This window comes from Miniopterus schreibersii, assembly GCF_964146895.1.
Source record: "Miniopterus schreibersii genome assembly, chromosome: 13".
NCBI classification, from domain to species: Eukaryota; Metazoa; Chordata; class Mammalia; order Chiroptera; family Miniopteridae; genus Miniopterus; species Miniopterus schreibersii.
Window position 1 is genome coordinate 6,089,354 of NC_138113.1, and position 71,557 is coordinate 6,160,910.

Below are 71,557 nucleotides of genomic sequence, written 5' to 3' on the forward strand. Positions count from 1 at the left end.
TGCCACCCAGACCCCAGGAGCAGGACCTCGGGCTCCGATGCTCTGCACTGCGGATGCCTTCTGCAGTGCTTAGAGATTCTGAACGTATTTCATCCTCAAGTAAACAACGCTGGACTTCTGGATAGGCTAACGTTAGCGATTGTAAATGATTAAATAGCTCGGTGCTGGGAGATCGGAGAGCATTCTTCTCAGGTGCTGATAAAACGGAAATATATTTTTAGAATAACCTTATGGTAAAGATGATGAATTGGGTATGAAAATTACCTTCTTCAGCCACTTGCAAACAGCAGTGTAGACAAATGCTTTGGATCCTCTTGCGCAAGAGAGGGGTCCGGCTTGGGGCATCCACAGAACCATGGGGTTAGGGACAGAGGGCCCCCAAACACCTGTTCCGCAGCCACCTGCATCCCCACCTTGCCTTCCATGAGACAAATGAAAACGCTGGAGTCTGAGGGCCCGCGCCTGGTGCTTTCCGTCTCCTGGCCCATTCCTGCTTGCTACCACCCCTCTCCTCCGGCCAAACCTCCCCGGAAGGGGCAGGTTTTACCTCCTTTTAGAAACCTACCAGGTACTCTTTTCTCTCCCACTGATGGATCAAACAAAAACAATGAGAAATCCCAGACCCCACCAGGTACTTGGAGGAGGTCAGAGAAAATGACTTTCCAGACAGCCTGTTGCCCCACCCCCTCCGGTGCGCCTCGCTGGGTCCTGGACCGTAGGTGCCAGGGGTCCTGCCAGGCGCTGGCCCGAGGCTAGTGGTCAGCGGGCGCTGGGTCTGGGCAGCTGGCGGACTTCGTGGCGTGGGGGGGAACCCAGGGAAGGCTGAGCGCCTCCAGCTCGGAGCAGCTGGCTCCGAGGAATTACTGCCAGTCTGCACAACTTAGAAATCTGCAACTCGGCAGTGTGGGGGCGGGGGGGGGAGCGCGGGGGTGGGTCCCGAGCGTCCCATTTCTCGGCTCCGCGGCTGGCTGAGCCTCACGCTCCGCGCAGGGGCGGCAATGCCTCCCGAGCACAGCCGCGCGCTGAGGTCCTGGCTCCTTCCCCAGCGCCCTCCGACGGTCCCCTCCCCCACTTTTAGGAAGGGGGCCCAGCGCGGTGCCCCTCCACTCGGTGCACGTGTCCACCGCCTCTGCTGACTCGGTAAGTCGAGGACCAGAGCCCGGGAAACAGTCTCGTTCTGCCCCGTGCGCGAGTCTCCAGGCAGCGGGCGGTGGGAGCGCGCGGGACGTGGGCCTGTCGCTCCTTCGCACTTTTGTTTTGAAACAAGTTGGGGCCTCGAGACTCCCAAGAAGATCCCGGCAAATGTGCAGCGTCGCTTGGGCCGTGACTTCGGCGAGGCGGCTGCCAGAGCCGCGGGGCCCCCGAGGAGGTGGCCCGGGTCCCGAGGGGTCGCCGCGCTCCAGCCCCGCGGGGCGCGCAGGTGGGGGGCGCGGGGCGCGCTCCGGGTCCCTCCCGGCCCGCGCGGGGCGCAGGGTGACTGTGCGTCGGGTCGGGGCGGGGACGCGCGCTCCGCGGGGCCGCCTCTCTCTCCGTCCAGCCGTCCGTCCGCCTGTCGCGGGGCCAGACCCCGCACCAGCGCCGCCCGCGGCCGAGCGCGGCGCCCTCCTCCGGGACCCCGGCTGCGGGCCGGAGCTGGGGGGTGGGCGGAGCTGAGCCCCAGGGGCGGTGGCCGAGCGGCCAGCCCCGCCCCGCCCCACCCGCGGCTCCCGGGCGCGGTGCTCCCGCGGGGCGGGCCGGACAGACGGACGGCGGCGGGCCACCCGGCTCTCCTCCCGCCGCCGCAGCGGCCGCGGGGCCGCGCGGCGAGGCCTGGTCCCTGCAGCGCGGGCGGGCGGCACTGCGGAGCCGAGCGCGCCGGAGGCAGCGGGCTCCTGGAGGTACCTGCTTGTGTCCCCACCTCCCCGTGCGCCCCGGAGCCTGGTCTCTGCGACCCTGCAACTTTCCCCACCTTGGGCTGCCCCAGCGCCCAAAACTCCCTGGGGCCCAGGTCGCGGGGAAGGACCCGGGAGGTCATCGTCCTCAGGGGACTGCATCCTGCCGGGCGCGCCCCATCCTCTGGCGCCCGGAGCCCGCGGCTGGGGCCGCGAGGATCCGCCTGTTGCGCGAGCGGCGGGCAGTCTAGACGGTGCCCGGGTCCATCCGAGAGGGCAGGGGTACCTAGGATCGGCCCCGCGTGGGGTGGCGCGGAGAATGGGCCGGAGGCGGGGCGTCCTTGAGCTGGGGACGGGGCGCCGCGCGCAGGGGCTTCCCCGGCGTTCCTCCGGCGGCGGGGCCTGGCCGCTGTGCCCGAGGGGAGGGGCGTCCGGGCGCCTGCTCCGCCCTCTCCCTGTCATCCCCCCTCCTCCGGGCTCGGCGCCCCGCGGCAGTTGCGGGGAGAGGGCAGCCCTGCCTCGGCGCAGCGCTGCGCCCCGGGGCCGCCGGCGCCTCTGGGTGGGGCGGCGCGGGGCTCCCGGCGCCGGCGCAGGGTCGCCCGGGACTGCGCGTCGGGTGGGAGTGGGCGCCGGGTGCAGAGCGCCCTTTCCCGCGCCGCCCTGGGTGGCTGCCAGACCTGGCCGGGGCCCGGGAGCCCGCTGGCGCCTTTCGCATTGCGGGGCTCCTCCAGTGTACCCCACCCCCTACCCCCACGGTGACCCCTGGTCTCCTTTGGGAAAGAAGCACCTTCTGCGCTTTTGGCTTCTCCCCCACCTCGGCAGGGGGACAGCCGGTGTTCTCACTCCCGCGTCCCTGTGGGGCTGGGGACCTCGAAGAGGAGGGTGGTGGGGGGTGGAGGGGGGTGGGGGTGGAGGGGGTGGGGGGGGACTGGCTTGGGGCTGAGCAGGGAACGCAGGGTGCGGGGTAGGGGCGTGGGGAGCTGCGGAGACGGTCCTGGTCCGCACGGAGACTTTGTTTCCCTGACTCGTGGTTTTTGCAGTTCATCCTGCCTCCTGAGAGTGGGGCAGGTGAGGGAAACCTGGGCAGAACCTTCTCAGTCCCCGTCGCCTATTTGCTTAAGCGGTTTGCATGGCCATGCTTAGAACTGTGTAAGTGACCCCCCAGCTGCCCCCTGTTTATACTACTTGCAAATACCTGCCCAGGTAAACAGGAAGCAAGCATTTTCCTGAGCACCTGCCCCCTTGCTAAAGGCAGATGCCCTGGCGCCTCTCCTCCCCAGGGAGTTCAGGCTGAAAGGGTGGCACTGATTCTGTGGCTGAGCTTGGAGTATTGGGCAGGTCTCATTCCTTACCTGGGTTGTAAACTCCTTGAGCACGTAAGATGAGGCCTCCTAATTTTTTTCACCAGACCCCTTCCTTCTCCTGTTCTAATACTAACTTTGTCTTTTCAGAACTAGGAATTACCAATATTGAGGTAGTGGGGAGAAAGTAATACCAAAGTACTTAACTCTGAATCCCAAGCATGCCGGGAATATTCTACTTGGGGGATCTGGAAAATCAGTCCTTATGAACCCATTCATGAGTGCAGCAGAGCTAAACTTTTGCTGGTCAAGTGTATGTATGAGAGCAAATTGGGAGGTTGGAAGCAATCTCTGTCCTGTTTAGAAATATTAAAATATTAAACATCCAATGCTCTGAAGCTTGGGGTTGCCAGCAAAGCACCAGCTAAGTCTTTTTCTTCGTTGTTATTATTATTAATTACTATTATTACTGAGAAAGGAGAGAAAACGTGGGGCCTCCAGACACCTCTCTGTCTGCAGTGAAATTCGCCCTTCCCTCGTCCTTTGCAGACTCTGCCTCCCTCTGTTCCACCGAGACCTCTGTCTGCACTGGGGCTGCCACTTGGGGCTGGCCTGTGTGTCAGCTTTGAGAGAGCAGGGACCACAGGAGTTTCCTCCTCCCGCTTCTGTGGTCAGCACTGACTGACTGCATAATATGTGGCAGCCACTTTGCTCAGCACTTTCCCAGGCATTATCTCATTTAATCCTCAGAAGAGCCCCATGAGGGAGTGAGGCTGTCGTTCCTTATCGCAGTGTTTCTGGGGGAGCCAGCAGTAGGTGGGGCCCCTCTAGGTGCGTTCTGAGTCGGAGAGGAGACCAACAGGACAGGGCCGGGCTGAGGCCAGCTCTCCTAGATGGAAGTGAGTGTGTTCATTGTCCCTGCTTATCAGATGTCAGGAAGCTGGATCCTCCAGAGTGTGAAAGCTCACAAGGAGACGTGGTAGAGAACAGACTGAGACTGAAGACCTGGGTTCCAGCCCTGATTTCGATCTCTTTGCGGCTCCTTGACTTGACATAAGTCACTTTGCTTCTCTGAGTCTCAGTCTGTTTGGCCGCAAGAATCTAGATGTCTGATATTTATTCTTGTCCTGTTCTAGGCACTATCCTGAAAGCTCTCTGTGCATTAATTCATTTCATCCCAATGACAACCTTAGGAGGTGGGCTCTATTATGACCCTATTTTAGATGAGAAAAAGGAGACAAACTGAGTAGCTTGTGCAGAATCACACAACCAGGACAATGTGAAGCCAGGATTCTACCTCCTGGCCATCTGGCTGCGGAGCCACTGTGAGAGTCCGTCTCCCTTGTTTATCCCTGCAGCCCTAACACTGTGCCCCGTGCTGAGTAGGATTCACACTGGATTGTTGACTGGTGACAGGTGGAGGTGGCTTATGGTTAGCAATCGACTTGTTGGCCTCTGAATGTATAATAAAACATAGAAGCTGATTTAGAAGAATTTTCATCTTTCGTCCTTTCTCTCGATCACATTTTGCAGCTTTGCAATACATGCATGCCTACCCCTTAAAAGCGGACACTCTTATTAAGTTGTAGTTACTAGACTAGGCTGTAATATTTTTCTTTGTGGACAAGGAGCCTCACTCTCTTTGGAATCCTGCAGAACCTTGAACCATGGTTTGCTTGGAGTAGATACTCTATAAAATTGTCTTTAATTGCACAAGTGTTGAATGACAGAGGCCCAACATCTGCTTTTAGACAATTATGTTACCGAGAAGCAGTTAGTGTTGACAGCAGTGGCTTTAGTGTGCTTGCTGCACGCTAAGCCTCCTGCAGCTCATCCTTAACTGAGCACCCAGCAGATGCTAATCAACGTTGGCTTTGTGATTGACTTGTGTAGTCATATATATGTATATATATGACCTCTTTACATATGCAGATACGTACAGGCATTCATTCAACAAGTACTTGAGCACTCCCCGAGTGTTCTGTACTATGCTAGGGGCTGGTGTGGGCAATGGGCGGGAAATGGGCCAGGAGTGAGACAGTAAACAAATCAGCGCGAACACTTTAGTAGTGGCACTGCTCTAAAGAACTTCTTGGGGTAGGGTGACGGGCAGGGAGGGCGCTAGTTTAGGTGGGAAGCTGGGAGGGCTTCCTGAGGAAGAGAATTCCAGGCCAAGGCAGGAGCCTGAGGACTCCCAGGCAGGGATGGGCACTAAACGTCCAAGAGAACCGGGTGGCGGGTGGCTGGGAGGAGGTCAGAGGAGAGGACGGGGCCCGGTCACACTGGGCTCTTTAGGCCAAGTTCAGGATTTTAAGAGTTTATCCTGTGGGCTGTGAGAAGGAATTAATGGAGTTTCAGGAGCCAATATGGGTTTCTAGAAGAGCCTCAGAGAGGGCTGTGAGGAATAGATTAGAGAGACTCAAGAGTGGCAATTGGGAGCCTCGTTAAGAGGTGTGATGGAGAGACGGGACCTAAAGCCAGGCGGACTGAGTGGCAAACGAATGGGAGGCTGGTTATGAAAGGGAACAGAGCGGGTGCAAGGAGAGTTCGGGTAGATGCACCTCCTATGTGGAAGGCGACCTTGGCGGAGGTGAGGGAGTTGAGTCCAGCTCCTCAGTACATCAGCACATACACATCTCTCTGTGTGGGTTAAATGGTACTAGCTCTCCTACAAGATTAGACGTTGGAATCCTAGCTCTGGCTTTGTCTCCAATTGTTGGGTAAAGTTGAGCTTATCATTTGTCCTTCCCTGTTTTGCCCCCTGCTCCCCAGCCTGGTGATTTTATGATTAACAAAATACATATCTTTCTACAAATATTCTACTTCAATAGTGTCATTTATTTGTGTTAATTAGGATCCTTTTCCTAAATTGAATTAGGAGAACTTTGAGAGGATGTGTGGTAACATTCGTGGTGAGATTCTAAGCATTTGCTCTTTGATGATCACCAATAAGCTGCTTTCCGACTGACTTAAATAGAAAGAAACCAGTAAAAAACCTGGTGGTGAGGAGATACTAAGCCTTTCCGAGATATATGGGGGTGAGGTCAGGCAGAGAGCCTTGGGCATGGCTAGAAGCCAGTTTTCGTGTCTCAGTGGAAAACTTCCTTACCTGGTCTTCCTTGTCACATGAGATGCTCCCTCTGTACCCACGGATATCTTAGAAGAAGATGCAAAAGAGGTACATTTGTTCTGTCCTCTGGGAACTCATGTTTAGCAGAATTTGCTGGCCTAAAGATCAATAATGGACATCGCAGATAGTCTGATGGGGCTTTGAAGAAGTGGAGGGCACCCAATGATCAATTTATGGTTGTAGGGAATGAGTGTTTAAATAGGACCATAGAATTGAAAGTTACTCCAAAGATCAGTTAAGACATTTGCTGCCTCTTGAAGGCTTCTTCCAGGAATGCTGACTGAGATCCTGGCAAATAATTAGTGTGTTGAGATCAAGAAATGGAGAAGACTGAAGTTTTGGACTTGAACATGCTTACATTCTTTTACTTTCACTCTTCCATGGACTGGTTTGGCTTTCTTAAGCCTTGATTGACATGCCCAGGTGAACCTGAAAGCATTTCCTATGATTTACTTAAGGTAAAGAATTGAATTGATCAAAGAGATGGGAGAACTCCGCGGTTAAAGACTGTGGTTTGTAGATGTGGATTGAGAGGAGACACTTGGGTTCTGTCAGGGTTATTTTCAGCATTTTTGTCTTTGAGGTCAATAAATCATACCTTCTGGGTAGGATTTTTCTTGCAGGTTTTTTAAGATCCCAGTTTTCTAACTGTGGTACCCTCATGAAGCCACTGTCATAAAACTGCCACCTGCCCTCCTCCCCTTGGTGATAAGACATTGCCTGGCCAAGATTTAGCCCCAAGGTGTTCAAGGTTGAGCCTTCCTAGGGAAGCTTGCTTCCTCTGGGCTAATAGTATAAATTAAAATGTCATTATGTGGCAGTGTCCTGTCTCTCTGTATCTATCTATCTATCTATCTATCTATCTATCTATCTATCTATCTATCATCTATCTATCTATCTATCATCTATCTATCTATCTATATCTATCATCTATCTATATCTATCTTTATCATCTCTCTCTCTCTCTCTCTCTCTCTCTGTCTATCTATCATCTATCTATCTATCTATCTATCTATCTATCTATCTATCTATCTATCATCTATCATCTATCTATCATCTAGCTATCATCATCTATCTATCTTTGCCAAACTGTAAAAAGGGGTCACTATCCCCATACCTTCTCCTCATCTCCTTAAGTCGCAAATCCTACAGTGTAGGCTCTGTAAATATGCCAAAGAAGAGATCTCATGAATATTCATATGATGCCTTAAAAACTTGGTTTTGGTGATGAGCACTGAGCTCTTGTCTCTCAGCTGCTCCAAGCTTCACACATGGTGGCAGCACATCTAGTCTCTTTTATATGGGGCTTTGAAGTACAGAGTACAGGGGCCACAGCTACGTCATGTGGCCCTAAAGTCTAATGGATTTGCTTTTAGTTTCCTTTTCCCAGTCACTTCCATCACCCACATCAACACTTAAGAGCACACTAGCAAGCCCTGTTTTACAACCCTTCATTTGTAAGCTAGTGTCAGCCACTTGGAAACAATCCCATTTAAGCATGATTGGACATCGGGGTTCGGTGTCGGACTGCCCCCAAACGCAGTTAGGCCATAGGAGTGGAGGTGAGGCGGTTTGCTGTCAGTGGGACTCCAGTGTGGAGGAGATGGCGTCCTGCCTCCCAGGCCCGGGCCCCTCCACATGCCCGTCCGCACGGACACACTCTCTGGGGCAGGCAGAGCGCTCGTTGGTGTGGGCCACTCGGGTGATGCGACAGGAGTGGACAAACCACTGGAAGTACCATGTGGGGTGCAGAGGCTCAGTTTTACAAAATGAAACGCCTTCTGGAGATGGATGGTGGGGATGGTTGCACAGTAGTATAAATGCATAAATACCACTGACTGTACACTTAAAAATGGTTAAGGTGGTCAATTTTATGCCATGTGTATTTCACCACAATAAAAAAAATGGAAAAAGAAAAGAAATTGAGATCCCAATACTATGAAATAGCATTTTCAAATGTTTGGTCTCAGTTCCTTAATGCTTAAAAATGATTGAGAATGCCCCCAAAACTTTTGTTAACATGGATTATGTCTGTCAATATTTATACTAGAAATGAAAATAGATACCTTTTAAAGTATTTAACTATTAATTCATTTAAAGTAATAATAATCTCAGTACATGTTAATGTAAATAGCACATTTTTATGAAAATAATTATCTTTTTCAAAGCAAAACTATTGTAAGAGTGGCACTGTTTTACATTTTTATAAATGTACTTGTTGCCTGGCTTACTATAAGACAGTGAGATTCCTAAATTTGCTGCTCCATTTAGTTTATGACCTCACACATCACATACCCTCTGGAAAACTCCACTGGACAATAGCATCTTGGTTGATTATAAAAATAGCTGTGATCTCATGGACCATCTAAAGGGTCTCAGGAACCCCAGGAGCCTCCTGGCCACAGTTTGAGAACCACTGGTCTAGAGTAAGTCCACAGCCAAGTTAACTTTTTATGTTGTATGTTTTAGCCTCTTTTCATCTAATATCATCTGACTTTGAACTTTAGCAATGCAATGTTTTACTTGTAAGATTTCAAATAAAAGAAGTAGATGACCCCTTCCACAATAAAGTGCCATATATTTTTTTCTGAGTTTGTATAACAGAAACACAGCGGCAGCCTCCGCCAAGCTCTGTGCCACCCTCCTGGGAACATCTTCAGAGGCTGCCGGGGTGGTTGGCTGCAGGACTATTCTGAATTTCCCTGCTCAGCTCACTTGAGTGGGACACTCACAGATGTGGAAACTTTGTGAAAATCAGGTAAAGAAAGCCACGTTTCATTCCAGGCTATGCAAAGTTCATTTTTTTCCAGGATGCAGTCCCATTTCCTGAGGAGCGAGGGCTTTCGGTGTCCAGCAAGGAAACCCTGTGCCTGCCCAGAGGTGGTGCCTGAAGCCGGCTCCAGGCTGGGCCCTGAGCTCTCCGCCATCACCGCTGTGCTTGTGGGGGTGCGAGTGCTCTTCCCAGGGTCGCCTTGCTCCTGTCCAGCCCTGTCCTGCCTCTTCCGTCCTTGTATGGAGAACTTGGAAAGTTGGGGGAAGGTGAGTGCACTTAGGAAACGGACTGGAGAAAGGGAGGTGTAAGAATTAATTTTCATAAGTCAAATTGAAACCTTTTTCACTTGCTTTGCCTGGGGATCTCATCATTTAATGATATCTTCATGTTGATGAAGTATGGAATTAGTCATATTAGATAGTTCTGGGCAGAGCGTTAAAAAAAATCCTTCTAGTGTGGCTTTCCCAAGCAGGATGGGATGTTTGTGAAGCATAAAGACAGTATTTTCTACTTTCCAAATAATGGATTAGATGCTATATAAACCATCATATTTATTTTATTATAGCTTTTAAAAAGTTTAGTGAAACTTTTTTTCACCCCAGGAAATAAATAGTCACTATGGCAACTTGCTATAGCAAAAGGCACTTGGCTCTCCGAGAGTTTTGTTGAAAATATGCTGAGGATTTATGATTTGGCAATAGCACTCTGTCTTCTAGCAGCAATAAACGCTTTTCGCCAATCCTTTGGAAATGCCATAACATGTCAGGTGCTCAGACTGGGTGCAGAGAATCGATAGCTCCATCAGGCAATCCCACCCCAGTGTCCTGGAGCCCCCCGGAAAGGCTGAATGACAAGAAGACACCCCCAGGCAGCCTTTGCCACTCTATTTTGAGCAGGAAAATCCTAGTCTTTTACCCTTAAGCAGAACTTTGATTTAATTATACTTCCAGCAGACAGCTCCCTCCTGTCTGCAGTGTACCAGACCCTGACATCACTGTGTATCAGTGATATTGCTGAGAATTGGGGTTCTGCAGACACAAAGAGGAGGTGCCTGTTAGCATTAGAATTGTGTGCACAAGCATGTGTGTGCCGTACACCAAAGGAGAGTGTCCTGGAGGAGGTGACATTGGAGCTGATTTCTTGAAGACAAAACTGGAATTAACGGAAAAGAAGGGAACAGAGGGAACAACTTTAATGAGGTTTGGAAGTGAGAGCTCACCGATAGGCAGCCTGACCGGGCTGAGGCAGAGGCGTCTGAGTGGGTTGGTGGACTCTGAGGCCTGAGAGGAGTCTGGACTCTCTATTGAAGACACTAGGGAGCCACTGAAGGTTTATGTGGGCTGTTGACACACTCCGGCGTGTGGTGTAGGAAAGTCCCTCTGGCTGCTTGTGGTGATAGGAAGGGTGTTAGTGAGAAGTGGGGCACAGGGATGCCACTGGCTTGTCTACTGGTGTGATTTGGAGGTACTGGAGAGGGGCCTCTTTCTCCCAGGTGGTTATTTTGGTCTGTCCCTTGATTCCTGAAATTCCTTAATCTTCTACACTGTCTATATTATATTTTAAGGTCAACAATGGAAAACTCTCTGGGAAAGTTGAGTGAGCTTTTTGGCCACACATCTGTTTCCCGGGGAGAGAACACTCATTTGAGGCCTGCAGGTTGTATGCAGGCCGCAGTTCTGTTTGATTTGGCTTACAGTACTAAAACGTTAAAAACAATCATTGACAACATGTAAAAAAATAAGGAAAGTTCCCATAAAAATGAGAAGTGTGAGTGTTTTACAAATCCAGAGATCCGACCACCTGAAACCCACAGGTGGTCCCCTTTTGGCCGGGCTGGTGCTCCCCAGCTTGTCACAAGGGCCAGGTGTCCTCCTCTTTCATTTTGGGCTCCTGCCTAGGCCCCTGCAGGTACTTTATTCTGTGACCCCAGAGTTCAGGTTTGGGGGGGCGCGCAGAGTTCACGGGGAACCGAGAATGAGTAATGAGACGAGGCATCAGGGACCTGCTGGGCCAGGGGGCAGGCGGGGACAGCTCCTGGGACAGGTGAGCCACGTGCACAGAAGTGCCCTTTGGGTTTGGTCACCTGGACGTGCCCTTAGCCAAAACACTGAGTGGAGTGTTAGGGCGAGAATTGTAGGAGAGGGAAGGGTGAGTGTAAAAAATGATCTCAGGAAGCTGTGTTGCAAGGAGGAATTCGGGGAATCTTTGATTTTGTTATTTTTTAATCTGTGATCTACTTGAGCATGTCTACATAAGGATGCATGTGATATAAAATAGTACTTTCTTCATTTGTCCTTGACTTACATTTTATAACTACAAGGAGTCCTGTCTTAGCCCTGGTTTTTCTTATTAAAACAGCACTCCCAGGGTATAGAGTGGAGAGAGGGGCTTTCTGTGTCTGGGAAGACAGCGTTGCCAACTTCAGATCTTACCTGTGTTAAATGTATCTTTGCTATTTTAATATGTAAGCTGCAGTGCGTTAAAGTGGATAATTCTATAGTTTTTACAGAAGCAGAAGTTGAGCGGTGCCCATGTGGTGATTTATTATCTGCCTCTCTTCATGTGTTTGTACCCTATCCATTGCCTTTTATCACTGGCCAGTGCAATGAATCTGTGGGCTGATCTTATCAACCGGCATCGCTTCTCTTGCAGTCTGGGTTAGTGCTTTTATTAGTTTTATGCCACATGCCATTTTTTGCCATTTTTTTTGGTATTTGTTTTATGATGGAGCTTGATCCAATAACTTAATGTGTGTGTGTGTGTGTATGTTAGAACATATCTGTCTTGTCTTTGGTGAAATCTCTTTTTATTAAGCAAAATCTGAATCTCCCTTCTGCAGTGGCTGATAAACGAGCTACTGTTCTTCTGTGGTGACCACAATTTCAAAAGCACATTTACTTCAGAGCATTATTCTCTGAATTCAAACCATGAAGCTGTCACTTAATAGCTGTTGACCCTGGAGAGATAGTTAACATCTCTATTTACCAGTCTCTCCATCTGTAGAAGGAATGCAATAAAAATACTACTTTGTGAGGATTAAGTGGGCTCAGACATGCACACACTTGGGCAGGGCCTGACTCCGTACACAGGAGCTCTCACTATTATCATTTGGGCATTTTGAATGGCCCCTGTCTCCTGTTGTGTGGCCACCTCCGAATCCATGCAGTCATTCCCGTGCTGATGGGCATTTCGGTTGCCTTTGGCTTGTGCTCTTATGAATAATTAATGATGCAGTAAACATCCTTGTCACACATCCTTGCACACGCGACTGATTTATTTCCTCAGCATGCATTCCAAATGCATAGCCTGGGATTTGTGATACACACGCTGCAGTGTTCTCCAGGTTTTCTTTAACCTGTTCACACCCCGGCTGTCATTGCATGGTGCGCGAGCTGCTTGCTTTCAGGTCCTCTTTGAATCACCGCGGGTGCCAACGTTTGATGCACCAGCCATTGGAAACAGGGAAACAGGTGAGACTGAGCACAGGCCCGAAGCCCGCAGGTGGGCTGATTTGCTGAGTCTCCTGGCTGAGGCCAGAGGCCCTGCCTTGGCCAGCCCTGCTGCTGGGGGCCTCCTGCGGAGCCGAGGGAGCCAGGGCAGGCCATTCCTTCCTGGGGCCGGTGGAATGGCAGTGGTCACATGGGCCGCTACGAGTGGCCCAGAGCCCTGTGGACACGTGGGGATGACCATGCTGGGGTCAGTGGCTGCGTGGTTTTGCTTCCTTTTAGGAGACGCACCCTTCCACAGGGCTCGCCTTGCTGTAGATCGGCTTTGGAGGTGACTCGGTGACTCAGCAGCAGCCTGCTGGCTGCCTTCCCCTGCCCTCTGGGAGGTTGTCTAGGAACACAGACGGGAGGGGAGGAACGTGCTGTTTAGATCCCCGTGCCTCCAGCCTTAGGGATTTCTGGTATTCGCTTATTCTGGCTGGCCAAGAGAAATATAATTTATATTAACCTTTAAAATATGATTTAGGGGCTTTACTTTGGAAAGCACTCTCTGGGTTTTCTCTCTGAAGATCAGAACTTTTAGAAATTTATTTTTAATCTCTGAATATATGAGACCTGGGAAGTTTTTATTTTCTTCTTATGATAGATAAAAAAACATTTAAAAAATCATTGTGAATTCAAGGATTTCTCATATTTTAATGTACTTCTTAAAATGTGATAACTTGGAAACAGTAAGTAGTGCGGGGATATACTTAGTAATCTGTCTGAATCACCCGGAAGGTGTATTATTCGAACTGCTTTGAGTTATAGGATTTAAATATAAGTACAATTTTTCTGACACACTAAATCCAATTATGGTGATCTGGATGTGATATTTTAATTTTATTTAAGCAAAACCCTGGACCACGATTCTTATTAGTTAAGTAAGATAGAGGTAGTGTTGAATTTCACCTTTCTTTATTATGACTATTACTTCATTTCAGATTTTATTGGAAATTGGTCTGTGATGCATGACTAGTGGCAAGACTACAAAGCGGACACATATTTACATTTTTTCCTGGGACCTCAGCGACTCTCCACAAGATTGGAGCTTGGGTGGGGAGCAGGGGCAGTCCGCCAGCGCCCCACCATCTGCAGAAAGCTGGAGCAGGCCACGTCTCTGACACTATATTAGTGCATGTGTGTCCTTCTGGCACAGAAAATGGTAGGAAATGTAAGACAGACTCTCAGCGAAAATCACTAACCTTTGCTCTAGACTCAGATTGCAGGGAACATGCTTTGAGTTTCAACAAAAGGTTAGCCTTGCTTTTATCTTTCCTCATTTGCGAACTTTGGCTTGTCTGACACCAGAAACGCCAAGACTGAATTCTGAAAAAACAAGCATGCGGGGAAGTGTCCCCAGCCCCTGTCAGCAGGTGAAGTGTTAGGACAATCTATTGCTCTGAGCCTTCTGAACTTACAGCTTCCACACATGTGTGTACAGTCCTTTCACTCTGCTTTAGAGCAGTGGTTTGCAACTGGGGATGGTTTTGCTCCCCAGGGAACCTTGGACAGTATCTGGAGACATTTTCGGTCATCACAGCCCTTGGGGCTGGGAGGAGACATGCTACTGGCATTGAGTGGGTAGAGGCTAAGGATGCCACTAACCATCCTATAGGGCGTAGGACAGCCCCTGCAAGGCAGAATCATCGGCTTCAAAATGTCCATGGTGCCGAGGAGGAGAAACGGTGCTGTAGAAGTTTGTAAGGTCAGGATGTCCCCAGGGAAGCTGGCTGGCTGCCAGGAGGGTGCTCAAAGGTGCCATCTACTTGGAAACCTTAGTACAGGTCAGGGTTAGGCTCTCTCTCAGCCTTGCAACTTTGGAAACTCACTTTCCAGTGTCCCAGAGCTGCTTAGGCTCTGGGAGGTTGACTTGCATAGAAACTCACAGGAAACTGAGTAATCAACATTTTCCTGCCTTATGAGCTCCCACTAATCAATGGAAGTGGTGGACCGAGTGGACACTTACTTGTATTGGGTGCATAGCTCATGTGCTCCCTGCTGGCAGGTTCCCGGGAGCTAAAATCATCAGGAGGTGCCTCTGGTCAGAGCAAGGGGGGATATCTAATGATACCTGAAGTTCTGAGGTCTGGACACTTAAAACTCCACTCAAGATGAACCCGTTAGGGTTGGAGAGGCTGCGTCTTGGGGATAATACTCTTCTTTAGAAAGTGCCGTGATGGGTCTTGGCAACCAGCTTTGATCTTTGGCACTCTCCTCCTTTGCTTCCGTTGCTGACCATCGCTGCCTTGCATGATCCATAGCGATGCTTTCATTTAATTGACTCTCGCCTGGCCAGCTTGGGGGAGAGAAATCGGTTCAGTCAAAATGTGTCAAGCACCATCGTGTAACAGGGACAATTAATGTGAAGATTGATATTAGGACACGGTCCCTGACTGGAGGCTTTCTCAGTCTAGTGGGTGGCATTAAGGTGACAACATTTTTGAAGAATGTGAGCAGGGCAGAGGCAGGCCCACTCAGGAGTCTGTGCAAGTACAGGGGACACAGCCCTGTGCGCCAATGTCACTTGCGGTGCCTGCTTTGATGTCTCGGGCACTGATGTTAGTTGAAGTTTTGACGGGCAACCTTCCTGCTGTGGCTCTGAGCCCTGGGAGAAGGGCACAGGGGGTCATTACCCTCCTGGGTCTGCTCGTCCGTTTGATATCCCTCTTTCTGTTCCCAGATTGGATGTCAGGTCTCCGGATGATGAAAGAGTCCAACATGCCGCCTTCTCGTCACTTTTCCCTCTCAATAATGGGGTGGTTATTTTGTCCGTTTTGAACCCTGTAGTCAGCTCACCAGGAAAATAGCCACGCTGCAGCCAAGTGCAACCCTGAGGCGGACAGTTGCCCCTTTTATGGTGAAGAGGGGAATTCTGTGCAGACTAGCAACACTTTCTGTGTGAAGTTGATGTGTTTTGCCAGGATCCTGATGAATCACCCGGCAAATCAGAAACCTGCGTATGTGCTCGGTGGCGAGCGCTGTGCTCTCCTTTGGATCAGTTGCGCAGTGACAGGGCCCGTGGGAACCCCGAGAAACTGGACGGGCCGAGTGTTCGGCAGGAAGGGAGAAGGTGCGGGAGGTGCACACCTTTCCTCCCCAGAGCCTGCCGTTTGGGGCATGTTCTGCCCCCTCCTCTCAGTCCCTCCTTAGCCTCCCCAACAGCGCCACGTGGATCTTGGTTTCTCACACTGATTGCAGTCTGGCAGACCTCCCTGCCCTGGAATCCTGCTCTGGCACGCATTAGCTGTGGGACTTTGGGCAAACAGCTTCTCTGAGCCTTCATGTCCCACCTGTAAAATTGGGAATAACAGCATTGACCAGGTACAGGGGTTGAGGGCAGAGGTGACGTGTGTGAAACCCCTGGGAAGGCTCCTGGCATGTTGTGGAGACTCAGGAAATGCTAGTTATCATTTTCTGTGGAGAGGTCACACTTAGAACGTGAATGCCCTAAGAAGGGTGTGAACTGACATAAATTCACACCTACAAGTATTGACCAGTAAAACATTTCCCCCCCAAATCCAGGTTTTTTTTTGGACAGGAATCATGGTGATGGAAAATGACAAACGGCACAAGAATTCTGAGTTTTGTGGGGAGGGAGAGAGAAAGGGACAGCTTGGGATGTCATGCATCAGACATTGATGGGGGGCCACTGGGTTTCTATTATAAAAATATACTTGGTTAACCTCATAGTCCGTCTGTCCATCCACAACCCCCCCTCCCCAGTCCTGTCCTGCTGTGATGAGTTGGTGCCCAGCAGTGCTGGGGGGGCAGGCGGGTTAGAAGTGCTCAACAGCCTAAATATTTTGCTAATTTTTTGTTTCGGTTAATTTTACCTTCCCTTAAAATGTGCTACATTTTGAAAGAAGTCTGCTAGGGAAAGGAAGACTATCTGCCTTAAAAGGCACAGCAGCATTTCTTATCTCATTTGAATGCAAATATCTGAGGCTGACTGAGGAGGGGTTGCTGGGGGGCGCTGGGGAAGGAGGGGGAGGAGGAGGGGGATTATTTTAGCTTCTGAATCGATTTTGTTTGTCCCTGTTGAGTTTCTCTTATGTCTTCTGCCAAGAATCGGGTATCAGAAGCTCGTTTGGGTGGAGCTGCACCCCGCCTCCTGCCCCAATCATGCTCCCTCACTACCTCTTGGAAGAGCTTGGACGCTCCTCTGCTTTGTTGCTTCCTAGATGTTATCAGGACGCCTTCACTTGTTTAATGTTTGGTTTGGGGCCGTGGGCTCCTGGGGGTGGAGGGGGCTGGCTCCGCATCCTGCTTGTGATCCCAGTGCCTGGCATAATGCCCTGCAGATCTGACACGGTAATGAATGTTTGCTTAATGAAGGACATAGCCAGAGGCGCTTCTTTCCCTCTTTCTGAAGCTCAGAATCAATCTCTTCTTCCTCCTGCCCAAGCCCACCCCTTTGGACCTGCCATCGATTGGAAACCGTGAAAATCAATGGGCAGACGCTCGGAACTAATACGGAGCTGCGGGCAGGTGTCAGCGCGGGGCAAGGCTTGCCTTCTTTTTCCGCTCGCCGTGTCTCATTCAGAGAGAATTGAAAGTCCTGCTTTTATTTGTTTTGATACAAACTTAATTGTCCCTCCGTGTACACCCCCCACACACACAGACGGGCCCACGCGCGCAGACACGCACGTGCACTCCACGCGGTAACCGGAGGACTCCGACCCGGCACCTGGAGTCGTTTCTAACCTGCGAAGTACAGCAGTGAACACGTAAAGCGAAATCGAACCTGGCCAGCCTTTCAAACCGGTCGATTTCAAATTAGAGCCTCGGTGTTAATCCCATTAGAGCGCTCGCCCTCAGCGCTTGGTCTTGGAAATGGATTAAAATGTATTCATTAGAGATCTATAAGTATATCCTTAATGGATTAGCTGGGAAAACACTCCTAGAAGAGACTGTGTGGGAGGTGAGGGACCACAGTCCTAATCCGTGTGCCTCGTTTTATATTCGGATGTTTGGTTGGCTTTGGGGTCCGTGGAGATGCCCCAGGTGTCCACTGTAGTCAAGATCTGAGAGTCCTTAGGCTTGAGAGTGGTTGTAAATCCTGAGGCCTCATGACAATGCCTCTCGATCCATGTGTCCAGCTGGAGCGATGGCTCCATGGCGAGAAATTACTGTCCGTTCCCCGGGAGCTCGGAGGGGCCTGAGATACGGGCTAATCTGTAAAGTGCCCCGGTGCTGAGCGGGAGACGAATGCCGTGTCCTGGGTGTGTTTCCTCCCTGGAGTCACAGCTTCACTGATGCTCTCTCCTGCAGGTGACAGTGACTCCCCCACGGCCGCTTCGCTGGGCCCAGCAGGATTCTTCTCTGCTTTCTGGCCGCTAAATGCGTCTCTGCACCACACATTCCAGCTCGGGAAGGAGGGCAGAGCTTCTCGGATGACAATGGACATTCCGGCGGCCAGGATGAGGGCAGAGTGCGTGACCTCAACACCACGAAGGTAAGAGTTCCTCTCTGGTATGTTCCCTGCACCACCGTCTGTCAAAGGATGGGGAGAGCGAGCCTGGCAGTGTGGTGACAGAAACGAAGGTCGCACACCAGGCCCGCTATTTTGATTGTGAAATCGCAGGGCAGTTGGGGCGGGTGGCAGCGGAGGAAGGGAGAGCGTCAGCCTGGAAGGACGGGGTTGAAGGTGTGTTGGGGGTGCGCAGGCCAACCAGGGAAGAGTCTGTGTCCACGTTGCCCTGCCCCCCGCCTCCCGCCCCCCTTGACATTTCCAGTTCAGACTTAAGGGAATCACGCTCCTGTTTTTGGGAAAAGATTCTGTTTGTATCCATTTGAGCCAGTCTGGCTTTAAATGGGTGCTGTGGAGCTGGGGTGGGTAAGAGTCTGGCCAGGTCACAGGTTAGGGGCTTATCAGAAGCACCCGGGCCAGAGACACATTTTCATTTGAGCCACATGATGTTGAAAACATGGTGGGCCGATTCTAATTAAACTTGAGCTATCCCACGTAGAAAACAGGATTTCCAGGCTCTCCTGGAACCCAGAAGACGCATCTGCACCGGCCCTCTGTTCCCACGAAGAACTCTGCCGCTGGGCAGCCTCTGCCTCCCGCAGGAGCAAGGACAGTTCCCCACAGTCCCCAACCAGGCCAGTTCATTTCTTTAACTGACTTGTTTGGCCACCGAGGTGTTTCACTTCGCCATGCCTGGTTTGGTCACTCTGTTAGCTCTTTGACAAAAACATTACAGCCTTTGTCAGTTATTCCAGATAAAAGGGACTATCTTTCACTAGATTGTAGGCAACGGTTAGCTCCAAGGGCTGGGGCTGTGGAGATGACGATACATAATCCCTTCCGTGGGAGAGCTTAGAGGCTAGTGATAGCAGTGCTCAGACTTGTGGGGGGACTACGGGGGTGGGAGTATGGGGGAGGGGGTAGGAGAACTGTAAAACCCATTAATCTCGTGGTGGGTACTAAAATCACAGTGGACCTGAAGGACTGGGAGAAGGTGAGTGGAGCTGGGAAGCTGGGGGGAGAACTATTACTTTGGCTTAAGTGTATTCAGATTCTCCAAAACTCCCTCGCTGGACACCAGAGGGTCACCACTACAGCCGTTTCTATGTGGGTTCCTCCCTATGGGGTGACGGGGTCCCTACTGCAGAGGGAAGGCTCCCCTCTTGTGGCAAAGTCCACGTTTTTCCTGTTTCTGTTTGAAAACCTTTTTGTCCGTGATTCTTTGCTTTTTAGAAATAGGACTGATTTCTGGCTACTTGGCTCGTGAAGTCACTCAGCCGTCTGAGCAGCCCTCTGCGTGGACATGAGCTGTGTGCGTTACAGGGATCCCTGGAGATTCCAGAGGGGAGCAGCCTCCCTAAACAGGGGTCCAGAGGGGATGAATGCCACTCACTCCTTCCCGCTGGACCAGGTGGAGGGAGTAGGGGCAGGAAGGGGAAGGTAGAGGCATTCTTACGTCCATCTCTTATTTTTGGGATAAGGTTATATATATATGTTGTGCTTTCTTTTCAAAAAACTTTTGCATTTGTCGTTTTACCGTCAAAGTGTGTCTCTCGTCCTTTATAGATGAAGAGTCTCCCCTCCCAAGGTCAAGGTCATGTAGCTGGGAAGTAGTAACTCAAACACAAGTTTTTGGAGTCCTAGCCTGTTACTCTTTTCTCAGTTCAGCGTGGGTAGGGGGGCCCAGGGCATTCACTTCGTTCAGTTCAACATATGAAAGTTGGCTTTAGGTTATGAATGTTCTGAAATAGGGTGACCTGGGGCCCCAGTGACGACTTGGACCTGTGTCTTGTCAGCTGTGCCCATGGTGTCAGAACATGTCAGAGGTGGAACAGGCCTCAAAGGACGCTTCCCTTGCTGTCTGTTTGGCCAGGGGGACCCACGTTATATCCAGGCTTCCTCCCTGGGCTGGGCTGAGCTCTTTGGAAGTTTGCTGGAAAGATGGCTCCATGTCAGAGCCTCAGAATGTCCCAGAACGCTGGTCCCTGGAAACAGAGGCTCAAATCCAGAAGGCTCTGAAATTTCGTGTTCTGAGCTCTGGCTCTGGGCATGTGTTTCTAGGTGTCCCATAAACAGTTTTTCTTTCTCAGGATTGCACTACATTAGTTGTGGTAAAAACACTCTGATTTCCAAAGGCCTGAACCAGACCACCAGCGTCTCTATTTCCAAGTTCACAGTCAGGGTGGACTATGTAATCCTGTTGACATTTCTTCTGCTCTTCTCTGGCCCCATCATTGGCTTCTGATGTTCTCTGTCTTTTACATGTGACCCGCACCAGTGCACCGGGGGTTTGCCCTAAGAGGTCATCACCTGGGAAGGTGCCTGGGGGGGGGGGGGCGGTGCTCAATCCCTGGGTTTGTGACAGCAATGATCAGACCTGAGGGGGTAGGAGAACTGTTTAGATTGAGTTTAGATTTTCAATTCACTTTACATTTGCTTGCTTTTATTTGGAATATTTTCACATGGCATGGACAGAAATAGAATTTAGTATGACCTACACCTTTTAAAAACATAAACAATTAAAAAATTAATAAAATGAAATGCAGTTTTTTGGTTTTTTTGAGGAATATTCTAAAAAGATGGCAGCCATCAGTGCAGAAAAATGTCCCCTTTTTTCCCTTTGATGAAGGGACTAACGTCGATTTTGTGTGAATGGGAGGGAACAAGGAATCTAGATTTTCATTTCCTTTTATGAAATTGCCTTTAAAGAGTGGTTCTGCCCAATTAAAAACTGGCTTGTGCTGTTATGCTTGCTCTACTTTTCTGAGCAAAGCACATGCACGTCGAAGCCACTGACGCACACGTGTCCATACAGATGTGTCAGCCCTGAATAGACACAGTTTTGAGAGCATTTTTCAAGTGAATCTGAGAGCAAGAAGCAGAGAGAGGGGTCAGAGGTTAATGGCTTTGAAGAGGCTTTACGGTGTCACTTGGAGAGAAGTGGACTGATGCAGTTTTTCTTTTAAGCTCCCAGTGAATATGTTGGACCTTTGGCATTTCTGTCCTTCTTTTCAATCTTACAAACACTGAAAGGCACAGGGTGGCCAAACAGCCTGCAGTGTCCTCAGCACAAGTGACTTGGATTGATAGTAGCGAGGGTGCTACAGTGAGCCCAACCTCTTCTTCAGGGAGAGTCAAAATAGAAGTTGATTTTTCTGCCTCGCATCCAAATGCCTTCTGTACCCACAGAGGTGCCCAATTTGAGCCCCTGTGTGCCCTTGGCGTGCTAGTAGCATAAATCCCTTACCAAAGAGTATGCATTCTTTATAATGATGACCAGCCAGTCCCTCCTTCCTCCCGCTTTATGAAAAAAAATTAAATACTCATATTTGAGTCATAGTGGAAAGAGTCTGCCCCATAAAAGCTGGATAATTTTGCCTAACCGCTGAGCCTCAGGCTTCCCTATTTATAACATGGGAGTATAAGATCTTAGGATTGCTGGAGAATTATAGGAAATGATTCATTCATTCAGTGATAGCTACACAGCCAAGGAAACCAGCGCTACCCGGGGCCACTGCCGCTACGAGAAGCTCAGCCCGCCCGCTTAGCTGAAGCGTTGGCTCTCATCCAGGATGCATCCCTTTTTCTGTCTTCAGAAAGCCCCAGAAAAAGAAACCTTTGATTTTAGGATGTGTGTTGCCTTTATGATTAGAGTTTGCGGAATGAAGGGACCTCCTGGTGGGCGTTTTCACCGACATGGAGTGAATAAAAAAGAGGACAGGCAAGAAGGCCGATCTTATGGGCGACGGCAGTGTCCTTTAGAGAAGTGACTGCAGGGCTATCGGGAAATGGGTTACGTACCCCAAGATTATGAGACTGACTTATGCAGAGTATCATAAAGGCAGACACTGGCTTTCTATCACTGTGGCTTTTCAGGATAGCAAAGGAGATGGAAAGTAATCCACCAGGAGGTCGCGTCCATTAAAATCTTAATGCCAGCTTAGCTCAGACGAGCTGCTTGGAACATTTCACGCCCATACTGGCCATGAGCTTAAGCCTGCTTTCGGAGAGCTGGAGTTCCATAAATACTTGGACCAAGCCAGGAGCTCTGATTTAGGTTCTTCAAAGAAGATATCTAACTAAAAATAGAAAGAAGAGGCAGGAAAAAAAATCGCGTCTTTTGAAGAGGTCAGCGAATCTATTAAATGGTGTGTCAGGCCATGCTGCGGCCTCTGGTTTCATGGGAGCACGTTCAGTGTTTGTGTCCCGGGAGAAAATTATGACCATAGGCCTTCTGCGGGGGTGGGTGGCAGAAGGCTGTGTCCTCTGGTGTGTACACTTGTCTCCCCGACGGCCTTGGCTTTCTATAGGCGGAAGGGGCAAGAAGTTCCTTTCTGACGTCGTTTCCTCCTCTGATGGTGTCACCATCTGCCCACTTACGCAGAGTGGAAAACACAGCCCCCTTAGCCTTTCAGCTTCCGTGTCCCTTCTTTCCAGCCAGTCACCAAGTTCTGTCAATTCTATACACTTTATGAACTCCCCTTTAATTTCTCACTTCCCCTCTATACACGCCATGGCTGTCTGAGTTCGGGTCCTCTCATCTCCTCTTTCCTGTCCTGTCTCCTTGGCCCCAGCCTGTCCCCCCACAGCTCCCACCCTGCTGATGATGGGATCTCTCTACGTCACAATCACAAATACAACCGTGCCCACTCACGGGTTAAGGCTGTTTGCTGGTCTTGCCTACAGACTCTTTAGATGATTGTGTAGCATCATTTCGTTCAATGTCATTTTGTTACTGCTTTGATCAGATGCCATCGGAACTTAACTCTTGTTCGTATCAATTTAGTGGATGGTAAATTGGTTTTGTTTTATGCTGTTTCACTTAGCCTTACAGAACCTATTGACGACTTTAAATGAGGACTTGTCTATTCACGATGCGGCTTTTGCACACGCTGTGGTGCCTGCTGTTAGGAATTCCCTCTGCCCTTGTTGGTCAGCTCGTGTGACGATCCCCTGTCTTTGTTTCATCTGCATCTTCTGTTCCGAGGAAGCATCGTTGTATTGAATGATGCTCGAAATCTATTCTTTTCTCTCCGAGAAATGGGTCTGGTGCCTCCTGGTTAGCGTCAGGACTGAGAACAGGCTCTGTGTGCTGGGCCCGTATAGACTGGGGTGTCACGGATTGGGGGCGTGTGGGCGATGGCCTGTGAGGGGACGGAGGAGGCGGGAGAGTTTTGTGTCAGGAAACCGATAGTGCAATTAACTTAAAAAGGTTTCTTCCCCTGCGGATGTACCTGAAACACCATCCCATGCGGTGTAACGATATCTTTAAGATAAAGGGTGCTTAAGGACAGAGATCATTATATCCTCTTGACTACCCACATCCAAACGTAGGGAACAGGGCTTTCTCTGAAAGGAGTGAAGCGTGGGGACCTACGGGGATACCCCTCTCGTGAGAGCGGAGCGAGCGCCCGGTGATGTTTGGGCTGGGGGCGAGGTGCAGGGCAGCCGGGAGAGCTGATTCTGAGGGCGCGAGGCGGCGCCCTGGGGACCAGGAGAGATGAGCGACAAGCCCGGCAGCGCTCGCCTGTCCCGTCGGCGCTGAGCGGTCCCAAGCGCGGGCGCCTCCCGGTTGAGCCTGGAGAGGCTCGTCTCATGTAAGTGATCCGAAGAGCATTGCCCTTCGGGGGGTGGGAGGTACATCTTAGATGCTTAATAAATAGAGAGCCAAGAATTGGTGTTCATAAACGTTATACGGCCGTGTTTTCTTTTTCCTGAAATATGGATTTACGCACCCTGGAGTTTGAAAAACACCCCGCTGCCTTGTGTCGGCTTCCCTTTAGTTGCAATGTGTAGGCGCAGCATTGCTTTCCGTCCCATTTCCTGCCCTTGCTTCTGCCGTAGCCGGTCCCGACAGGGCGGACTGCGACCCCCGGCCGCGCCCTCGGGTCAGCGCTGATGCGTCTTGTGCTCCCTCCAGGTGCAGCGCGACCGGCGCCGTCTCCCTGCGCAGCCAGCTCCCCGCCGCCCGTGTCCACCATGGTGTTTGGTGAGTTCTTCCATCGCCCTGGACAAGACGAGGAACTTGTCAACCTGAACGTGGGGGGCTTTAAGCAGTCCGTTGACCAGAGCACCCTCCTGCGGTTTCCACACACCAGGCTGGGAAAGCTGCTCGCCTGCCGCTCGGAGGAGGCCATCCTGGAGCTGTGCGATGACTACAGCGTGGCCGACAGAGAGTACTACTTCGATCGCAACCCCTCCTTGTTCAGATACGTCCTGAACTTTTACTACACGGGGAAGCTGCACGTCATGGAGGAGCTGTGCGTGTTCTCCTTCTGCCAGGAGATCGAGTACTGGGGCATCAACGAGCTCTTCCTCGACTCCTGCTGCAGCAACCTCTACCAGGAGCGCAAGGAGGAGACGCGCCACGAGCGGGACTGGGACCAGAAGAGCAACGAGGTGAGCACCGACTCCTCCTTCGAAGAGTCGTCTCTGTTCGAGAAGGAGCTGGAGAAGTTCGACAAGCTGCGGTTTGGCCAGCTGCGGAGGAAGATCTGGGTCCGAATGGAAAACCCGGCCTCCTGCCTGTCGGCCAAGCTCATCGCCCTGTCTTCCCTGAGCGTGGTGCTGGCCTCCATCGCGGCCATGTGCGTCCACAGCATGTCCGAGCTCCAGGGCGAGGACCGGGAGGCGGGCGACCCCGTGCTGGAGGCCGTGGAGGTCGCCTGCATCGCCTGGTTCACCGGCGAGCTCGCCATCCGGCTGGTGGCTGCCCCCTGTCAAAAGAAATTCTGGAAGAACCCCCTGAACATAATCGACTTTGTCTCCATCGTCCCGTTCTACGCCACGTTGGCCGTGGACACCAAGGACGACGAGAGTGGGGACATCGAGAACATGGGCAAGGTGGTGCAGGTGCTCCGGCTGATGAGGATCTTCCGGATCCTCAAGCTCGCCCGCCACTCGGTGGGCCTTCGGTCCCTGGGCGCCACGCTGAGGCACAGCTACCACGAGGTGGGGCTGCTGCTTCTCTTCCTGTCCGTGGGCATCTCCATCTTCTCCGTGCTCATCTACTCTGTGGAGAAGGATGACCACACGTCCAGCCTCAGCAGCATCCCCATCTGCTGGTGGTGGGCCACCATCAGCATGACGACTGTGGGCTATGGAGACACCCACCCCGTCACCTTGGCCGGGAAGCTCATCGCCAGCACGTGCATCATCTGCGGCATCTTGGTGGTGGCCCTTCCCATCACCATCATCTTCAACAAGTTTTCCAAGTACTACCAGAAGCAAAAGGACATTGACGCCGACCAGTGCAGCGAGGAGCCCCCCGAGAAGTGTCCCGAGCTCCCCTACTTCAACATTCGGGATGCCTACGCGCAGCGGGTGCATGCCTTCATCACCAGCCTGTCGTCCGTGGGCATCGTGGTGGGCGACCCTGACTCCACAGATGCCTCGAGCATCGAGGACGCCGAGGACGCTTATAACACGGCGCCCTTGGAGAACTGCACCGCAAGATGAGCAGGGGAGCGTGGGCCCGTCCCCTGCGTCCCTTCCCGATGATAGGTTAACGCAGCTTTATAAACCTCAATGGGTTCGTTAAAATCATATACTTCTCAGGGTGTACCTTTCAGCCATAGTTGGACACTCATTGCTCCGAAATGATAGAATCCTCTTTATTTTTCTCAGTGAAGTGAATTAAATGCCTTGTTCTGAAATTTATTTTTACAAGAGGGAGTTGTGATATGACTTTGGGGGGAAAAAAGATAAGTGGTGTTGGGTGGGATTTGTTGCTACGGCTTAGGTATCATTCTGTGTTTGTCATTTACTAACATTGAGCTAACTGTCAATTACTGACAAGTAGAATCAAAGGCCCAGCTGACCGAAGGCTACATGCATGTAAGATCCACAACATGAGACAATGCATGTAAATCCATGTTCATGTTCTAGACATGGAAATTAGGAGCCTAATAAACTGCCTAATTCAGTACGGAGAATGTCTTCGTTGTATGTTTTTATGTCAAGTGAGTACATTTCAATATGTTCAGAACTGGCTTGGAAGGAAAACACTCTTTTTGGAGCCTCCATAGTCCTTTCTGTACGTTTTTGAGTTTTGGATGTACATCAACAGTGGGCTAGTTCTTTGATTCAGGAGGCTCTGCTCAGTGCTGATGGGCAGGTAGAAGTTAATGTCCATATAAAACAGCCTGTGCAGTATAAACTGATTAAACACGTTCGTGTTTAGGACATAGTCAAATTGGCACAGAGGAATGAAACGTGGGCCCGTACAGATATGTTTCCAGCATATATTTTGTATTTTATAATTTCTGTTGCTAAGATAAAATTTTGTCACCTGCAAATTATGCAGAGCAGAGTGAACCTACACACTCACAGGCAGAGATGCATTCAGTTAATGGAAGAAAGGAGAAATGTACCAACACACAAATGTGATTCACTGTGGCCAGAGGAGTGAAACTTAAATCACTGAGAGAAGCTATGCCAGCACCTACAAAATGAGCCACCACTTAAAAATAGCCCTAGAGACAGTAATGTCTGAATCTTGTGTAGAAACCCCTCATAACAAAGGAAGACATACGTACCCATTTCCAGAGCAGTGGCAGAGCAATTCTGTCCCACGCTGAGAGAATTTAGCTAAAGCCTCAATTTCGGAGACACACGGCGACCCTAACTCATGCTGTTAGGCTGGGTTTTTTCCCTGAGCTCTCTAGGGTGGAAGAGCCACGTGGATTTCTTATCCAGCTTTTTATGTTTGCAGATGCATTTCATTGAAAGGACATTGTGTGTAGGTTATCTGATGAAGGTAACTCTGATTCATCACTCCCCCTAATGTTTCCCTGACTCCTGAGATGGATATAACTGAACAGGGTTTATTGTCACTTTTAAATCTAGAGGCTTATTACATGCATGGGTGGCATCCTTTTGCCCATTAAAAAAAAATCTTCCTTTTCCCCCAAACGCCTTTGATGTTGGTAGAAATATAGTTCTGAAGCATAGCAATAGAATTTGGGACCTGCTTTCATTAAAGATTTCCCAGTTGGTAGTGAAGTAACTGAAGACGGCCTGTGTAGTAATAGTAATAGTGATAGTAATAATAAAGAAATAGTAAAGTAATAACAACAGTGACAGCAATAATAATAAACTACTATGTAAGTGCTTTGCCTATATCATCTCATTTATTCCTTACAATATTCCTAGCATCAGGGTTTATTACCATCTCCATTTTAAGGCGAGGAAACTGAGGTTCAAGGGGCTCGCTTAGGGTCACACGGTGAGTCATGGAATTGGGCCGAGACCCTGGAGCCGGATCCAGAGCCCGCGCCTTGGCCACAGCATGCACTGCCTCCCGCGCTGCTGTGTTCGGGAGTGGATTTAAGGACTCGTCAGCACATAGATCAGCTGAAGAGACAAAGAGTAACAAGCCTGTCAGGCCGATTTTTCTAGTACATGAGTTGGAAGGGAGAAATGCTGGCCTGTGTACCTTCCCCTCCTGACCCACAGAGCTGACTCGTTTGTTCATAGAGAGGCGTTTTCTAGAAGGCCCTTGAAGCTGGAGCGGGCTCTGCGGTCCTTCCTTGGGCTGAGGGCAGGTGCAGAGGGAGAGCTGTGGTTCTTCAAGGATTCGGGGCTCTCATCTGTGGGCTCTGACGGCGAGCTTCCCAAGCCCGGGCCCCCTGCGTGAGCCGCTGCGGTCGGAGCCGTGCGGGTCCGTTTCTGCCCATCTTGCCTGTTGATTCCTGGAGCTGGCTCACCAGAGCCCTCAGCATGGGTGGAGCGGTGGCTTCCTTCTGGGTTTGGCCAACTGGAAATCCCTCCCCAGAACCTTCTCAGCTCAGTCCCCACAGTGGTCATCTCTGGTCAGACTCTCTTCCATGTCATTAGGCCTCTAGTGACAAAAAGCTGCAGTGTCTTCTTGTGTTATGTCTCTCTTAGTTTTCCCACCACCCGGGCAGCTCGCCTATTTTCATTCCCACTTGATAGAGCGACAGGTTCCTTCCTATGACTGACTTTTCTAGGGGTGCTGTGACAAGTTATCACAAACGTGGTGGCTTAAAACAACAGAAATTTATCCCCTCGCAGTTCTGGAGGACAGAAGTTTGAACTGAGTCTCAGGGTCTGAAAATAAGATGCTGCAGGGCTAGTTCCTTTTAGAGGCGAGTGGGGTGGTGGGGGGGAAATCCATTGGGTGCCTCTTCAGCTCTGATGGCTGCCTGCATTCCTTAGCTTGTGGACCCCTCATTCCAGTGGACCTTCTCCTCTTCTGTGTCACATTTCTCTCTTCCTCACTCTTATAAGGACACTTGTGGTTATATTTAGGAGCCACTTGGATAATACAGGGTGACCTCCCCATATCAAGATCCCCAATTTAATTATATCTGCAAAGTCCCTTTTGTCATATAAGGTAACAATCACAGGTTCCAGGGGTTAGGATCTGGATATCTTTGGGGCTGATATTCAGCCTACTGCACCCAAGTTACCCAGCTACTAAGAAACCTTCATTTCAATGGTGAGCTAATATAAATGCGTCTTATTGGTTGGGGAAAAAAGAACTGTGCGTAAGAACATGGGTTTTGGTGTCAGATGAATGAGTTCTATATAATCTCATTTTGTCTGTGATCATAGACAACCTCTTTAAACTCTCTAAGCCTCAGTCTCCTTATCTGTATATGGGTTGATACCGACCTTCATATGTGGATAGTGTAAGGATTACACTGGCTAATCTGAATCACGTGTCTGGTGCAGTGCCATAGGTATTCCATATATTATTATAATGCAAGACTCCTTTTGGCTTATCTCAGTGGTAACCATGCAGGATCAGGCATTTTTCTGTCTGATTGTACTACATTAATAAAATCAAACACAATTTGACTGTCAGTACATTTACAGGCGTCAGCAGAAAGGTAACTGATGACATATCATCATGTAAAAGGACACGGATGCTAATTTAAAATCAAGACATACAAATCTAGAATGGAAGAATCACTCTTAATGTTGGGACAACTTTTAAGTGTATTATAAACGTTTTGGGAAAACAGAAAACAGCACTGAGATGCAATGGATCTGAAGATGGGAGAAGGCAGTGGACCTCGTCAGAATACCTTTTGCTTGCATTCCAGATCTGTTGCTTCTCTCTGAATGCACTTGGGGAAGCCACCTCACCTCTCTCAGCCTCAGTGTCCTGATGTTTGAAAAGGAGGAAACAAGGTCATGGTTGTGAGAATGTGAAGATGCTTTAGGTATGTTCTACAACACTTCAGAGAAACAAGCTACCACGAGGCCCTCCTTTCTTGATAGGAAAGACAAAGAGAAGTAGTAACTACATGTGTGTATAATAGACTTTATTGCATTATTTTTAAAAAAAATCAATGAACAGAACATTTGGTCCCTGCAGCATTGTGTAGCTTTATTTGAACTCAGTTTTCTCTCCAAGTGAATCCTGCCAGCCTCCAACGTGAGTATACATTTTATGGAAAAGTTCCGCCGTGCTGAAGGCCAGATGTATGAGCACACACGGAGCTCTTTTTCCAGCAGCAATTATCTGATGAAATTGCGCCGTGTCTGCAGCAGGCAAACCGGATTTGTTCCCACTAGAGGAGGGAGCACGTGCTGTGTTATTTATAAACCGTAAAGGATGTTTGTCAGCATGCACAGCACATGCATCCATCCCCGAGTGCGGACAAGAATAGCCTCATTGTCTCCGCAGAGCTAATGATGGATTCATAAATTCTGTCAGCAAATCTCCGGCTGCAAGGAATTCTCCTCCTGGATGCTGATGACTCCAGCCCGAGCAGTTCTAATTGCGACTGAATAGAGGAGTGTGAGGAAGGGGGTCAGGCCCTGGGCCCTTCCCTGGGCCAACTCTAACAGATTCCAGAAGCAAGGGAAGAGTCCTGGTATACAGTCCATGGTGTCCCAGAGAAGATGACTCATGGAAGGTCACACACTTCAGTCCTCACCTTCACCTCTCCCACTGCCTAGCAAGAGAAAACCTTCAGAGCCGTCTCAGACTCGTCTCGCCCCTCCTGTGGTAGGGGTGGGGTCCACGTAGGCCTTTCCAGGCTCTCAGGGGGGTTGGCTGGCTTTGTTGGGGATGGGGGTGGGACTGGGTCATGTCTGCTCTGCCCTCTGCCTCTGGGCCAGCCTGACTGACCCGCCAGCCCGTGGAAATGAGCTGGGAGCCTGCAGCCTTAGACCCTCCTCACTGCTCCCTTCCAGCCTCCGATGGATCTGGGTGTGACCTGGCTCCTGACTCTCAGCTTTGACTTTCATTCACTATCTGCCCTTGGATCTTGGCAGATGATCTCTCTGTTCCTCACCCCAGTTGCCCTCCTACCTTCAGTCTATGTGTCTCCTCATTTCAGGCCATTTTCACTGTGAGCCTACCCCAGCCGGCCAATCAGGAAAACCCCAACCAGCAGGGATTCGGCCCCTCCGCTGACAGCCCTGCCGGGGAGACCTGGACGTGTCAGGCTGTTGGAGTCCACGGCCTCGGCTGGCTGATGTAGGCCTGATCAGACATCACTCCAGATTTCATAGCAAGAGTTACCAAGTAGCACTGGGACCCTGGAGCCAAACCTAAGATATTGCATGATTTATCATAAGTTTTTAGATGGATCGCCTTCCCTTGTCTATTTCTGACATCTCCAGTATAATTGTCCCCTTTTCTAACCAGCCAGCCCCAGTGGCACTTGGTGGTTGTCCATAAGCGACTTTATAGAGTTGTTGGTTATTTGTGGCTGCTTTCTGAGTGATAGCAAAGGACCCCAGAGCTTTATTCTGGGTGACTGCCCTCAAAGACTCCGCTTATTTATTATGATTTTGCCATTTGTTCAATAAAAATTTATTAAGGCTCCACTTTACTAAATATCTGTATTATATGTAGATCTATATTGCGATACCTGGTGACAAGAACACAGCTCCTGTGTGTAAGAAGCCCAGGTGGGATGGACGCCTAGGGTGCCGTGCCTGAAGCAGAGCAGGCGAGAGGCACGGGCCTAGGAGTGCAGAGCTTGCGGCAGGGCCTGGCTTCACCACTTGCTTCTCTGTGACCATGCTCAGGTTACTTAACGTCTCTGAAGCCTCTGTTTTCTCAACTATTAAAAAGGGGCTAATATGGCCCATTTCACAAGATTAAGATCATACACATGACGGACACATAGTAGGTGCTCAATAAACACGGCTTTCCTCCTCTTCTTGATGACCAATATTGCACTCTTGGCGAGCTTTTGTTATACAAGATGAACTGAAGCCTTGACATCTGATTGGTGAATCCGCATGGTGTGGACGGTAAACCAGGTGGTTCAGACTTATAATCTCCTTGCTGCCCACCTCACCCTCTGCCCGATAAACTCACGATGTTTCACCCGCATGGTATTAAGTGCCGATGCTGCTCTGAGGTCATGAGCAGCCACCTCTACCCGTGACTGATCATGGGCACAGGCCTGTCCCTCTCCCTCTGATGATCATGTGCATTGTGAGGCAGGGGAACCCTGTCTACCTTGGGCGCTTCCCTGAGCAGCTTCAGACTTGCTGACATTTGTGAGTCCAGTATTGCCTCGTCAATGAGGAGTTCTAAAAATAATGTGGACCCAAAATAACTGCCTCATGAACATGGCATGTGAGCGCTGACAGTCATCACCATGGTCCATAAACATTTTGGCAAAGGTTTGTATCCCTCCCTGAGCACCAGACTTCTACAATGGGGCTGCACCGGTTTGCCTGGGACAAGAATCCTTCATTCCTGATGGTTAAATATTTCGGTCCATCTCAGGAAATCATGTGCAATGAGCAGATCTAGTAAACCTGGACTTTTAAAAGTAGTTTTGACGCCATTGAAGTGTGCTTCTGTATTTGGAGTGGCCGCTGTACAATGATATTACCCAGGTGCTTGACATTGGTTTTAGTGCTTTATATAAACAACCTCATGAAGTGAGGCACTGCTATTATCCTCATTTTACTATTGACAAAACTAAAGACAGAGGGGTTGTTAAAGTTTCTCAAAGTCACGCAGCAATAATTAGGGAGCTAGGATTTGAACCCAGGCACCTGGTTTGACCTCAGAATTCATGCTCTCGACTACTATAAATATACTGGTATTAAGTCACACGACTAATGGTTATTCAGAAATTTAATCGAAAAGATTTTGACTATCTTAAGATGCTGAGTTTTCAGCATTTACTAATAGCATGACTTCCAAATTTGAATGCCGAGAATTGGTTGCTTTTTATTTCTTGACACTGCTGTTATTGTCGAGTTTCTGCTATGTGACAGGGACTTTCTTGGCTATTGGGGAGAAGACTGGAGGAATGATAGACATGACCCTGTCAAGAGCTGTGAAGGGTCTGAAATTTTACTCTACTGTGTAGTAGCAAGTTAGTTTGCCATAGATTCATGGATGCTGGCAGGGGACACAGGATCCCTGGGTCAGAGGCAAAGGAAAGTTCATTAGTCATAGCAATGGCAGTAAGTAGACTATCAGCATTGACACTTGTGTCCTGGCTCATTTCCAGAGGGTGATGCAAAGGGCACTTGAAGAGAACAACTGAGCTGAGAGAACCCAAGTCTTTCCTAATGGGAGGTAAGTCTGTCTGTGCTTTGCCCTAGAGGGGGCATTGCATTTGCTATACTGGACTGTAAGCACGCCTGCCCTTTGTTCTGAGAACACTATCTGGAGCCACTCTCTGTCTTCTGAAGCTGTTCACTCTATAGACATCTTTGAAAAAGTAGATCAGAAAGAAGGCAGTTCATGGGTCTCTTGCGTTTCTTTTTCACCTCACAAGCATGAATTGTCTCCCATGGGGTCCCTGTGCTCCCAAGAATCTAGAAGTTCAGTGTGTGGGTAGGAATCACAGACATGAGATGATCTCATACGGATATGTGGGACCTGCACAATTTGGACTGCAAATATAAATGGCCTCTTGGGGGAAAAGTCATTTTGAGTTTGGGTGGGTGTAGATGTTTTCTTGGATGCGGAGAGATTTTACTAAGTCAGAAGAAAGTGGAGAGTGAATAAAAAGAGAGCTTTTTATGTTGTGTCACAGATGGTGCCTGGTGCCCAGTCGTGCAGAACATGGGACTTGGGTCAGACCCGGGTTCCAGTCTTGGCTCAGTTGTTTATTACTTATGTGCCTTGGGCCATCTCTTTGAACCTCTGGCTGTTGTTTATTGATTTTTTAATTTCCTTTTTCTACGGGGTATGAATATTTATTAGCTGCAGATTTAGAAATCACATTTTGGTCAATATAGTGAAGACTGGTAAGACCTTTGCTCGTCTACATCATTGATGGAGAGTTGAGAAAATGAGTTGGATTTTCTTTGTATTGAGGAAAATTGGTGATATGACCACAACTTACCCAGACTCTTTGAATAATTTTTGATTCCTTCTGTCTTTACCATCAAGACATAGGCACATGATATCCGTTCCCAGGAAGTTTTCTTTGATTACCCTAACCCACACTGACTTTTCTCTCCCTGATTATATCACCATTGCTCTGAACCCACCAATTGTACCCATTGTCCAACGGTGAAGCTCTGACTCTGTAACACTGCTCACATGGCCTTTCTGACCTGGCCGAGGTCTGCCACTTCTTCCTCTCCCCTCCCTGCCCCTGAAATCCTGCTAACCAGCCATACCAAAAGCTGTGTTTTACACACCTACCCCCCTAATTTTTCATGCCTTTGCTTAGACTGCTCCCTCTCTCTGGAAAGCTATCTTACCTACCTCTCATTAGCTCCTTCCTATGTAATATTTATGGATCAGCTCATGAATTACCTCCTTCTTCCTTAAAAATAAAACAACTAAACTTAATTATTATCCTAAATTAATTTCTCTTTCCCTCCCTCCCTCTCGTCCTCCCATGCATCCATCCATCCATCCATCCATCCATGTATCATCTATTATTTATCTATATTTTACTGTATTACTCCCACTGTTAAAATGTGTATACCTATCTCTTTCTCCATTAGACTCTGGGATATTAAACAGTGACTAATAGGTCCTCAGTGGATATTTTTCCAATGAGTAAATGAAAGCAGTTGAATGATTTTGTGAACAAATGAATGAATGCTTTGGGGCCAACAAACATACCTCTAAGTCCATACCTTCATGGTGAGTGCCCCAAAAGTCATGACCTTGTAGCTCTTACAGCAAGTGGGCTTGAATAAGTAGGTAAAGGGCAGGGCTGGTTCTGGCCACAGGGTGAAAGTGGCACCCTGCTCTCTGCTGTTGCCATCCAGCTTTCCAGGGCCCCAAAGAAAGAAGGCAATCCCTAGTGCCAGCTCAGAGCCACTTTTGAGAAAACAAGCCTTATCTTAGAAGGCTATTGACAAGTTCATTTTTCCATGGCTTCCCAGTGGCATTATGGGGCCCAGTTCCCATGAACCTGAAAACGGGGAGAACATGAGGTGTGGCCACCACCCCTTTCTAAGGCATGCAGTGTGCATGAAGGCCCTAAGGGCATTCATCACCCGTGTCTGTGAATTCTCAAGAAACATGTAATATTGTGAATTGTTGGATCTGAGTTGGGAATGACCTTGAGATGGATTACAGAGCAGCAGAAAGCCATTTTCCCCATGTCCAAGTTCTCTTGAGAGAGACTCTGACCTTGGGGACAACCCTGGAGAAGTCAGGATGACTGGCTGCATATTGCAGCCCTTGGCACTATTTGTCTTCGGGAAGGGGGGGGGGGGGTGTCTGTGTGTGCCCATGTGGACATTTTTTTATGTGTGTGTGTATGTTACAGGAGAGGACCAGAACTGGGGGGTTTGTTCATCTTGGATTCAGATCTTGTACTAGCTGAGTGACCTGTGCAACTACTTCCATCTTTAGTTTCCCCATCAGTGGAGATGATGAAATCCACCCAATTTAGTTATCGTGAGGGTTGCATGAAACAGATATGAAGAGCATTCAACTTGACACAGAACGTAGCAAATAGCAGGTGCTCAGTAAATGTACCTATTGTTGCTATAGAAACAGGCTGGATTTATTTGTTTGTTTACTTGCTAACACTCCAGCTCATCTACATCCCAAAACTGGGGTCGCTTACAGAGAGTTTAAAGGGATTATTTCCCTAAACATGTTCTAAGCCCAGCTAACAACTTTGGTCAGGACTCTGAGAAAGAGAGATAAGAGAAACAGGAAGATGAGACTAATTAGATGAGAAAAAGTTGGCAAATGTAAAATAAACTGAAAAATATGCATAGCTACACACTTAAAAATATATATATATATATTTTGTACTATAGCTTGGAGCTGTATTATAAAGTAGTTTACAAAGATAAGCTATCTAACATGACAAAGCTAAAATACTAATGGCAATAGATGCGTTCATACTCCAACTGCTTCCCCAAAGGGCTTTAACTTGTAAATTTAAAAGAAACAAATGCCAGAAAATTAGTAATAACAAAAAGAACAAAAATGAGTAAACAGAAGAGAAATTCTTGAATAGAGGCGAGACGCTAAGGGTGGTTCCTGTGCCCAGCGAGTAGCCCCTGGAGTCTGCCCCGTCTCGCGTGCGGGGATGCGGACGGGACAGACGCGAGGCCTTGAGCACGGCGCCTCTGTCCTCCCTGCTCGCCCCTCTTGTGCCTCGGCCCCGACTCTGCATGCGATTCCTCTTCGCAGCAGTGCTCCTGCCGGAGGCCTGTGCACCAAACCCTGTCCTCCCAGCTTGACCTTAGCAAAGCATCTCTCAGGACTTTGGCTCAGGCCCCCTCTAGTTACTTTGTTCCTCCTGGCTGCCCCATCTGGGTTTGTGGGACCCAAATCCCCATCTGAACAGGCTCCGCCTGGGAGAAATGGACCTACTACACCGTCAGCCTCACATGCACGCTGATCGACTGCCTTGCCTGGTTGCATTTGCTTAAGTGTCTGCTTCACCCACTTGGCTGCCCGGGGGTGGAGCCTGACTTTGGGGCCTCCCACTTCTCCTGACTGCGTCTCAGGCCTTGGGTTTCTTTATGCACAGTTGGTGGTTTCCACAAATATAGGCTGGCTTGTCAATTTGCTGATGGGACTCTGTGCAAACATACGCAGGGAAATCACTCTCAGATTTCTGCTAAATAAAATATTTAGACATGAGAGGCCTTGCTTCTTGGCTGCAAAACAACAGTGACATCAATACACAAGCAACAATAGCAGTAGTATCATCTTCAATTTCTGAGCACTTCTGTGCCAGGCTTTGTGCTAGACATGTGGCGCTAAATCTCACAAAATCCCATGAGTAAAGGATAATTGTTATCACCATTCTACAGAGAACAAACTCAGGTACAGGGAAGTTAGAGGAATTTTCCGCGAATCAAATGAGTATTAAATTTTAAACAGAACTCAAAGCTGTCTTCCTGACTCCGAAGGCCAGCCTTGCCCACGCCACTGTATCTTTGGTTCACTCAGCAGCACCCGCGGCCACCAAGCCGAGGAGAACATGATCATTTAAAAATTTATCTTAAAGTGTGGAGAATGGAGAACAGAGGAGAAGAGTGGACGTGAAGAAGCCAGTCAAGAGGCGCGAGACGATGGCGGCTTGTCAGTGTATCTGCCAAAACGGAGAGCTGTAGGTCACTTTACAAAATGTCCATCAATTTGCCTGAAACAACTCAATCCACCTTTCTGTTAAAATACGTGAGCCCCGTTTCTTTCTCAGATCAAGACTTTGTGAGATGATTTCACTTGAGTCCTCCTGAGGAAGCTGCTTTCCTGCCACCTGTGTTAATTTCCCAAGTGTTTCCCCGCAGAGCTGGAGCCCCATCGTCGGACTGCGGGAGCGGGAGGGGACGTCACTGTCAGCGGCGCCCTTGGTCTCTGTCCACAGGGGACCAGCAGCGCCGGGGAAGCCCCCAGGCAGCGCCAGCCCCACGGGGACTGGTGCCACCCCCCTGAGCCTTGGCGAGCCTCTGAGAGCCAGCTGTCCCGTTTGCGCTGAGGCCCTGGTACCAGCAGCCCAGCTGGGGGTCAGGAAGCCCACTTTTAATTATCAACCGCATGAGAGGGTTTTAAAAGGAATTAATCGTCTCTGTCATTAACTTTAGAACTGAACTGTGCAAGGGAGCTGGCATCCGAGGGCGAAATGCATCCCGCATTTTCCCTGCGGCCCCTCCTTCCTCCCAGGTACGTGGCTGCGGGGGACTCTCCGTGGTGAATGAAGGTGCCGTCTAGTCCCCAGAATTCTAGGAAGCCCCGTCTTGCAAGGACATCAGAGCAGCAAGTAGATGACAAAAGGGCGCAGGGAACTTCCCTGGGCACGTGCCTGGTGCCCCTCAACCTCACCCCCTTTGTGCGGTGCCCTCGTCCGAGGAGCGACACGCGTTTTCCCTGCTCTTTTGAAAGGGGCGCCTGCGGATGAAACTCTAGCGTTCGCTTGTCTGAATCCTACCGTGAATTCCAATGAATATGCCCCCCGAGATATGACATTCCCCTCGCCAGCTTCCCGGCCCCCATTTCCAGTCATCTTGTAAACTCTTGTTTAATTTCAGGGATGACTGGTCCCTGGAAATGTTATTTCCACCAAAGCAAGTAATTTCAAACTTGTGACAATAAATGAGTGTGGAATTCTTCCACTCAGAAAAATGCCCCTGGGAAGCGACTCTTGGGTTCGGGGAACTTCAGGCAAGCTGGTGCTGATGAAGCGGCGCGGGTGCGGGCCGAGGCCGTCCCACGGAGGAGCCTGACCGGGTGCGAGAGCTTTCGCACTTGGTGTTTCCAATCGGACTTCGGTCCCCTTCCTCTGAATGACAGCGATACCTTCTCAGGTCCAGTTATTGTCCTGGGAGGAACCCTGAGATCACTCTGTTTTCTATTAGTGCCTGATCATTTATGGGGATTTGTTCCACGTGGATTCCATCCTTATACCAGGTAGGCTGATAAAAGGTGGTAAACTTTGCTTCCATGATTTCACTACCAGGGAGGGTACTCCCTGGCCTCATACTAGTACTAACTGCTTTATTTAGGCAACTGTAGGCCACTCGCCAGTCACCCGTCGGATTCCTGCTTGGATTTCTTCTTTCTGCTCCGCCTGCACAAGCGAGAACTTCTACTGGACGTTTGACTGATGAATGCACTTTCGAGAGAGATAGTCACTGTAGTTTTTGCTCCGCTATTCATATTTTTCTTTCCCCCATTCCTTTGGTGGCAAAGACCATCTTTCTTGGGGGCAACTCACTCATGTGCTCTCTAAAGAGAGTGGAGGGATGCAGACTGTCATCAGCCACTTCCTTGCTGAGGCCAGGAGGAGATTATACTCCTGAGGAAGGAGAGCTGAGCGCAGGGCCCCTGCCCAGACCGCTGGTGGCTACTGTTCAGAGTAAGTCAGCGAAGGATGTCCTTGGGCACAGTCCCATCATAAAGTCTCCTCTTGTGGGTGCAAGAGACTCACTGTCCTTTCCCAGTCCCTGGCTATTTGTATTGTATCTTCGAATCCGTGAACTATTAAGACCAGATGCAACCCTCTCTCTGTGGCATCTTCAGTCCTACAAATACAAAAGCTATGAGATGCTTTGGATGGGCACTCCCAAATGACTTGCTCAAAAACCCAGCGCTTTTACTTTGAAAAGACTGCAAAGTTGACAAATGAATCAGTGTCCTGAAGATAACTTGGGTATCTCCTAAACATTTTTTTATCATTTCTAATTTTTACTTCATAGTGAAATAGAGATTAGCTGCTTTTTATTTACTCTTCTGAATTATTTGGCCAGAACTCAGCCTTGGGCTTCAGCAATAACTCACCAAAATATTAAGTCCTTGCTCCTGTGGAGATGGGGTGAATTAACGGGTGTCTGGGAATGTTGCCTAATTTGTGTTCATGATGCTGCCAGAGGCAGGGAGGGCCCAGCCCGGGCAGGCTGTCCCTCCTTTTCTGTGCGGTGTGGGGGGTGCATCTCCATAGGGCTTCCTATGTTAAGCACCTGCATGCACTAGATACCAAGTTGAAGCTAAAATGTCATTTAATCACCCCAGTAACCCCTGTTAAGGCTCAGAGAGGTTAAGCACTTTCCTGAATAAATAATGGAGCTGGGGTTTCAATCTGTCTGACCCCGAGTCTAGAGGTTTTTTTTCCACTAAACTCACTATCCAGTAGAAGGGCCAACTTGGCCATCTCTGCACCCAGCAGAGGCCTGGCTGTGCCCATGCTTATGGGTAAAAATAATGGGGTGTCTTTGTGTCAGTGTGGGCCCCTCATCTCTGTCCTAAAATTCAGTGTCTTTGTGTTCTCACTCAAGCCCTGTAATGTTTTCCTGTGCATGGAAGTCATATAGAAAGAAAGCTCGTTTGCCAGTTCTGACACAACTGTTTGGTCTATGCAGGAGGTGTCAGAACAAATCTGGCCTCACCCCCTTCTGACACTTTAGGACTCATGGCCCTGGCACACCTGGTGGGAAATGCCTAGGACTTCCTTGCTTTTATTTTCCGAGGGAAAATTCCATTTTTTCCATTGCTTTTCAGAGAGTGGAAGGGATGGTGGGGGAGGAGAGGAAGAGAGGAGAGAGAAACACCAATGTGAGAGAGACACATTGATTGGTTGCCTCTGGCACATGGCCCAACCAGGCCTGGGATTGAGCCTGCAACCGAGGTACATGCCCTTGATTGGAATCAAATCAGGCTGAGGGCCGATGCTCTACGTACTGAGTCACACTGGCTTGGGCTCCATTTGTGTTTTGAAAAGAGTGCAGGCTGGAGTCACAGGGCATGTCACTTCTGTCTCAGCACTGTGTTTCCCTGGGTAAATGAATTCACCTCTCCATACCGACCTCAGTCTTCTTCTCTGTGAAGTGGGGGTGCCATTACTTTCTACAGAACTATTGTCCGAATTTAATGACATAACAGAAAGAGCACCTAGTACCTAGTAGGCGCTGAATCAATGTTATTACTTTGACAAGCGCTCCTAACTCTCAGTACTCACGCATTTCCCTCATTAATTCCCTCCCCTGCCATTACCAGCCGAGGAGAATAAAGTTGCAAAGCCTGCTGCCTCAGAATCACTTTTATTTCTAGACAGAAACTGGCCGCGCAGGAAATGGAAGCGATCCCAGCCTTTTGTGCAGGTTTTATTTGTATGCAAAAGCAAGTCTTCTTTGTTCTGAAGATGAGTTTCATTCTAATGGTGCCAGTGAATCTTTTAAAATCTCGCAATTGCCATTCCTAGCATGCTCCAAACAGAAGATCATAAGAATTAGGTGGCCAGTTCAGATAGGATCTGGAGATGGATGTGCATTTGAAAATGCTTCAGCCGCTCCCTGAGTCATCCCAGGCCGCTGAGACCTGCCGCTGAGCTGGGTCCTGGAGTCAGCAACACCGAGCCACCCCACCAGTGGTACTGAGGAGAGGGGATGGAGCGCCTCAGGGCCAAGGGGGGCTGAGCTGAGTGCCAGGCCCAGTCCCTAGCTCTGCCTTTTGTTACCCCTACATGCAAATGTGTGGAGCATTTTACAACTTGCAAAGCATTTTTAAATATTTATCATCACCTCTAAGTCTCTAAAAAATCCTTGAGAATAAATGTGGACAAGATTATGATCCCATTTTACAGATGAGAAAACTGAGGATCTGAGAGATTATGGCTGGGAAATGAGAGAGTCTGGGCTGGAATTCACATCACCTGACTCTAAACCTAATAATCTTCCCACTCTATTAGTCTCTCTTTCATGGTAGTGTATAATTATCTAAGTTTGAATTAATGAGATATATATTTTTTAAAAGCCATCATGTAATCCTATGTAAATCACCAAAACATTAAGTTGTGCACTCCGGGGGTCTGGCGGGTTGGTGATGTCTTAGGTAGCAGCCTCCTCGGGCACAGACAGGGAGATCCTCTCCCCGCCCCTCCCGGGCCCCTCTCCCTTCTGGGTGGAACCACAGAGAGGACACCAGCTGAGCTCTGTTAGGCAACAGCAGGAAGTGTAAGTTGGGACATAAGAAGACAAGATGATCCAGGGGCCGCAGTGGGATAAACTGAGTGGGCCCAGGGAGGTTTGTGTGTTCGGGGGAAGCCTTTAATTCTTGACCAATTCAAAGATAACTTTTCAGTACCCAGAGCAGTATGGAGAGTGTTTCTCAAACCGAGCGCATACAGGCCCCTTTGAAAGGAAAAGCATTCTCAAGGACCCCCAGTTAACTTAAATTGTCTTATTTTAAAGTAATTTGAATATATAAAAACGTCAAAGTGGTTATACATTCCTTGTGCTTATAGCTCTTATCCAACAATAAATGAGATTTAAAGTTTATGTTTACTTTTTTAAAACATTTTTTAAAAATTTATTTTTTATTTTTAAATTACAATGTTATATTAGTTTCGGGTGTATAATGCTGTGATTAGACATTTATGTAACTGATGAAGTGGTCATCCTGATCAATCTCACACCATCTGACACCACATATAGTTCTTACAAGATTATTGACTGCCTCCCCTGTGCTGCACTTTACCTCCCAGTGACTACTCCGTAACTACCAACTTGTACTCTTCAATCCCTTCATTCACCTTTTTCACCCAGCCCCCCAAACCCTCTCCCATCTGGCAACCCTCAAAATGTTCTACGGGTCTATGAGTCTGTTTCTGTTCTGCTTGTTTTTGTTTTTTAGATTCCGCATGTAAGTGGAATCATATGGCACTTGTCTTTCCCGCTGACATTTCACTTAGCATAAAGCCCTCTAGGCCCACCCATATTGTCGCAGATGGCAAGATTTCATTCTTTTTATGGCTGAATCATACTCCATTGTATTTATACACCCCTTTTTCTTTGTCCATTCACCTATTGATGGAAACTTAGGTTGCAGAGGAGCGCTCTTTGTGCTGGGCTTGACGGAGGTCCTTAGGGGAGGCCAGGCAGTGAATGGGGCTGGCTGCCACTAGTGCCAAGCCTGGGGTCATTTAGCAAGAGGTACAGGGCACGCAGAGTCCAGATGCTGCTTGTTTGTGAGAGTTTAGGAAAGCCCGAAGCATGAGCCAGGAGAGGCTGTTTGTTTGAAAAAGCTCCTGGAAAGGCTCCATTGGGCCCACAGTTGGGTCTCAGGGAGCCACCGGGACAGGTGAACGGCGTTAGCAGGTTTATGAAGACTCAGATATGGGGCTCACCTGCTGGCCCCGTCAGGGGCGGCCCAGGGGAAACCAAGGCCACCGCCGGCACCTCTGCCTGGGAGGAAACTGCCGCGCAGCCCTCGCCCTGAAGCCAGACAGTTCATTTCCCCGCTGCCCCTCGAGCGCTGGAGCCGAGTGAGTACGGCGGCCGGTGCCCGGCCCTGCCCGCGGCGTGGCTCGGGCCGAGGCGCCTTCCTTCCCACGCAGCCCCCTCTGGGCTGCTTTCGCGGCCTAAGCTGTGTGCGCTGCTCTCCCCGGCGCCGAACGATTGGCTCGGGGTTCTGATGTGGGACGGGGGCCCCTCGCACTTAGGGGAGGCCTCCACAGCCGAGATACCCCTCTCGATTTTTACCTGCCGTACGTGGGTGTGGGGCCAGCTAGTTCCAAGTCCCCTCCCGTCCTACCCGTCTCTATACCCTTAGTTACGGGACTTCTGTGCAGGTGGATTTCAGGCAGTTATTAACGGTGGGTGTCCTGTGGTTTCGATGTAATTTGGACGTGGTTGTGGGAGGCTCTGAGTACCGGGTTCACCGATGGCGCCATCTAGACTGCAACCTGTTGACTTTCTGACGATTAAAAAAATTAACATAAAATATTCTGGGTTACGTGCTTCAAAATTCCAGTGTCCTCACGTGAAACAGAGTTTATGAGTATATGCAAACCAAGACCTGGCGATGTTTTGGTACAGCTGTTCAGGCAGGAAAACTGCAGGAATTGAGTTAACATGGCATCCGGTGGCAGTTGTGTCCTATGGGCGTCAGGACACGTACATTCTAGAGTTACTGGGAGAACCTGTAAGTGATGGTGGAGGCAAAATGGTCAGCCTGCAAATCCCTGCTTTTGTTGCCTAGTCTGACAGAGTAATTTATCCCATATTCCCTGGCTAACTCCTATTCATTTTTCAAAGCCCAGCTCTGCTGTCAACCACTCCAGGGACACTGTGCCAACTGCTCCCTCCTATCCCCCCACCAGTCTTTATTAGGAGCTCCTCCCGTGTCCCCATTTCATTCCGTGAGGCCTGTGTAATGGCCCTGATCTCATTACCCAGTGATTAACTGTTCTGTGGGTGACCTAAACTCTTGAGTCACTTCTCTCTGGTGCATTTGGGAGTGACGTCTATTCTCAAGTCAGTTGCCACCCAGCTGCTGCTCTGTGGTCACCGTCATCCGCAGCTACTTTCTGCATCACCTCTTGGACCTCTCGGATCTATTTGCTCCCTCAGTACCTTGCTGCCACCAGCATGCTGGCCCCAAAGGGTAAGATGCTCTTCTCTTTATCACCCTAGCCTTTTATTGTTTTTACAAGAACATCAATACAAAGCTATAATGTAATAGATTTTACTAAGCATTTGGGATAACAAGCACATAACAAGCAATATTAAAGCTGGTGTTAACTATCCCTGTTTCCATCGCCCAAAGGAGAAAGAACAGTTTGATTCCTTCCCAAAGATGCCCTCACGATGCAGCCCATGTTCGCTTCACTTTTCCAGTCTTATTTCTTTTTTCACAGAGAGAGCCCTTCTTCAATTCTTTTTAGTATAAATCTCTCCTTTTTTAAAGGAAACCACCAACCCCTACTCGCAGAAGTTGGCTTTGTGAGCCATGATTGCTGTTGGCACGTCACTGGGAGGGACTGACCCTAAGGCCATTCGATTGCAAGGACCAGCCTCAACCACCAAGCACCTGCCCCGCAGATTTCCTCTGTCTTAGTCCAGACTGCTACCACTAAATGCCAGGGCCTGGGTCGTAAGGCAGCTCCATTTTAAATTTTTTGAGGTAACCCCACACTGTTTTCCACAGTGGCCGCACCGGTCTGCAACGCCACCAACAGGGCACGAGGGTCCCCTTTCTCCACACCCTCGCCAGCACTTGTTGATTTACTGATGGAGCCATTCTGGCAGGGGTGAGGTGATAGCTCACTGTGGTTTTAATTTGCATCTCAGATGATTAGTGATGTCGAGCATCTTTTCATATGTCTACTGGCCGTCTGTATGTCCTCTTTGGAGAAGTGTCTCTTCAGGTCATTTGCCCATTTTTTTAACTGGGTTATTTTTTGGTGTTGAATTGTGTGAGTTCTTTATAAATTTTGGATATGAATTCCTTATCAGATGTATCATTGGTGAATATGTTCTCCCATTTAGTGGGTTGTCTTTTCATTTTGTTGATGGTTGTCTTTGCTGTGCAAAGCTTTTTAATCCGATGTAGTCCCATTTGTTTATTTTTATTTTTTTTCCTTGCCCAAGGCGATATATAAGAAAAAATACTGCTATGAGAAATGCCTGAGATTTTACTGCCTATGTTTTCCTCTAGGATTTTTATTGTTTTGAGTCTAACATTTAAGTCTTTAATCCATTTTGAGTTCATTCTTGTGTACAGTGTAAAATGTGGTCTAGTTTCATTTTTTTGCACATGTCTGTCCAATTTTTCCAACATCATTTGTTGAATAGACTGTCTTTACCTCATTGTATGCTTTGCCTCCTCTATCAAATATTAATTGACTATTAAGGGCGGGGGAGGGGGGTTTCTGGGCTCTCTATTCTGTTCCATTGATCTACATGTCTATTTAAATATATATATATATATATATATATATATATATATATATATCTTTTATTGATTTCAGAGAGAGGAAGGGAGAGGGAGAGAGAGAGAGAAACATCAATGATGAGAGTCATTGATGGGCTGCCTCCTGCACGCCCTCTGCTGGAGATCGAGCCCAAAACCCCGCATGTGCCCTGACCGGGAATCGAACCTCGATCTCCTGGATCATAGGTTGATGTTCAACCGCTGAGCCACACTGGCTGGGTTCTATATGTCTATTTTTACATCAATAGCCTTGTAGCATAGTTTGATATCAGGCAGCATAATTCCTCCAACTTCATTCTCCTTTCTCAAGACTGCTGTGGCTATTTGGGGTCTTTTGTGGTTCCATATAAAGTTTAGGGATATTTGTCCTAGATCTGTGAAATATGCCATCGGTGTCGTGATAGGAATTGTGTTGAATCTGTAGATTGCTCTGGGAAGTAAGGACATTTTAATGATATTAATTCTTTCTATTCATGAACGTGGTATATGGTTCCACTTATTTATATCTTCTTTAATTTCCTTCTTCAGTGTGTTGTAATTTTCTGAGTACAGGCCTTTTATATCCTTGGTTAAATTTATTCCTAAATATTTTATTTTTTTGATGCAATTGTAAATGGGATTGTTTTCTTAGTTTCCCTTTTTGATAGTTCATTATTGGTGTGTAAAAATGCAACTGATTTCTGGATATTTATTTTGTATCCTGCTACTTTATTGCATTCATTTATCAGGTCTAGTCGTTTTTGGATGGAATCTTTAGGGTTCTCTATATACAGTATCATGTCATCTGCTAACAGCAAACTTTTTATTCTCTATAGTGATAAATCAGTAGATACTGTCTAAAACTGGCAAATAAACAGGAAGTAGCCATATAAGCACACATATTGTATCAAATACATGAGGCAGCTAAGACCGGAAAGTGGCTGCCTCTGAGCAGCAGAAATCAGGGTGACAGGGTCAGGGGAATGTTCTAACCCCCTACCCGGCTTTCCTTTTCCCTGTTGCACTTTCAACAATCCTAAATGTACCAGATAAAATATAGAATTTTATCTTGAGGTCCTGAAATCAAAAGAATGAGGTTAAGTCTCCATAATGTTGCCATATAAAGATTAATCACCTTTCTCCCTAATTATTCAAACTCCTAGCAGGCTGCAATAGTATCAGTTCTTTTTGAGTGCCAACCCTGATTCTGGAGGCAGACATCGGAAATGAGATTTGAAGGGAAGAAGACAAAAGTAATCACAGATTAGTTCTGTCCATAAGCCAGTGCTTGGCTCAACTTGACACACCGTGGGAAACTGGCAGGGGTGTGATAGGCCATGCCCATCACGGCGTTGTTGATTTTGGCATGGCCACCCTACAAGGAGTTTATATATAGTTCCTTTTAAAGATGATCCTGGTTGGACATACTTTATGAAATCAGTGAGAAAGCTGGACGATGGTTTGGAAGGTTTTACTTTGCTCCTGGAATTGAGACAGAGGAGGAGCTTAGAGGGAGCACCGTATTGACAATTGTCTATACTTGGAGCTAACTTTCATTCTTTCTTTTTTCAAAAATTGATTTTTTAGAGAGAGAGAAGGGAAAGAGAGAGAGAGAGAAACATTTATCGGTTGCCTCCTGCAGGCCCCTGACCAACTGGGGATTGAACCTGCAACCTAGGTATGTGCCATGACCGGGAATCGAACCTTCAACCTTCTGTGCACAGAACGATGCTCCAATCAGCGGAGCCCCCTGGCCAGGGCTGGAGCTGACTTTCTAACTTGGCCTCTCTCCTTTGCCTCTGTTAACCCATTACCAACTGATGCCTGGGGAATGGCGCTTCCTTAGAATCCAAGTATGTGCCCTCTTCCCCCGACTCTCCCTGCCCCTGGTTTTGTCCTTTCTGTGACCCAGCATCTCTCTGCCAGTGAGCTACCCAAGAACTTGCTCTTCCAAGCCAGGATTTCGTGGGTCCCAGACATCACCAGCTGAGTGCCCAGGTGGGTAAGGCCATTGGCAGCAGGGACACTTTCCCCAATGGGGATGTAATTGCATGAATATACAGTAACTTTGGTCCAAATAGGCTCCAAAGACATCTGGCTCATTAAGGAAAAGAGTATTTATTTTTGAGTGATTTTTACTAAAAAGGCTCAGGCACGTTGTGTGATCAGTTAATTGAAAATTACTTCCTGTTCTCAGTTGGCTATTGCTCTCCACAGACGACTGATGATGCATTTGACAAACGTCTTGTGAGTATTGTGTCCCAGCTCAGCTCCGAATATTTAAAGCAGTCTGTTCTCTATTTGACATGCCTTGAAGTGAGCGGGTTTTTGAATGCAGCATATTTAGTTCCCTGTTAAAACTACCCCGGCTCTCCCAAGTGTTGAAGGAGAGAACAGGGTGGTAGGTCTGGGCTGCGTCAGGCCATGGGAGCCGGTGGGGCTACTTATCTGTAAGTCCTCGGGGTAGCCAGCACGGGCATTGCTCAGTTTTCTGTTTCTCCTGGGAATTCTCTCTTGTAAAGACTGAGCAAGGCTGCAAAGGCTCCTCTTCCTTTTCTTGGTAGGAAAACATGGTTGCAAAGTCCTGGGTGCCCCTGAGAGAGAGGCCAAAGGGATTCTTGAGAGAATCACAGTGGAGAAATCCCGAAGCCCAATTTCCTGATGAGGTGTCTTCTTCCCTTTATGGAAAGAGTGTCTACTGACAACCCTCTGCTGTTGCTGATGTCATGTGCGTGGTATTTAGTGGATGTTTTTCTAGTGTGTGAATCAGGTTGGGCGAATGGCTTTGTAAACTTCTCTGAGTCCACAGAGCTTAGGATTTGCTTTCGGAAGACCTAGGTCGCTATCCAGCTGTCACTTTTCTAGTCCAATGACCTGAACTCAGTTTCTCTGGACCTCAGTTTCTGTCTCTGCAAATGGAGATGATTCCAGTTACCTTTTGTGAGTAGGAAATAAAATATTGCATGACAAAATGTATATAAATATCATTTTATTTAGTCAATAATGTGATAAATGAAATTAAAATGATTTGATATTTTTGTTATAGTCCAACACAAAAAATTATTTAAAAATTATTTGATATATGAGCATACAGACCAACAGAAATAAAGTGACTATATTTTGTGTATGTAATATGAACATAATTGTTTCTAGGCTGGGAAAACTGGATTGAAGTGTAAATAAGTACAAGTCTTCGGTTTAGGTTACACTGACATCTTCTCTTCAGAATTCTTGCAGTACTTACTTTTTCTGGCATTCAGTTAGCACTTATTTAAGTAAGGTCATGTGATTTAAGATTATTTTTTGCAGGTTGACCTCCACATGACATATCTTACAGACTGGCCCCTGAAAACCCTTTGATAGTGTTACAGATGAAAAAGCTGGCCATGTGTGGCCAGCAGGGCATCTGAAAGCACATACTTTAGTCCAATTCTTTGTTTCATAAGCTTCTGTTGAAATTAAAAGGCACACAAGATATAGTGCTGAAGATGAGGGCCTGCCTTCTGAGCCTGAAATCAGTGTGGAAGCATTAGGGGGATAGACATAAATCGCTTAGATAGGTAAGATTCTATACTCTATAGTTTCAAAAGTCTTTATGTCCACAAAATCAGGGGCTTGTAATTAAAGTTTCTTTGCTTCTACAAACTATCTAATGGACTTTATTTGATTGGATGTTTCATTGTGTTGTGTTTGTCAGGTTACAAATCATTTAAAGTCACAGTTTTCTTCAATTTGGAACCTGACTGAATGGAACACTTTGATCCAACTGGCAGCTGAGACAGGGCATGAATATTCCCGTGGAATCGTTTAAAATTGGTGGTTTCGTACCCAAGAGTGTGATGTGTTTTGATCCGTCTTACATCATCTTCTATTAATAACTTTCTGAACTCTGGATTGATTATTTAGTAGCTCATATAATTAAAAACGATTCCTTGAAAGGGACACTTGTTAAGCTGTTTGAGTCCTGAATTTATGTTTCGTTTAAAGAGTGCCATTTAAGGTTAAGATCAAGAGATTTGGGGGGAATGGTTCAAGTTAAAAAATGACAAAGTCACTTGAGTTCCAATGTAACCTTTAAAGATTTTTCCAGGAAACTGAAACACACAGACAAAAATGTGGGGTCATTATAACTGGAATGCAAGTCTCTTTACTTTTCTTATTTAGCTGCTAGAAAAGACAGCTGTAAATAGGAATATAAATGAGGGAGGGATTTTGAAAGCTCTTTGAGCTGTTGCATGAAATGGCGAGGAAATAGCTTCCATTCTCCCAAACTGAAGGCAATGCTCCTTTATTCATTCTCTCAGCCAGTGTCCACCTCTCATTCTATTCCTGGTGTACTGAGGAATAAAGACTTGCCCCAAAGTCAGAAGAGTCAGTTACTCGCTAAGGAAGTCCTTTGGAGAACCCCCAGGGCCTAGCACCGCCGTAAATGCGGGGAGGTCAGGCATGGCCTTCGGCACTTTTGGGTTCTCATTGGAGCAGTTTCATTTTTTTTTTCTGGGCCTATAGGTAACGTTCATTTTTAGTTCACATGCAGTCAGGTGCGACCGTGTGACTAGAATCTGGCTAACGGATTTGAGCAAAAGTAACACAAGCCACTTCCAAGCATGGCTCCTAAAATATCTTGTGTGATTTTATTCTTTCTTCCTCTTTCATCACCTCCAGCTGAAGGCAGAAGATCCAGAAAAGGACTCCAAGGCTCAAGGACTTAGCTCCCTCACTAGGCCTAAAAGTCTGGGTTCCTAAATGACCACGTGGAGGTGAGCCACTTGGGGTAACCATCCAGACACATCTGCATTGGGCTTTGTGTGACCAAGAAATGAACTTTAATGTTGCCAAGCTACTGAGTTTCAAGGTTTATGTATTGCTGCAGGAACTATATGGTGTCGCCTGACTAATAGAGATGAGTAAGATATAGACCTTGTCTTCAGGGGGTTAACATTTTGGTAGGGAGAGGAATGTAAATAAATGATTATAAAATGATGTATAAGACACAGTGACAGTAGAGTGAGGCGTTTAAGACGGCGATGATGGTGATAAAAAGACTTTCTGGAGGAAACCCACCTTTGCTGCAAGTGCAGGTGCGGTTGGGGAGGGTGCTCATGGGGAGGGAGAAAGAGAGCTGAGAGGCAGGTCAGTGTTGCTGCAGCAGAAAAGATGAGGTTGACATGGTGACACCTTGGGCGGGACAGGGAAGTGGATGTGGGACCTTAGATGGTCTCACAGGACACACTGGGGGCCGGGACTTTTTGAGAGCAGGACTGTTCAAAGCCCTGTGATGATGTAAGGAGCGTGTGGCAGTGTATAAATCAGCACGGCTTCCTTAATGGACAGTGTCTTGCTATTTGAAAAAGTCAGCTGAACTGGAGAGCGAGCGACTGCTAGAGCCCACTCACATTCTGGCGCCAGCTTCTTCTTTGATCAGGTCCAGGAACCTGAGCCCTCATCTGAAATCCACACTTCAAGTGGCTCTGTTTCAGGCAAACTGTTCTGCCTGCTGTGGACCATGGGTTTGAATGGTGCACATTCAGGGCAGGGAGACCACTTGGGGAAATGGGGAAGTCATTCCAGAGGAAGGTGGTGAAGACCTAGCCTAGGCCAGGGGTGTACTGATGCTCCAGAGGGAACAGACTTCAGAAATATTCAGTAAGGAGCAGGGTGTGATATAGGCAGTGAGGGAGAGAAAGAATTAAGAGAGAGAGAGAGAGAGAGAGAGAGAGAAAACCCTGCCCAGTTTAGCTCAGTGGTTAGAGTGTCAGCCTGCAGACCGAATGGTCATGGGTTCGATTCCAGTCAAGGGCACGTACCTCAGTTGCTGGTTTGATCCCCAGCCCCGATTGGGGCATGTGCAGGAGGCAACCAATAAATGTGTCTCTTTCACATCAATGTTCCTCTCTCTCTCTCTCTATCCCCCCTCCTCCCTCCCTTTCACACTCTCTAAAAAAAAAAAAAAATCAATGGAAAAATATCCTTGGGTGAGGATTTAAAAAAAAGAGTCCTAAACATCTTGATGAAGCATTGGGTAGATGGTGGTACCATCAACTGGAGAAGAGTCCACACGTGGACTTAGCCGGGAGTTTGAAGAGCTAACTTTCAGTGCCGTTGAGCGTGAAGTGGCCGAGAGACACTCAGGCAGAGATGCTGAGCAGCCAGCTGAAGCTGATGGTCTAGAGCTTGGGGAAAGAGCCCTGGGATGGAAGCTCAAATCTGAGTCGTTATCATAGGTGGTAAAGGACATGGGAATGTAATTCTACAGAACGAGAGAAACAGTGGCCCAGGATGAAACTCTGGTGGACACCTAAGTCAAGGAGACAAAGAAGATCTCATGAGACGGACCTGATGCTCCAGGGGAGTGAGAGGGCAGAGAGGTTTTAGAAGTTCTGAGCCCAGAAAGGCTTGAGGGAGGGCCAGTAAAAGGTCAATGACAGGGTCTGCACGGAACTGTTCATTAGGGTGTCTTTGGTGAAGTCCTGGGCAGAGAGGTGGTGGGGCAGATGCAATACTGTAGCAGATTTTTAAGGGATTCTCAAACCATCCAGAGATCTAGGGAAGTCCCTTTTCCTCTCGAGTCCTGTGTCCACCTCTGAAAAGATGAAGTCAGACTAAGTGAGCTCTAAGATGCTTTCAGCTCTAGCCTTCTATAATAACAGATACAATTTTGAACAGCAAATGTGTGGTAGACGTAATTTTTGTAAAATGTGTGTAAGATACTGGCATAACACTCTTCTTGAGGCTGAGAGACCTTGAGTGTCATGCTGAGGGTCATATAGTGAATGAATTTCTGGACTGCGAATTAAAAATTACATTTGCCTGACAACAAACCTGTGTTCTTTTCACATCCTGAATTGTACAATGATTTGAAGGAGAGATAAGGCGCCAGGCAGAATGTTCCTTTTGAGGAATATAAACAAAATTCAACACGAGCTATGAACTAATCTGATATTAGGTATATAAAAAAGGCCAGGTTGATCAGTAAGTGCCAGGGAAATTGGGAACTTTTATATAGACAGAAAAAAAAAAATCAATACTAGCATAATAGTTTACAGAGGCAATGCATATTTCAGTTAAAAATCTCTGAACACCAGCTTGGCAGTTGAGAGGTATAGAGACACCCGAGGACATAATTCTCATTCGGTGCAGATAAGCAGTTCTCGGAGGCTAGTTATCTAATACAGTAAGAGAAGGGCTCATCCTGTCTCAAGGTGGCTTCCTTCGAGGGTGTTTTAGGAATGATTATTTTCAAGCTTAGCGAGTTTATCGCGGGAATGCTCTATATCTACCCAGAGAGAAAAGGGGAAAACATTTTCAATATATAACACCTTTAAAAAAACAGTGTAATTGGACTTTGCAGAACTGGGTGAATAGTGCGGCCTAGCTTTTCAGAAGCTCTCCGCTTTAGGGATTCAGACTTTCCTACATTTCTGGAGTGGACATCCTCTGTCCAGAAGTTTTGCAATTTTTTGTAGGCCTCCACATAGTTCTTTCAGAGGTAACCTAAGTTATAAAGTATTTTAGATATTATCAAGTCCAAATATTCCATCTTATGGTCCCAGAAATGAAATACAAATAGGGGAGGGTCTTACTAAGGTAAAGCTGGACTACAGCACAGGTATCCTAGCCCCCAGTGCAGTGCACAGGGCCTGGAATGTAAGCTCAGTGCAAAATGGGGCTCTGTCTTCACCACTGGTATAGTCCCCTAGGGCAGGGCCTGGCATACAGCGCTTGTTGGCTGTGCAAGGCCAGCAATAGATAAAGCCATTATGTTTTAGGATGCTTAGCAACATGGAAAACTTAATATGAAACTTGGTGTGATGCCAGTGACCCCATCTGTTCTAATTCCACCAGCTACCTGACCTCTAGGCTGCTCAGCCCCACCCCCAACTCACAGCTATCGGAGGACCAGGGAGTCGCCCAGCCCCAAAGTGACAGTAAGGTGGGGCGCCCAGGAGCTCTGCAGTCCTGCTCTGACCTGGCTCAGATTCTTGCTGGGTTCATGCTCTCCCTTAAATCAATGCTTGAAGCTATTTCGTGACAATCCCACACCTAAGATCCTGTTGTGACTTTTTGTTTGTATCTCGGTTAGTCAGACTAGTCTAGGCTTTCGTGCAGTAACAAACAAGCGCCCAATCTCAGTGGCTTAATACAGAGGCGCTCATTTCCCACTCATGAGTCTGGCAGCTCTCTGGGACAATTCCCTGTCAAGCAGTGACTTAAAGATCTCAGTTTCTTGCATCTTGTAGCTGCACCACGAGGAAAGCATGGATTCCAGGTGAGCTGGCAGAGGACGACTGAGCTGGAGGGCTGTGCTCTGTCTCTGAAGTGTGTTAGCTTGGGAATGACAACATTGCTTCTGCTCAGTGTCTACTGGCCAGAAGCAGGTACATGGCCTTCTCTAACCGTAAGGGCTTTGGAAATTTAGGAGAGCACATAGCTTTTGGTAAGCAATAAAGATCTCCATCAGAGGGGATCAGGTAAATGAGAGATCACCAAGGTTTTTATGTGATTTTTTTCCTTCCAAAAAAAAAAGCCCAAATGTAGTAAGCTGACTTTGCAGACTGGAATGTTCTTCTTGTGGCTTAGCAAGACATAAACAGCAATATCAGCCTAGGAAATATAGACAGAGGTGCTGTAGACTCAAGAACTTTGCCAGCCCCAGTGACTGCTCTGAGATGAGGTCACATGAGCTGTCTCACTGAGCAATAAAAGGTGGGGTGGACGTGGCTGGGCCGAACCCAGTTGGCTGACTGGGTTCAGTTCAGTGCAGACAGAGCTAAAGAAAAACAGTCGCCCAGTGCCCTTTCAACTCTGCTCCTTCCCTGTTATTTCTTCAGCCATTTATAGTCTAGTGTCTGGATAGAGCTGGACCAAAGTTTGGCAGGATTTGAGGCAGATAAATCATTTGCAGACCAGCAAGGGCCCCGCAGCATTACTAGGAAAGGAAACATTGAAAGCGTGGGTTGGGGTGTACCGATGTCTCCCTTTCTGGACAAGAGGGCTTTCATTTTAACCCCTCTCTGTGGCCAAAGCATCACTCTAGAATCACATATCCGACACCTTCAATGGGTAAACGCTCTGCTAGGCATTTGGTGGGGAGACTCTAAGGATTCTCTGCAGGTAAAACAAATGCCACAGTGTGGGCACTGCGGTGGGATTTGCTGGGCATGATGTCCTGCCTTCGTGTTCCCTACAGGCCTCTGCTCTTGTGTGGGGCTGTCTATCGAAAGGGGGCTTTGTCTTTCACTTTTAAATAAAGCCAAAGACTTTGAGTTACACTTGATAGAAAACAGAGAGGACAAACCAGCTACAAGTTATGCCCTTTCTCTCCAACACGTCTCAACCCTACGTCCAGTCATTTATTACGTCATCAGGACGCCGTCTTCCGAGTATCTCGCCACTCTGTTCTCACTGTCCGATTGCCTTTGCCTAGGTTAAGGCTCCGCTGTGTCCCACCCAGGAGCTTTCAGTCGCATCCCAACTGGCCTGGCTGTCTTCAGCTTCCAATCATTTTATCGAAATTTTTATTTCTGCTGCCCACACACTCCATCCAGCCTACGCTGCTGGAATAACATTCCCAGAGCAGAGCTTTGCTCATGGGCCTGCTGGCAAACGTCAGTGCCTCTCTGAAGCCAAAAGATAAGGCGGAACTTTCAGCTTGGCATCAGGACGCTTCCAAGTCCACTCTGCCGTGCCCTGAGCTACCCTGACTGGTTTCTTACTCTGAGTGCCCGCTCGGGGCCTGATCCCTGCAGCCCTCCTCTAGCCCATTGGTTGTGCTCCGCTGTAGGTCATATTTTGGTGCTGTGTCTGCGTGTGTGACTCTGTCTCTATCTCTACTAGACTGTGAGCTCCCTAAGGCGTGCACCTCTTCTGTTCACCCGACAGCTTCTCTGGGACCCAGCCCACTCCTTCCCATCGCAGATGCCCAGTTAGTATTCGCTGGGGGTGACTACGCAGAAGCGGAGCGGAGTGGAGGGTGTCCCAGGTGGGTGCTGCTTCAGGGAAAGACACAGACCTCCTCTCGGGAAGCTCACAGCCTGGACCTGGCAGGAGGTGTCCTTCCAGCTCCATTTAACAGATATATGTGGGTCGCCTCAAGGTCACGTATTAAAATCTGCTCTTAAATACCGATCCCAGAGGAAGAAATGCAAATTCATGCTCAGCTAACGCCTGCCGGTGAAATATTAAGCTGGGGCCAGGTTTTGATGATTTAATGAGCTGTGGAAGAACAGAAACTCTCCCATCTGCTGCCGCGGGCTTGTGGTTACAACCACGAGACAGCCGGACCTCGTCAGCAGCTCAGATGAAGGCTGGCCCGTGCCCAGTCAGCAGAGCGAAGATCGCCGAAGGGCAGGAACACGGTAAACGGGAACTGCATCGCTTTCAGCCCGTGACAGACACTTTCAAAGGGGGAGGCTCTGCGTTCAGAGGGTCCCACTGCTTTTATCCGCAGCTGCTCTAGGCTGTGCGCCGCGCAGAAGCCCTGGGGCCCACCAGTGCATTAGGCACAAGCAGCTACAGGACACGGGGCTGGCCGTTTATAAAGCTCCCGCACATTCGTGTGTGACTTTACAGTTTCCTTGATATAAATTTGCTTCTATCATTATAAAGTTCTATCATAAAATGTTAATAAAAAGTAAAAAAAGAATTTTACGTATTATAATATTCCTACACACAGATAGTTAAGATTGTGCTAAGTTTTTCATCTCTTTATCTATGCCTGGGTACTTTTCAGTCGTTGAGAACATGCCACGCTGTCCTCTGTCACCTACTTTGAAGCACAAGCATTTCCCCATGTTAATATAGAGTCGCTTTACTTTTATTCCATTTAAAAATATTGAAGAATAATTTACATACAGTAATATTCCCTTGCTTTAGTGCATTGCTCTTGTGGGTTTGATGAATGTATATCATGTATCCTCAATAAGGTATAGAACAGTTTCATCATCCCCCTAATTTTTCACGTGCCCCTTTGTTATCACCCCAAGCCCCAGATACTGGCAACCACTGATCTATTGTCTGTTCCTATAGTTATGTTCTGGTAAGAATTTTATATGAATAGAATCATACAGTAGTAGGCTTTTGTGTCTGTCTTCTTATACTCAGCATAATGCATTTGAGATTCAAACCTGTTATTCTGTGTATAACTAGTTTGTTCATTTTTATGAACAATAAAAATGAGTAATAAAAATCATCCATTGTATGGATGGAACATCATTTATCATTTCCTAGTTGAGTTATATTTGGGTTTTGTACACACCCAACCAGACTTTGGCAATTACGAAAAAAGCCACTATAAACATTCACATGCAGGTTTTTGTATAAACAAAAGTTTTCATTTCATTTGAGTAAATACTCAAGAGTGGATTGCTGTGTCCTATGGTAAATGGATAGTTAGCTCCATAAAAAAATCTACCCACCCACCACCCAGACATTGAGTTCTAATACCATTCTCCAAGAAAAGGAAGCAGGGCTCTTTGGAGAAATGGCTGATTCCAGAACTGAAGTAGGAAATATATATGAGCCGAGAGCACCTTGTAGTAACCCAAACAAACAAAACAAAATGCGATATTGGTGGGAGTGTTCCCAAGATGCATAGGGGCCAACTGGAAGACCTCTCAATGGCCAGAGCTGGAACAATTGGGCAACAAAGTGAATGACGTAGTATTGGATTATAACCTAAAGTATGAAAGAAATGTCTATTCTTTTATGAGCAAATGATTGGAGAAATTAATACACGGGGGAGAAGAGACAACTCTCCCATGCAGAGGATTTCAAATAAACTATGAAGATACTCCCCCGACGGGGAGGGGATAACTCCCACCCCTAAGGTGTGGGCTGCACTTTGTGACATGTTCCAAAGTGTACAGTTTGGAAGGGGAAGGGGTGGTGAAAAGAGTAACTTCAAAGTTGAGGAACCTGACAAACACTACCTCAGCCGGGTGACCAAAGTCAACAACAAAAGTCGAAAATTATGTTAACTATATACTCTCGATATGATGTGATGAAAATGACACTTTATGTCGGCGATTGTTCCCCCCACCAAAAAACTCATGACCCCATGAGAATATCAGACAAATTCCGATGGAGAGACATCGTACAAAATACCTGCCCTGTACTCAAAACTGTCAAGGTCATAAAAACAAGGCAAGCCTGAGAAACCGTCATATGCTAGTGAGTGTTGGGAGGCGTGATGACCATGTGTAATGGGGTGTCCTAGGTGGGATCTGGAACAGAAAAAGACATTAGGTTCAAAATGAAGAAATCTGAATAAAGTATGGACGTTAGTTGATAGTAATATATCAGTATTGATTTGTTAATTGTGACAAATGTACCTTACTAATATAAGATGTCAACGGGGGAATTGGTGTTACTTTTTCCTTAAATATTTAGTATAATTCATAATGAAGCCACCTGAGCCAGGAGGTTTTTATCTTTTCCTTAAAAAAAAAACCCACCAATTTCTTTCTTAAAGTATGGTATGAATTAAGTTTTCTTGCTTTTTTTCTTTTTGAGTGAGCTTTGGCAAATCTCTCAAGGAATTTGTCCACATTATTAAAATTGTTGACATTATAGGCAGAGTTATTTGTGCTTTTCTCTTACATTGTTACATTACAGTCTGTAACGATGCTTCCTCTTTTATTCCTAAAATTTGTAGTTTTTGTCTTCTCTCATTTTTCGGGTCAGTCTGGCTAGAGGTCTATCAGTTTTACTGGTGTTGTCAAGCCATAGGCTATTGGTTTCATTGCTTTTGTCTTTTTATCTGTTCTTAATGGCACGAAGTTCTGCTTTTATTTCCTTCTGCTTGTTTTGGATTTGTTCTGCTTTCTTTTCTAGTTTCTTCAGGTAAAAGCTTAGATTACTGATCTGAGACCCCTTTTCTGCCATAAATTTCACTCAAAGCACTGCTTTTAGTGCACACAACTTTATTATGTTGTGTCTCCATTTTTACTCTCAAACTATTCATTTGAGAGGCTCAAGCCAAACATCAGAATCACCTGTAGAGCTTTGAAAAAAGCCAGTGTTCACCCCACCCAAGACCATGTGGGTCAGAAAGTATGGGGGTAGGGCCTGGGCATTGCTTTGTTTTAACAGCTTCCCAGGCTGAGTTCACCCAAGATCGAGAATTCCTGCTCTAACCTTATTGAAAGTGACTCCTGAGCTTGTGTGCAAATGCTGATCCAGATGCTTTTGAAAACTGCATATTCTTACACACACCTCTAGAGATTTGATTCAGCAAGTGTGCATGATGTTCAGTGGAAACTGAGCTTTTAAAAAGGCGGCCCATGTGATGATGATGAATGTGGGCTTCGGACTGCATACACGGTGAGAAAATCTGCATTAAAAAAAAATCTATAAAATGAAAAATGAGCCCCTGCTGTGGTAGCAGCTGTATGCTTTTCAAGAAGCAAAAAATAGCCTTTGAGTGCTGTTGGCGAGGGCGCCTTCCCCCACCCCGCCTGCTCTCGCAGAACAAGTCCCTGATGGCAAGGAGGTGGCGTCCTGAGGGCAACTGCTGTCCTTGACATCACTTTTCAAGGACACACAGAATTCCATCCATGGAGTTGAGGCCTTTGTTCATGCAGGCCGCTCTGTCCCAGTGCCTCCCTCTCCGCCTGCCACCTCACTGGGAAGGCTCCCCTGGGCCCCTCCCACACTGGCGGCCTTCACCCCTCTCCAGTGGAGGTGAGGTGCCTCTCTGCTTATTAATCTCAGGGTTAATCACCTGCTTACTCATCTGCATCGCCCACCGAACCGCTTGAGGACAAGTTTAGTCTTTTTCATCTGCAGGGTTTAGCTCAGGGTCTGGCCCACAGCGGACCCTCAGGAAGTGCGCGCTGAGCTGATGTAAACTGAGGCTCTTCGAATAGCAGACGTGCCACCGTTTAGATTTCATACTGGTCTCAGCTTCGGCTGAGGTCAGCGCAGGGGCCTCCCGTGCGTCCTACATTGGCAGGCCCCCCATCTGGAGCCTGAGCAAAGCACGTGTGGGTGGAGGGGCGGAGGAAGCCCAGGCAGGCCGTCTCTGCAATGAGCCTCTAGCCCAGGGCCTGGCGAATAATCACTGCTCAGAAATATTGTTTGATTAGCTGAGATAAAGAAACAAAAAAGGAAAAAGCCAAAGTGTATTCAGAGTGAAGATGCAGAGGCCCCACAAAGTCATGAATCCAAGAAAATGTCCTTTCACTTGCTGCGTATTAGGTCCTAGTCACTCTGAATTCTCTAATCCACTTCCAGGTTTTTTGAGTAGAACAGGTTTATAATCCAAGAAGGGGGGATTTACTTTAATTTCTCCAGAAAATAGGATAAATGAGAATATTTTTCTGAACGTTCCAGTGAACGAGCTACTGTAATGAGTGTTGGGAGGTCAAACAACGGAGTTGTGAAAACAAGCGTTTGAACTGCCAGCAAAGATGCCTAATGTCCCTGAAGGAGACTTAGTTTTTAGGCCCTTTAGAAACATCATTTACAAGTAATCGAGTTGATAAATGGAGCACGTGTTTCTCCATGTACAATACCAATCCCAGGGCATGAGCTCATCATGGCATGTCGGATTTTGCTATAGGCGCTTGTAATTAATAAAATTGCTTTTCTTTAAAAAATTATAGAAATGCTTGCACATTCCCATGGTTATTCAAAGAGATCATTTATTTCCATATAGAAATAAGTGCATGAGTTATTTTTTTAATTTCAAGCATGAAATGATGTCCTCTTCGGTGTAACATCATTTAAGGAGCAGGTACAGGTATCCCTGCTTTTCGAAAGTCTGTGCTATGCCACCTCTTTACGAGAGGCCCACATTGGTACAGGGGGTCCTCGAATCACGTTGTTTCCTTGTAATTCTGATGAGACGCTGTAGGAACTTAGTGCTTCTTTATGTAACTTACCCTCCGGTAACATTGGTTTAATCATACGTTGTTTCGCCTGAAGTCACAGAACCTTGCCATGACGTTACGTGAGGATTTACTCTACCTGGTTTTTGCTAACCAAAAGAAATCCAAACAGGATTTTCACTTTTACAAAAGGAAGCAAAAAGCAAAACGAGCGTTCAGCGTTTGTTTGGCAGGGAGCCCTCACAGAGCCAGAGCTCAGCCTGAGCAGCGATGACCCGCACTCGGCATCTCAGCTGCCAGCCGCCAGGCCTGCGAGCTGTGCCTGCGAGCACCGTGCTTGGTCACCATTTATTTTGTGCATCTGTTAGCAAGGTGTGTCCTAAAGCATCAGAAAAAGCTAAGAGAACTCATAGTTGGTTACGCTTAGCATAAAACTGGACATTATTCAATGTATTTGGTATTACCTGATAGGTTATTTTGGGGGTCTGGACAAGCTAAACATTTTCCCATATAAATTAATGGTAATTGCTTCTTCCCTTTACCTGTCTCATCTCACATCATGTCAACTCCATGTACTTTCCCCTCTGTGCCAGGGGTTCCCACGGCTAAATGTGCTTCCGACTCACCTGGAGGGCTCGTTAAAGCACGTTCCTGGGAATCCAGCCCAGCATTTTTGATTCAGTGAGTCTGAGGTGGTCCTTTGAGATTCTGCATTTCTAACAAGTTCCCAGGTGATGCTGATACCACTTGTCTGGGGACCACACATTAAGAGCCATTGTTCAAACCACACAAAGTACCGGTTCTCTTGAGATATATCTTGTATGTACTTTTACATCTTGGCATTTTCTCCTGCTTTTTAATCAGGCTCCTGCTATTGGTAGAGTTTCACTAATTTGTAACCTAATTTTACTTTCTAAGGAAGCTTCACTCTCCTGTGTATGTCTACAACATGCTGCTTGTATTCCATTTTAGTATTTTTTCTATTCTACACTGTACTAGAGCTAATTGTATATTTGCCCCCTCTTTCATTCAAGCGTCAGTCCCTTGAGGGAAAGGGCCATATTTCATTAATCTTTGAATTCTCAGAAGGCTTAAATATCTTTGTGGCACCTAGGAGGCATCCCCAGTAATTACATATCCCTTCTCTCCTCTCTCTGCTGTTTCAGCCCCGCGGGGAGACAGCAATCTCAAGGGTGGCGGCCACCCTCTTTCTGGGATTGAAGGATTCACACCATTTAAGTGTCTGAACTAAAGGATTTCATTGGCAATGTCAGAGAAATTCACCAAGGTTCCAAGGCAACAAGCCTAAAATGTCAGCCTGGTGGGTTTCAGAGCTACCTGCATCATAAAGATGTTAAACCTCTTTGTAGCAAGTAAGCTGTCGTGGGGAACACTGGAGTCAACTCTGATCAAGTGAAGTGTTTGAATTATTTTTAAAAGGGAAAGTGCCAGAAGCTATTTTTTTCTCTGTGGATCACCCTTTCCAATACCAAATGTGCAGGAAAGAAGCAGGGGAATTAATAATGAAGCCAGAGTAAGTGCACAGTCTGGAGAAAGTTTTGTTCAAAGTAAATTTCAGGGAATGTGAAACAATCAATCTCCTTAATATACCCTGTCAGTTTCCAAAGTGCAAAGAGCGAGCCCAGTCCTCCCACGTGACTCCCTGCTCCCTCTCAGGGAGGGAGGTGCTTCCTCGCCTCCCCCTGCTCCAGCTCTTCTTCCCCTGTCTTTCTCTTCAGGTCCCATTCCTGACCCTCTGGGTGGGTTTCCTATGACTCATACTATCCTTGGGGGATTCTATTTGACCCTGTGACTTCTTTTCTCACCAGCATCCAGCCTACATGTTTTTTCAGAGCCAGAGTTTCTCTTAACTCAGTGTGGCAGTTCTACAGAGTCTCAGATTCAATATGCCCCTAAATTAAATCATCATTTTCCTGGTCCTCTGGCCATTTGCAAGGCATCGATTACAATGACCATGGAATTGGTATAACTACCATGGAAAACTGTTTAATCATAGCTACAAAATTGAGCAAATGCATAGCATATGACCCCAAAATTCTACTCCTAGGTAGCCTGTTAACAGAAAAATGCTTACATATATTCACCAAAAGATATGTACAAGAATGTTTACAGTGGCACTATTTACAATATCCCAAACTAGGCTCTATCCAAGTGACCCACTGACTGCAGAATGGATACATAAATGTGGCTTACTTGTTTGATGAAATACTGTGCAGCAAGAACAACAAACAGGTTGTGGGACACCCAAGCTGTGGATAAAAGATACCAACATAATGCTGAACAGAAGAAGGCAGACACAGAAGAATACACCCTGAATGCTTCCATTTATGTAAAGCTCAGAAGCAGACTAATGAATTTATGCTGCCGGAGTCAGGATTGTGACCACCACCGGGGAATGAGATGGGGAGGGAGCGTGAGGGGCTTCAGGGTCATGCGAATGTTCTTCTCCTCGACCTGGATGCTGATTTCCATGGTGTCCAGTGTGTGAAAATACCTTGAGCTGTACACTTAAGAGCCAACAGTTTCTGTTGTGCAGTTTTCGATGTATATTATACTTCAATAAAAGTTATAAAAAACAAACAAAAAGGAAGAATAAAAGAGCAAGGGCCACTGATCTGAGTCCCAGATGAGAGTTCAGGCCTCAGTTATGGTTTCTATCATTTCTATATTTCGGGACTTTGTGACTTATTTCTCCCTTGTTGGCCAAAAATAGAAAAAATAATCCCAATAAAATGAGAAAACATACTGTAAAATGCAGATTCTGTGCAAACTCTAGTCAAAATGATCATCCAGTTGGGTGCTCTGGCCTCTACTGTTGTTTCTTCCCAGCCCCCCAGGCTGGTCCCAAGGGCACTGGCCTCAGTCTAGATCTCAGCCTAAGAAGGGTTTGCAGGTGGGAGCTCTGTTGCCCGAGTGTCATGTGAACCTAGGCTCCCCACCCAGCAGACTGCTGCGGTTTTTTTCCTGTGTGAGAATCAACGTTACAGTTTCTAGGTAAGTGGAATTTTTCAAAGCTGTTATTGCCAGAAGCCTGGATTGTATCACAAGTGAGACAGGGCCCATTATCCGCTGAATTGCACCATTGGTGTTTTAATGAGCAGACAAACCCGGAGCTCACAGCGGCTAAACAGATAAGACCTAAACTCTCAATAGTTCAACTGAATAGCAGTTTATTTCTAGCTGATGTAAAGTCTAACAGTAGCAGGAAGGTGGGGTGGGGGAGAGAAGCCTCTGCTCCATGTGGTCATCCAGGCTTATGGAGGCGCTGGCATCTTTGACATGTGGCTTCCAAGGTCCCCTCGGGCACTGACATTCAACTGTCACATGAGGGGAAAAGAGGGGGAGGTTGTGCAGTTTTCAGGGTCAAGCCTGGCAGCGGGATCCTCACTTCCCACTTGTCAAGTTCACGTCCTAAATTTTATTCACTCCAGCGTATTGTTCCATTTCTGCTAATACTGTCCCATTTCTGGATCTCTTTAGCTCTCAGGTGGGTTACTGCAGTAGATCTCTAACAGATCTGCCCACGGACAATCCCTCTGCTTTGTTCTAGACTCCATACATTGTCCAAATAAACTTACAGTGTTCTTATTCGGGCGTTTCAGTGACTCTCCACTGCCTCCCAAATTAAACTTCTTAGTTCAACATTCACAGCATTTCTCAATCGAGTCCCCAAATGACCTGCCTACCCTTATTCCCTGGCAATTAAAAAACCCAGAAACACTTGTATTCCAAAACAACCTAACTCCTTGTTATCTCTATACACGCCTCAAGCCCTTCTCCCAGGCTTCCAAGCAGGCTCCTAATCAATGATAATACCCGATTCAAATGCCGCCTCTTCCCAGGGACTTCCAGCACTGCAGCAGGAAGAATGAATCCCAATAGTTATCTCTGTTACAGCGCTAATCACCGTATGTGGCGTTTTCTTGTTAGCCATTTCCCTTGCTGGAGTCAGTGGAGTGGAGTGGAGAGTCACTGAAGTGCTAGAATAAAGCACTTACTCAGTGCCCTGGAAGGCAGTGGAGTGGAGTGGAGAGTCACTGAAGTGCTAGAATAAAGCACTTACTCAGTGCCCTGGAAGGCAGTGGAGTGGAGTGGAGAGTCACTGAAGTGCTAGAATAAAGCACTTACTCAGTGCCCTGGGAGGCAGTGGAGTGGAGTGGAGTGGAGTGGAGAGAGCAAGAACTTAGGAGGCAAATCAGACCTGGGCTTAAATCCCCCCTCTCTACATTACCTCTTGTGTTACCTTAAATCACCTAAGCTCTCTGACTTGCAGATTCCTCTTCTGTAAGATGGGGATGGTAATCCTTACCATGTGAGGTTGGCGTGGGGGCTCTAAATGTGTACGCATCTGACATGGGGCCTGGCAACATGTGCCTAAGTTATTTTCATTTCCTCCCAGTCCTCCTTCCTGTACTTTGTATCATATAAAAGGCATCTTAAACACTCACTAACATTTTGTCTAATGAATGAACTAGAAATCTCAGCAGCCTGGGGCTATACATTCTGTTCTACACTTCATGTTTGAATTAATTTTTGCATATGGTATGAGATCTAGATCAAAGGTAACTTTTTTTTTTTTTTTTTGTATATGCAAAGCCAATGTTTCCTGCATCATTTGTTGAAAACCCCAACCTTTCTGTACGCAGTCGACTTTGTCAAAATCAATTGTCTATATATGTGTGGGTTAATTTCTGGACTCTGTTCTGTTCTACTGATCTCTTTGTCTGTCTTTAAGCCCAAACCAGCATTGACCCGATCATTGTAAGAACACTTTGGAGGGGTGCCTTGTGAACCTCAGCTACACAGGCCTCTTCTGACGCCCAGATCTGTCTTTTATTCTTAAGGAAATAGTCCGGCACCGCCACAGATCCCTCTGTTGTATGGCAGCCTGGACATTTTCTCCAGACTATAAGCTGAAAAATTGTAATACTCAATTTGTTTGTTTCCTCTGTCTCAAGGATCGGTCTCCTTGATTGCCTGATTTCCACTGTCTGAAACCGTTTCATACAATTTTTCTGGGTTTTAAAATATTGCTTGAAATGAGAAGGAAATCCTATCTCAATATTCTATTTTGGCCAGAAGCACAAGTCTGTATTGATTTTTTTAGGTATGTGTCTTTTTGATTTATTTTACTAGTTACTTTAGATATTACAATATAGATCTTTAAGTTATCATGGTTAACCTTCAAATAAAAATTATGCTTTTTAATGAATGTTAAAAAAACGTACGACTGTATATTTCCATTCACTTTTCTGCTCTCTGTGCTCAAATTATCTTACATATTTTCTCTGTATATGTTTTACTACAGTATCTTGTCATTATTTATATTTTAAACTGTTAATAGCACATTTCAAGGTGCTAAGAAAAATGACACATTTACTCAGATATTTTCCCCATTTTTGTGCTCTTTATTTTTTCCAATAGGTACGGAATTTCATTTGGCTTAGTTTTCTATCAATCTTCAGAAAACTTCGTATCTTTTTGTTTAAGATTAATTCTTTTTAACTTTGCATGAGTAAAAATATATATTATTTTGTCTTCATTTTTTAAGAATATTCTCATTGGATACAGAATATTAGATTGACAGATTTTACTTTTTCAACACATCAAAAATTATTGTTCCACTGTTTTTTGGTTTCCACTGTTTCTGATGAAAAGGCAGCCATTATTCATATTGTTCTTTGTTTATTACTTTGGGTACATTTGAGAGTTTCTCTTTAAATTGATTTCACATGTTTCCTACTTATGCTTAGGTGTATTTTTCTTTGTATTTATGCTGCGTGGGGTTGGCTTTTTGAATCTCTGAGTTGATGTCCTTCATCAATTTTGAAAAGTTCTTGCCATTTTTATTTTAAAATATTTCCTCTGCACTATTCTCTTCTGCTTCTGGGACTTCAATTACATACATGTTAGAACTTTTCATATTGTCCCACAGATTTCAAATGGCCTGTATAAAAAAAATATTGTCTTTGTGTCTCATTCTGGTCACTTTATATTGATATATCTTCAAGTTTACTGGTTGTTTCCTCCGCTGTGTCCATTTAAATTTTATAGCCTTACATTGGATTCTTTATTTTAGATACTGTGTTTCTCATTTCTAGTGTTTGCATTTGATTTTTAAAATATTTTTTAATTTTTCTTCTCTAATCACTCCGCTCTTGTTGTACACAAGTTCAAGTCGCAGGTCCTTTAGCATTTTTATCCTAGACATTTTCAAGTCTCAGTTTGACATTTCATTGTCCGAGCTCTCTCTGGTTTCTTTTGACTGTTTCGTTTCTTGTCCACAGGCCACATTTTCTTCATTCTTGATATGTCTTATAATTTTTGGTCATGTGGCAGGCATTTTATATGAAAAACAGGCTGAAGCGAACAATATGTACTTCCAGAGAGAAAACACAACCTTGCTTCTGTCAGGCTCTTGGAAACAACAGTGTAAATCACTCTGATCTGTCACTGAGCTGAGCCTGAACTTTGTAGCAGTTTAACTCTTTTTTTTTTTTTAATATATCTTTATTGATTTCAGAGAGAGGAAAGGAGAGGGAGAGAGAGAGAAAGAAACATCAATGATGAGAGAGTCATTGATCGAGCCCACAACCCGGGCATGTGCCCTGACCGGGAATCGAACCCCGATCGCCTGGATCCTAGGGCGACGCTCAACCGCTGAGCCACGCCAGCTGGGCTGTGGCAGCTTAACTTTAATTCAGTTCACTCACTGCAGGCCTGAGGTGTTTTGAGGGTGGCTGAGCACCTTCTTTTCTGCAGTTTATGCCTTGGAACTGCCACAGTTCTGGAGATCTTTTCAAGGCTTATAATTCAGTCAACAGCTTTCCAAACTGGGTGAAAACTTTTATTTTATAGCTTGAATGTAACATTTATGGATAGCTATGAGGTTGTCTTTGTTTTCTAGACCACTCCTTATATTTTTGTGGCTTAAGAGAATTTTTTTTCTCCTGCTAGCCTGCCTAACCCTTCTGAAGGCAGCTTCACTCCACTGTGTGAAGCCTTGAAATGCCATGTGTTTCTCTTAGATATCTTGCATTTCCTCAAGAGTTCGGTGTTCGAGAAGCTGCAGTACCTCCAGTTAGTTTCTTTTCGCCCTCTAGTCCTACTTCTTGCATCTGGAGGGTGGCTCTTTGTACCCGGAGGAGGCACTGCTCGCCTCATGGGTGATCTCTCTCCTTGCTCCTGATCTAACCTGAGGCTTTGGCATAGTATCTCAGAGCACTCAGTGAAGACTTGTTGAAAATATTTGGCCTGTGAATTCAATCTCAGTCTGTGCCCGGGTTTCCAGGAATATTTATCTGTCATACCAGCCCATTTATAGTCTTAAAATTTTGTTAAAATTTCAACTGGCTTCTCTTTTTCCCTGTTTCCCGCCACCGCCTCCCCCCTCCACCATTCTGCCAGGGAGGCAAACAGCTGAGTGTCTCTTCTCTTATGAAGAGCTTGTCCTTCCTTAGAATTTAGTTCATTTGAAAAAAAGTGTTGTAGGTTCTCTGGCTCGTGTTGTTTCTTAGGGTGAGAATAACACTTTTTGGTCACTTTCTTGTAATGTTGTACATACTAAACAGCAGCAGTAGATTTATCTGTGATTTTTAAAAATTTTCTAATTTATCCAGCATGCCTGGCAGTCACAGCAGTTACCACACTGCAGGGTAATTCTAGGGATGTTCCCCATGATAAGGTTTATGTGATTAAGCAGAACAACTTTTCACCTCCATGGCACTACTCCCTGAATTCATTCTCACCTTCCCGTGTACCCTAACCTTACCCAGCTCTTGGGATGGGCAGAATCATGTAGTACTAATTGCTCTAGAAATTCCACTAATAAACAACTCATATTTATGTGGTACTTCTACAGGGATTCAGTCTTATTTACTGCTACATCCCCAAATCCTGCTACAGTATGTACAGTGACCAAACATTTAATAAATATTTGGTGAATGGCTATATGATCCTTAAACTATTCCCAAAGATAAACAGAAGGTTTGGGAAAGAACTCACATTTATTAAATGTCCACCTTGTGTTAGGAACTGTCAAACATGCATATAAGATTATTTCACTTAACCTTAAAATATCACTGTGATGCATTATTATTAATGTTTGGAGAACAGGAGTCTAAGGTCCCAAACCTGTCAATGGCAGCTCAGCTCCACTAGAAACCAAAGCCATCTGGAGTCTTCACTTTTTCCACCGCCTAGCACCGTGTCTCAGAAAATGGCTCTCCCTGTAGGAGAGAACCGAGGAAAACAGTATTTCTAGACATCCTTTACCCTTGATAATTGAGACGTCTCTTCCTGGTTATAAACAAAGTTCAAATGTGTGCATCAGAGAATAAAAAAGACACGTACAGATTTAGATTCTTTTTATGTGTTTGACATCCAGGATGGAAATGGACTTTTTTTTTCAATAACAAATTTTGCTGTGTAAAAACATTAATGCACTTGAATAAATAAAAATGTTCTAGCATTCTAATACTATGTAATACTTAAAATCTCTTTGGTTGTTTCAAAAAATTCCAAGAAAATCCCAGGCTCTCATATATCTCTCTCTGTTATCTTTAATAGAAGGTTCTGATTTTATTAAGCCAACTGAGCAATTCCTTTGCACTGGAGTTGAATTTAAACCACCAGTCCCTGAATTTGCTACATTTAATGACTCTTGCATAGATGTACCATGCATGTTTGCGTTAAAGTAATGTTAAATGGCGATCGTTTGGATATTTGCAGAAAACTAAATTTATTGAAAGAATTGGACAGTTAGTATATGAAATGACTACATAATACCTAACTTCCTATAAATAAATGCTTTTCCCGATTAGCAAAATATATGTAAAACATTTTTTAAAAACCCTACATATTGGAGTTTCAAAATCAAACCTGCTGATTGCTGACTTTTCTTCCAAGTATTTAAATCTGATTAAATTGATTTCTATCCGAGTACTGCCATTTTGAGTACTTGTTTACCCACATTTTTAGAGAGACAATAGAGAGATCAGGAGGCGCTGAAGGATCTGGATCTCCAGGGGAGGAAAGGGAGGTGAGGAGTCTACACTCAGATGTGGGGCAGTGTTTCTTCAAAGGCACATCTGCCTGTCTCGGAACCTGCACAAAGGAGTTCCAGTCCCTACATATCAAGAGGTTCCTATTACCCCACAGCACACTCTGGGGAGAATCAGTATTTATAAGGAAATGGGAGGACTATCTTGTGGAACTTATTACTGGGAAATATTTTGTTTCCACCAAGTTGCTAATTTGCTTTCTCCATCCCCACAAAGAAAGCTGTGCAATTCGCCCTGCTGGTCTTGGCCTTGATTCCCAGGCTGCTCTGCGTCAAATTATTTGAGAGCTTCCCAGCATGCAAATCACTGTCACGCACACACCATATTGAAAAAATATATGTATAACTTGTATGTACATACAAATACCTATATTGAAATATGTGTTTGTAGATATATATTTATGTATAGAGAGAGAGAAACACTCCATTGATCAACAGCAACCTGGTATTAGCATATCTGCTTCAGTCCTAATTTCCTCTTTCCATGTTAGTGTTATTGGGCATCTTCATTGCAAGACACCGTCAACCTTTAGAGAGAAGTAGGATGTAAATAAATATAGACCACTATATTAAATATGCATCAAATAATAATTTAGTAATGTTTGAAAAAGGTCAGAAAGATAGAAGAAATTGAATCTATTTATAGGATTAGGGGATGCAGAGGGTAGAGAGAGGCTAATGATTCAGAAGAGAGGGCAGAGTTGATGGAAGCAGGCTCAGGGAGAAAAAACTGTATGGTTCTACTAATAGCTATGTGAATTATGGGAAATAAATGAATTTTTCTGAGCTTCGTGTTTATGCCTCTGTAAAATGGGGCTAGTAATACCCATCTCACAGGCTTGTGGTCAGAGTCCAATGAGGTAATGGAGGGTAAGTGCTTTACTATCTGCAGAATATCACTCACATATAGTTTGCTAGTGTCCAGGAAGGGACACAGCAGGAAGGTCAGCAGCTCCCCTGGTTGCCCCGATTCCATCCTGCTAGTTGTCATTTCAGTCAGGCACCTGGGCTGAGTGTCAGGCTCAGAGTGGTTAGAAGATGGCCTTGCTGGGAGGCAGCAAGTCCCCATTCCCCACACTGAGAGACTTCAGTGATGGGCTCCCAGAGGCTGGGTGGTTTTTTCCTGTCTCCTTAGGGGGGATACTGCCATCTTGTCCCACTCCCAAGTGCAATTCTTGCTCAGCCAAAGGGTCCATGCCCCCAAGTCCCTGCTCGAGTCCCTATGCTCGAATAATTCTTCTTGTAGAGTCAATGCACTGCTGGTCGTCTGTCTTTATTTCCAAAGTTCCATCTATCAGACTTCACCGACCCATCCTCATGGAGGTGGGGGGTAGGGGACCTTGGGTGAAGGAGGCAGCCTAAAATAACAGAAATACGAATTACTGTCTATTTTCTAAAGCTGAGCAGCTTCAGTTGTTTCAGATATTCAAACTACCTCGAACAAGATGAATAGCTTGTCCTTAAGGGCCTCGCTTGGTGAACAGCCAAATGAGATCCATGATTAGCACACCAATTGTGGTTAGGGACAATTAAGTGGCTTAAATGCCTACCCCCCCCCCCATCTTGGTTACATTATTAATTTAATCAACTGACAGTTTCTTCAAAGAATGGAAGGTGAACTTTAAACCTCTAACTTAATTATATTCAATGGTCACAAAGCACACTTCCAGATGTTTCCTACATTTTATAATAGCATCATCTGCTTGCAGATTACAAAGTGCTTTATTGTATAATGGCCTAGTCTTGTCTTCCCAACAACCCGATGAGGTGAACTGGAAAGTTTCCTTATCTCTGTTTCCCAGAAGAAGAAATGGAGACTCAAAGCATTAGGTTACTTGTCTAAGGCAACCCAGCTGGAGATCAGTCAGATCATTCACACTGTGCTGATTCTGCAGATATTTACTCTATTCCTATTGATATTGTAAAGCAAAACAAACACTGGGCAGGCAAGGTGGCTAATTTTGTTCATCCATTCATTCATTCATTCACTAATTCATTCATTCGTCCATCTTTATTCCCACAGACTGCTACTATGCGCAGAACACAATAACCATTTCAGGAGAGTGCTCAGGGCATGAATGAAAAGGAGGGCAGACGGCAGCATTTACTGTGTGTAGGAGTCACAATATCTCGCCTGATTTCCCGTTGCCATTGTGCGTACCTGCATCTCTCAAGCAGGGTGGTAACTCGGGAAACGGCCTCACCTTCCCTCTCTCCCTGTCCCCCAGCTCCCACCAGCTGCTTCACTCTTCTAATGACTTTTGTTCTTATGTTAGCCTCCAGGGCCTCTCTCTCTCTCTCCCATTTCCCCTCCTCCCCCCCCCCCAAGTCTTTATTCAAAGACCGAGTGGCATGAACGATATCAGGTATTTCCACAAGATGATGTCCCAGGATTGGTCATTAGAGAATGAAGACACGCCACGTGTCCCTCAGGCTAAAATCCATTTCCATATGAAATAAGCATATTATTGTGACTGTATTTCAGGGATGAGTTTTCCAGATGGTTGGCTTAATTGGCTACTCCAGGCATCATTGAGAATTTATTTACTTACTGCATCATTCTCCTGTATTTAGGACCGTCTAAGGAATATCAGATAACCCACAACCCATTAGCTTTCTCTTTGGCTGAAATTGAATGAGATTTCTGAGAAATACCTTAATTAAAGTTATTAAGAGGCAGCTTTGGACTCAACATATGAATTCTGGAGCAATCTCTCTGCTGGGCATCATGTCAGGCTCAGCATGTTTCACAAACTCTTAATGTGCCACGAGTCTCTTCGGTATGAGATGGAGAAGTTAATTGTTATTAAATGTATAAAATAATGCATTAGGTTGACTAAGAAAAAAATACATTGAAGTATAGTCCTGTCTACTGATCCCTTGGAGATTCACGGACTGCAGCTTAAAAATTCCAAGTGTGTCTTAAAAAATTTAAATCCAAAAATAAAACTTAAGAGTCACTGATCCATATACTCTTACTTTACAGAAGGGGAAAATATGATCCCAAATCAGTCCAGAATCACACCGGGA

At 46.7% G+C, this 71,557-nt stretch overlaps 1 protein-coding gene across 3 annotated transcripts; it reads left to right on the forward strand.

Annotated features, from left to right (window-relative positions):
* The first annotated feature begins 983 nt into the window (after window positions 1-983).
* On the forward strand, window positions 984-27,144 carry KCNS3 (potassium voltage-gated channel modifier subfamily S member 3). Of its 3 annotated transcripts, XM_081156143.1 has the most exons (4): window positions 1,731-1,877; window positions 9,113-9,341; window positions 17,835-18,018; window positions 23,954-27,144. In XM_081156143.1, exon 4 carries the CDS (start codon window positions 24,013-24,015, stop codon window positions 25,489-25,491), a length of 1,479 nt encoding a protein of 492 aa, XP_081012269.1. In that variant the 5' UTR covers window positions 1,731-1,877; window positions 9,113-9,341; window positions 17,835-18,018; window positions 23,954-24,012; the 3' UTR covers window positions 25,492-27,144. The 3 variants fall into 3 exon arrangements, with proteins under 3 accessions (XP_081012271.1, XP_081012270.1, XP_081012269.1); XM_081156145.1 differs by lacking the exons at window positions 1,731-1,877; window positions 9,113-9,341 and adding an exon at window positions 984-1,140; XM_081156144.1 differs by lacking the exon at window positions 9,113-9,341 and having other exon boundaries at window positions 1,726-1,877.
* The last annotated feature ends 44,413 nt before the right edge of the window (window positions 27,145-71,557 follow it).

What these genes read in the sequence shown, in the direction of transcription:
- KCNS3 (XM_081156145.1), top strand. Translation starts at nt 24,013, where the DNA reads ATGGTGTTTGGTGAGTTCTTCCATCGCCCTGGACAAGACGAGGAACTT.